The sequence below is a fragment of the Physella acuta genome, unplaced genomic scaffold, assembly GCF_028476545.2.
Source record: "Physella acuta isolate Inbredline_101_S28 unplaced genomic scaffold, ASM2847654v3 ptg000583l, whole genome shotgun sequence".
Taxonomy (NCBI): Eukaryota; Metazoa; Mollusca; class Gastropoda; family Physidae; genus Physella; species Physella acuta.
The window spans coordinates 308,805-371,428 of record NW_026732102.1 but is presented as its reverse complement, the minus strand read 5'-3'; the positions used below and the strand labels follow the sequence as shown (position 1 = coordinate 371,428).

The 62,624-nt window shown below is 35.9% G+C and overlaps 4 protein-coding genes across 7 annotated transcripts in view; 1 reads left to right on the top strand and 3 right to left on the bottom strand.

The window, feature by feature from the left end:
• Positions 1 to 1,917: 1,917 nt before the first annotated feature.
• LOC131947130 (LIM and senescent cell antigen-like-containing domain protein 1) lies at positions 1,918 to 27,897 on the bottom strand. 4 transcript variants are annotated; one of them, XM_059308238.1, is made up of 12 exons: positions 27,812 to 27,897; positions 11,040 to 11,147; positions 10,519 to 10,564; positions 10,143 to 10,209; positions 9,630 to 9,750; positions 9,329 to 9,400; positions 8,936 to 9,013; positions 8,226 to 8,376; positions 7,796 to 7,888; positions 6,505 to 6,553; positions 5,867 to 5,942; positions 1,918 to 5,381 (listed from the first exon to the last, which is right to left on the bottom strand). In XM_059308238.1, the coding sequence occupies exons 1-12, from the start codon at positions 27,820 to 27,822 to the stop codon at positions 5,258 to 5,260; spliced, it is 996 nt and encodes a 331-aa protein (XP_059164221.1). In that variant the 5' UTR covers positions 27,823 to 27,897; the 3' UTR covers positions 1,918 to 5,257. The 4 variants fall into 4 exon arrangements, with proteins under 4 accessions (XP_059164221.1, XP_059164220.1, XP_059164222.1 ...); XM_059308237.1 differs by lacking the exon at positions 27,812 to 27,897 and adding an exon at positions 25,322 to 25,745; XM_059308239.1 differs by lacking the exon at positions 27,812 to 27,897 and adding an exon at positions 25,246 to 25,266.
• A 3,537-nt stretch (positions 27,898 to 31,434) lies between these two features.
• Positions 31,435 to 41,230, bottom strand: LOC131947125 (alpha-L-fucosidase-like). The gene is made up of 9 exons (XM_059308233.1): positions 41,004 to 41,230; positions 40,046 to 40,238; positions 38,757 to 38,863; positions 37,761 to 37,891; positions 36,097 to 36,227; positions 35,536 to 35,633; positions 34,758 to 34,890; positions 33,967 to 34,137; positions 31,435 to 32,770 (listed from the first exon to the last, which is right to left on the bottom strand). The coding sequence occupies exons 1-9, from the start codon at positions 41,209 to 41,211 to the stop codon at positions 32,518 to 32,520; spliced, it is 1,425 nt and encodes a 474-aa protein (XP_059164216.1). The 5' UTR covers positions 41,212 to 41,230; the 3' UTR covers positions 31,435 to 32,517.
• A 2,122-nt stretch (positions 41,231 to 43,352) lies between these two features.
• On the bottom strand, positions 43,353 to 58,489 carry LOC131947124 (autophagy-related protein 16-1). The gene is made up of 18 exons (XM_059308232.1): positions 58,384 to 58,489; positions 57,081 to 57,195; positions 56,751 to 56,838; positions 56,021 to 56,094; positions 55,502 to 55,622; positions 55,233 to 55,363; positions 54,935 to 55,003; positions 54,300 to 54,372; positions 53,484 to 53,589; positions 52,890 to 52,960; positions 52,476 to 52,547; positions 52,109 to 52,226; positions 47,284 to 47,463; positions 46,864 to 46,948; positions 46,576 to 46,623; positions 46,046 to 46,144; positions 45,619 to 45,739; positions 43,353 to 45,186 (listed from the first exon to the last, which is right to left on the bottom strand). The coding sequence occupies exons 1-17, from the start codon at positions 58,478 to 58,480 to the stop codon at positions 45,646 to 45,648; spliced, it is 1,641 nt and encodes a 546-aa protein (XP_059164215.1). The 5' UTR covers positions 58,481 to 58,489; the 3' UTR covers positions 43,353 to 45,186; positions 45,619 to 45,645.
• A 3,658-nt stretch (positions 58,490 to 62,147) lies between these two features.
• LOC131947113 (telomerase Cajal body protein 1-like) overlaps positions 62,148 to 62,624 on the top strand; it is a 16,232-nt gene continuing 15,755 nt past the window's right edge. Inside the window, exon 1 of the mRNA XM_059308216.1 lies at positions 62,148 to 62,239. The gene's annotated coding sequence lies outside the window, so the exon portion shown is untranslated. The remainder of the gene's footprint in view (positions 62,240 to 62,624) is intronic.

Below are 62,624 nucleotides of genomic sequence, written 5' to 3'. Positions count from 1 at the left end.
TCCTTTACCTTCTACATGTTTTGTAACTGTTCAAAATATGATACAGACTACACAACAACACAGATGTTGATAATGATATATTTGTTTTATTTAAGAATAAACGTTTTTTAAAAAAAGTTTTAAACCTTCTAAACTCTTCTAGTTCGATCTTTTAGCACGATATAAATCAAAATCTACTATAAACAATTCCATTTTAAATTAGTCTTTTTTTTAAAACTAGTATATTTATTATACCAGCAGCGTGTTACGATATTAAAGACGTTTGTTTTATAACAGGTTTATATGGGCTAGATCGCACATATTTTTTTCCCAGAGGCGTAGCCAGGATCGTCTCAAGGGGGGGGGGGGTTTCCAATTTTTACCCGGGGACAAACTTTCGATTTGCACCCCCCCCCCCCTTCAAACTTTCGATTTGCACCCCCCTCAAACTTTCGATTTGCACCCCCCTCATACTTTTTATATATATACCGAGGGGTCTATGGGGGGGGGGTTATGACCCCCCCTAACCCTCCCCCTCCCTGCCTACGCCACTGTTTTTTTCAAACACATGTAGTAGTAATTTAAAAAGTCATTTTCAAAAATCGTAAATTCTTCTAAATAACTCTGGAGCCTTGAGATGCTCGTTCACCTTGGTTACATGGTTGTTAAGTCACTGTTACCAACGTTGGTTATATATCATTATTTATTTATTGTTGAAAATGGATATTGGTCTAGGTTGAAAATAGATATTGGTCTAGGCAGTGGCGTAGCGAGGTCGGGTGTCACCCGGTGCGGCACTTAATGGTGTCACCCCCCAAGAGGCATAGAGACCCTTCCCGGGGACAAAATTTCAAATTTTCGATTTGCACCCCCCCTCAAACTTTCAATTTGCACCCCCCCCCTCAAGTTTTCGATTTGCACCCCCCACCCCCTCAAACTTTCGATTTGCACCCCCCTCGAGTTTTTCTCTATATGTTTTACTATTTTTTACCTTGGTGTCACCCCCCCTAAATGGTGTCACCCGGTGCGGTCCGCACCCCCCGCCCCCCCCCCCCCCCCTCGCTACGCCCCTGGGTCTAGGTCTAGGTTGAAAATAGATATTGGTCTAGGTCTAAGTTGAAAATAGATATTGGTCTAGGTCTAGGTTAAAAATAGATATTAGTGAAGGTTGAAATTAGATATTGATCTAGGTTGAAAAAGTTTTCAACAGATAGTTGAAGTGACTTTTCACAGGATACGAACACACACATCGTAGCGCGTTTGGCAAGGTTTTTCATGTAATTTATTTTTTTTTTAACAAAAATTTTAAAATACCTGACACACTGCAGACATTGGGTCCCACCCCCTTTCATCAGCCAAAATAGGGTCCCACAACCTTTCATCAACCAACATTGGGTCCCACCATTTCCCATCCACCAACACTGGGTCTCACCATCTACCATCCACCAACACTGGGTCTCACCATCTCTCATTAATCAACATTAGGTCCCACCATCTCCCATCAACCAACATTAGGTCCCACCATCTCTCATCAACCAACATTGGGTCCCACCATCTCCCATACCACCAACATTGGGTCCCACCATCTCTCATCAACCAACATTGGGTCCCACCATCTCCCATACCACCAACATTGGGTCCCACCATCTCTCATCAACCAACATTGGGTCCCACCATCTCTCATCAACCAAAATTGGGTCCCACCATCTCCCATACCACCGACATTGGGTCCCACCATCTCCCATCAACCAACATTGGGTCCCACCATCTCTCATCAACCAACATTGGGTCCCACCATCTCTCATCAACCAACATTGGGTCCCACCATCTCTCATCAACCAACATTGGGTCCCACCATCTCTCATCCACCAACATTGGGTCCGACCATCTACCATCCCACCATAACAGCCCAGCTCAAAGAAAAACACAAGACAATAGTTTCTCACAGCCCACTTATATGGGCAGTTTTTATTATGTAAGAGCTGATGTTTCCTTACAAGAAATATCCTCAAGCAATCATGCATGCATCTGGTGACCTCTGACCTACAAGTTTACTCCTGTGTTTAATTAAAAATTAAAATGGGATACTGATAATAAATATTTTTTTAATATAGAAAGGACAGCAACTCAAGATAAATTTAACAGCCCAACGCTTACTTCCCTTTGATAACTCCTTACCTACAGGTTCTAGTACAGATTCCCAGAGACTCAGTACAACAAAAAAAATCTTGTAGATAAGAGGTACCAAGTATGATCTTGTATCTAGCACGTTAACCATTGGTACACCATTACACTAAATTACAGGGCCAGTGATAATCTACACCATTTGTATACCATTATTGGTACAAAAAAGTCAACATTATAGGGACAGTGATAATCTATACCATTTGGTACAACATTATAGGGACAGTGATAATAATCTATACCATTTGTATACACTACTATAAGGACAGTGATAATAATCTATACCATTTGTATACCATTATTGGTACACCACTATAGGGACAGTGATAATAATCTATACCATTTGTATACCATTATTGTTACACCATTACAGGGATAGAGATAACACGATCTACATTATTGGTATACCAGTATAAAAAAAGTCGCAGAATGTTAAAAATTGATACATCACTACGGCACCAGTAATGCCATATCAGATTAACCATGGTACACTTTCACATACAGAAGCAAAAATAAACTCCATGTCCCAGGTAGATGTACATCATGGATTCACTCATTAATTAGCAAATTAACTTCTTTTTAACTTTTTTTTTAATTTAAAAACTAAATTAGGCACAGAAAATTTAAATCAATTTAAAATCTGGATTTCTTTTGTAGAAAATTTCCTTTCCAAGAAATACAAAAAAATCAATGAAAGAAAAACTAAACATGTGAATCGATTTTCTTTTTTTTTTTTTAGTTAGTAAAGCATAAGAAATCAAAGTTTTAAAATACAGTAATTCAGTGCAGAAAGACAAATTGAGTTACGTAAAAAAACTTTTTTTTTACTGTTTGCTTGTAACTAGAAAACACTGACTAGTAAAAGTTTTACAGTAACCAAATCTAGTCTTGGACAAATCAAGAAACACATAGACACATGTCTTAAAGATTGCACATGAAGTTAAGCTACAATGGAACAAGATGGGTCTACATTGGTTAACATGAAGATATCGATACAGCCAATATAGTACATGCAAGAAGTAAACATATGTTCAGAAATACAAAGCTCAAATAACACTTGTTTAAGATGGTTCTATGTACATCAAGAATTACTACAAAAAACAATATTAAGATTTGATGTACTCATACCATTAAAACATAGGGGATCTTTATAAGAAGAAAGTACACACAAAAACAACAGCAAAAATGGTATTTGAACAATATTTTTGGTGTTTCACAGTTCTATCTTGAGTTGTATGCAGTACCAAAGATAAAAAAGAAAACAAATTAATACAAATGGAACATAAAAAGAATTTGAAAAAAATGTCCTCAGATAAATGACAGGTTTATCAAAAGAGACCTATTCAATTATATTTGTTTAGAAATTAGCTAACTACTTTCCAATGACAACTAACACTGTAATAAGGTTAATTAAATGACATGAGATATGAAGAAAAACATTGCTTTAAGTGGTAAATAAGTTGAGATTCAGGTGAAGCAAAATTTGTCACTTAATGGTTGCAGAAAAGAAAACGCCTAATCATAATCAAAATGAACCATCAACAGTTTAATTCTGTCCTCCAAAAATTGTAATTAAGATTTAAATTTAAAGGCACACAAAAAATTTCATACAATAAATAAATTATTTCCCTTGAAACAAGTACTCTCCCTTGTAAGTTGTGGGTTCAGTTTATTAAAAGTTATAAAAAAAAAAACAACATCTGAACAGTTGTGCATATATTTAAATTAAAAATAGGTTTGCTTTAAGTTTTTGAAAATGTATAATTACAACATACATGTTTACTAACAAATAAATAATTCAATAATATTATGTAAAATTAATGTATTCTAGTATCATATAAACAAAAATGTTTGCAAGATGTTCCATTGATAAATAAAAGAGAATAACACAAATCACTGTCATCATCATAATGTTCAACATGTGACCTCAAAATTAGAAAGAAAAAAAAATTCTGCTAGTAAATTCTGTCTAAAAATTTTAGAAAATTAAAATCTAGTTTTAACTGACTTTTTAAAATAAAAATAAAATAAAAGTTCAGTATTTGAGTTCCCAGAATCCACACAAACCTGATACATTACAGTAATACATGCTCAAGGCTAGCACCACATTGTTAGCACAGGTAACAGGGTAATAAAATAGTGTGAGAGTAATGAAGGTTATACTGAAATCATGACAACATTAACATTTGATGGGGCTGGTTATGTCCCCTTCTTCCATGGTACATGATAGGGTACTGATTGTTTAAAATTAATTATATACCTAGGGACTTGCTTGATCCAAACTTATCACTTATCTCTTCTACCAACTCCACCATCCCCACTAACTATCAGCCCAACTACTTAACTATCAACACTACCTCAAGAAAACAAATCTACAATCATCAAGTCTTTCTGCAACTAAGTCAAACATTCTATAATCTTACTACAACTATACCTTTCATTAAATTATAAAATATTTTAACACCAGAAGACTAGATCAGCTCTAATAATTAGGATTCTTTCAGATCTATTTAGCCCTAATTGGTATGGCTAATATATCATATGAATAGATAAAAAGACATGTTTGAAACTCCATCTATACAAGTTCACAACCAGTATAGCCTTCAATCTTATCCCTTTTGTGTAATTTTGACACTAGTCTTCATAGACAGCCAATTTTCTTTAGCTTTTTAATGCAACAAAATGTGTTATTGTTTCACACTATACACCAATGTCCAGACAAAATTAAACCAATGTTTACAACAAATATGTTAAAGTTCAGACACTTATAGCAAAGATTTACATTGCAAGTAATAATTGCATCTAAACAAAACAAGTTTAAGTCTCATGACAGTAAAAAATCATCTAACTCTAAGATTCAGGTAATGCACTAATTATTCTCAACAACAAATCTTGTTTAGTCAGTTCTAAATTTAGCTCTTAAGAGTTATCACAGTTAAGACAAAGCACTTGAAGTTCCGAACACAAAAAATGTATATTATTAATAGTCGCATGCAAACACGTAAATTTAAAAAAAATTAATATTTTAACTAGTATGAATATAATGGAGTATTTCCCCGCTATGGTAGAAAAAATATTAAATTCCTAGAGTTGTCTAAACTTTCCCTGATTTAACAGCTTCATCGTAGGCTTTCTTTAATCTCTTCTTCAGCTCCCCAGGGAACTTGTCGTAACAGTTCTTGCACACGGGCTTCTGGTCAAACTCAAAGAACTTGGTCCTGCAACACACATGGGGGGGGAGGGGGGTTGAATTTTTACTGTTGGGTGAAGTATCATAACTTGAACAGTAATAGCTTAGTCTTACATTGCACCATTTCTCATACATCTGCTTATATTCTCAGTTCAATCCTATTGTGTATTATAACTATGTAATATTATTTCATTATTCCAAATTTAAATTCTATGTTACTTTACTTCTCAGTTTTTTTTTTTTTTTAAATGGCCAATGTGAAAAAAGGCCTCAGTCCCTATTGTTGTTACCGGTAATGAATAAATAAATTACTATTGTAAAGGAGTGGTTGTATTTAAATTATCGGTTGAATCATAGGTAAAAGTAAAACATTAATTACATTATCTTGTTATTAAGTAAAGCATAATTGATGAAAAAGTAAGTTAGGTACGATAGAGATGGGTTTAACAGGGTGATAACAAGATGGCTACTTAGGGGATGTCTGTACTAAAGTGTGAGACAAGCATGACTTACTTCTGGCTCATCTTCTTGTCACAGATAGAACAAGCAAAGTGGTTGACACACCAGGCCTTGTTGAATGCACTGAACACTGTACACAGAACAGAGCAAATCATGTAGGGGAGGTAATAAATGATGTACACACAATAATGTAAGGGAGGTAATGAGCAATGAAAATTTATTTTGAAAATAATTTTCAAAATGTGAATGTCAAACTTAAGTTTTAATTGATAAAATATAGGTATATAGATATACCTAAATACATTTGTGATTATAAATATTTAACAAGTTTCAATTAATTATCAATGTTTACAAAACTAAAAGGAGGAAAGGAAGTGCATGGGAGAGCAACATCTCAAGTTATTTTGTCAACTTTCAAACAATAATAAATAGGGGTTATCCATAAATGATGTCAAGCTTTTCTGGACAATTTTAGCCTCCCCCTCCCACCCAGTCACACATCACAAAAGTAAGACCTCTCTCACTTTAAATGACATAACACCAAACAATTCTGAACAAAAAGTTCTTCAAAACGTGAAATAAGTCAAAATTCAGTTTATTTCTGGACCCCCCTCCCCCATGTCAGTTTAGGATGACCCATAACAGGATAAATTAAAAACAAAGATTGAGGGGATAAAACAAAATATTCTTACCATCACCGTTGATTATGTTATTACACACAAAGCAGATGTTGCCGAAAAGCTGGGGAGAGAAATCAACAGGTTGTGTTAGTTCACTTTAGTCATAAGTCACTTCAATCATAAGTCACCTCAGTCATAAGTCACCTCAGTCATGATGAGTCACTTCAGTCATAAGTCACTTCAGTCATAAGTCACTTCAGTCATAAGTCACCTCAGTTTTATGATTAGATCACTGACGTTATCCAGAGTCATACACAACCCTTGCACTGATAATTGTACCTGTAATTTAGTGTCCTATGCTAGGTACCCACTTAAGCTGAGTTTAGTCAACATGCCTGAGACACAATTTTAACTAAGACCTAAATTTTGAACTCTAAGCCTCAAAGTTAGCAACTGTGCTCACTACAACAAAACCAACCACATGTACACAGTGACAGATGATCCAAACTCTGACCATAACCCCAGCTAATGCTAGTTAACCTAAAAGAACTAAAACCAAGGTAGATGATCCAAACTCGGCTATAACCAAGAACATAACCCCAGCAAAGGTAGTAAAGTTTCATTTTTAAACATGAAGGTCCTTGGGGCAAGTGAAGTAGAGTTCACCTGTTTAGTAGTTCACCTGTTTCTCTGACTTCGACATATGAAGGGGTAATGTGGTCAGCACTATGTCCAGCCGCCTTTACTTTCCCTAACTTTAGTCCGTTACTTAGCTGGGTGGACTTCTACGGACTTGAACCTAGATTCAAACTTGAGACTTTTAGGTTATCAGTGGCATGCTATACCATTCGACCATACAGTCCCATACAGCAAACGTTGGTTAACCTAAAACAACTAAAGCCAATGTAGATAATCCAAACTCTACTTAACCCTAGACCAGAACCCCAGCTAATGCAAGTTAACCTAAAACAACTAAAGCCAATGTAGATAATCCAAACTCTAGTTTAACCTAGACCAGAACCCCAGCTAATGCAAGTTAACCTAAAACAACTAAAGCCAATGTAGATAATCCAAACTCTAGTTTAACCTAGACCAGAACCCCAGCTAATGCAAGTTAACCTAAAACAACTAAAGCCAATGTAGACAATCCAAACTCTAGTTTAACCTAGACCAGAACCCCAGCTAATGCAAGTTAACCTAAAACAACTAAAGCCAATGTAGATAATCCAAACTCTACTTAACCCTAGACCAGAACCCCAGCTAATGCAAGTTAACCTAAAACAACTAAAGCCAATGTAGATAATCCAAACTCTACTTAAACCTAGACCAGAACCCCAGCTAAGTTAACTAAAACCAAACTCACCTGGTGATAATGGATCTCACAGTAAGCCAAACCTTTCTTCTCATAATGCCGGGTGCCTAAAAATGGCTTCTCACACTTCGCGCACACAAAATGCTGAAGAATAAAAATTGTAATTTGAAAGTTAATATTCCGTGAACTTACAAATCGACTGTAAACAAACAGCCTAAAAATATTTTCCAAGAAGGAACATTAGGTGAACAAATACAAAAATAAATGATACTTTGTCCAAAAAATCCTAACTAATGCAACTACGTTCATCTCTACAAAGCAAATTTAACAATACAACACTTATTTTTAAACTGAAAAGAAAAAATTAAGACAAATATTTTAATCAATGACAAAATATATCCTAGCCCTTCTTCCTTATTATAATACATGTGTGTGTGTGTGTGTGTGTGTGTGTGTGAGGGGGAGGGGGGGGTTCCCTTACCTCAACATGCCAGGCTTTCCCCAGCGCGTGCACCACCCTCTCCTCTATAGGCCTCCTGCAGGCTCCACAGATGGGGATTCCCATCTTGTCGTGGCAGCGCAGGCAGTATAGCTCCGCATCTTTCTCTCTGGCGTCCTCCTTCAGCTCTATGCTAATAACAAAGTTTTAGTTTTTATTTGTAACCGAATTTTTAACCAAGAAATTCATTTCAAACTCTTCATCCTTCTAATTTCATTTTTGTCAGGATCAAAACTGTCCTATTTCTTGTTAGGTATAATCAATGATCATTACTCTCAGTAAGACCAAATAAAAAAAAAACTTTTGAAAGACACTATGTTAATAAAAAAGAAAATTTTTTAACCTATCTTTTAACTTAGATCCTTCTAATTTAATTTTTGTCTGGATCGAAACTTATTTTAATACTGCCATATTTGTCATTAGGTATAAACAATGATTACTCTTAATATCAAATAAAATGAAAAGTGTAAATTTAACTTTTGACAGACGCTAATTTAATATCTCAGGATTGATTAATTTATACTACCGATTCATCAGCCTGTAGCAATTATTTTAACCATCACACTTAAAATGAAAAATTCAGTTTTCTGTGTGAAATTTTGCCTAGGGCTATAACCATAAAAAAACATTAATTACCTCCCATGTAACAGTAAAGAGGGGGAAAATGGTGATTACCTCCCTGTGTTACTTACCCACAAGAATGACAGTTAAAGTGGTAGGGATGGTAAGCTTCACCTTTCCACTTCAGATGACCTCCATCAATAATTGAGCTAAAATCAATCACATCAACAATTCATTTAAGTAATTTTTTTTTTTAATGAACAGTACAATTACATTATGATGGTATCAATTATTAATAGTCTAACATCTTTAGCACAAATCGAATATCAAGATTTTTTTAAAACCAGAATTTTAGAAACACTTGTTTAGAAATTATTTTTATCAAGAGGATAAATGTGATCTTTATTTCTGAAGATAACCTGGAGTTGATAGATTTGTTGACTTAAGCTGCCACTAAGATTGCTAACTGTAGGCTTTACATTATATCTTGCTGGGTTTAGTGTAAATCACATCTATAAACTTACTGGCATTTGAAACAGAAGTATTTCCCAAGTCCTTTAGCCTTCTCCATTGCATTGCAGTCTTTACATAATGCCCTGTAAAAAAGACATTTGAAAACATTTAATAAGTTATAAGAAGACATTCATATATTCTGCTCTATTAAGAGAAAAAACAAACACTTTATAAGAGTACTATTCATAGAAATCATAATTTGAAAAATAGTTTTTAATTCTCCCTTTTTAAAAATGTAGTATTGTTAATTCCTGAATCTTGATGTTTAATTATTTGCTATTGCATTTATTTAGAGAAATAAAACAGCATTACCTCCCCTGGTTCTTGACAAAGCCTTCATCAGCCAAAATCTTGGCGCAGGAGAAACACCTAAAGCACTCTGGATGCCAGGATGCATTCATGGCTTTGATGACACGCCCACTGATGAACTCTCCTGTGATTAGAACATGTATTACAATAATTAAAATACATCCAGTGTGGTACAATATAATACAACACAATTACTTTTATATACTTAATAAGTAACAATAATACCATGTAACTGGGCAACTGATTAGCCTTATATTTATTTTTATGAAGCTTAAGTAATCATTAGATGATAAAGTCAATATAATAAAAGAATATTAAGATTTGTAACCTAAAAGTTCAATTCTTGGTTTAAATTATACACTGCCTGTGATAGATTAGCTTAACTATAGGCTGCCCTTGACAATTCAACTCAAGAAATTCAATGAAAGTCAGAAGTGCATGGTTCTAGCCAAATAATCCTTTCATAATTTCATGAAAGAGCAAATTCCAATATTTAAAAAAAAAACTAAAACGCACCACATTTTCCACAGCTAGGAGCAAACAGTACACAGAAGTCATGTTCACAATACTTTCTTCCTTCAAACTGTGCAGGGAAAAGTCAAATTTACAGTTAAAGCTTTACACATTGCATCATCCTATAAACTTAAATATAAACTTAATTTTTTAAAATATACTTTTTATTAAAAATATTTATATTTTACTAAGACAAGACTTCAAAACCAAGAAACCAAATTAATACATTTTAAATCAATTCTTTTCAAATTCAAAGGCAGAAGTTTTATGTAAAAATAAGTTTAGCATTTTTATAAACAGTTGTAAAATCAAATTTTTATCTAATTATCAAATAAAAATATGTTGCGGAAAGCTGTAGGTAAATACAAATATTTCTTACCTCAAAGAACCTTCCCTCAGGGAAAGGCTGGAAACATTGGGCACATCTAAGATATCAAGGAAATTCAATTGGTTAACATTTCAGTCAGTGTTTATCAAGCAGTCATGGTTATCCAACAATGCATATTTTTAGGTAAATAATGTACTTTTTAAAAAAATAAGATTTTTCATGAAATGTTTCTGAGTTTCAGTTTAAATATTTCAAAATAGACTATATAGGAATGTGTATTTTAAACTAAGCAACACTTACTGTGTGATGTTTGTCAGTTAATTAAAATTTGGTGTGTTAACTTGCATACTTATTAATCTAAGGTGAATGTTAATATTTAGCTGGTGCAGATTAATAGAGCAAATATCAGTTTTGTGTGTTTGTAGATGTGATAAAAATTTAACTAGATTGTTGACTCTAATAGTAGGCTGCTATAAAACGTCTGTGTCATATTTTAACTAAATATTTTGAAATTTAATTTTAAAAGTAAAAAAAAAGTGTCTGCAAATATTGCAAGAGAGGGAAAAACTCACACGAAGCAGTGTGTATGCCAGAGACCATTAGAGTTGACAATCTGCTCATCCATGCGGAACCCATCACAGCAGCGCTGGCAGACTGCGGTGCCCAGCGACATATTGGTACTGGAGAAAAAAGAAAAATCATATGAGCCTCACACAAACAATAATATACAAATATACCATGTGAGTTCCAGGAATCCTGTGCCTCAAAACAGCATGCCAAACCTGTATTGATACTGAAAAAAGTGTAAACTGGAAAATGTAAACAAAGTAAACCACAAAGGTGGTCAATGGTAGCAATGTTAGTTACAAGAGGCAACTGAACCATCACAAGCAGTGAGTGTTCATATCCTTACATTATATTGCCTGGTGGGACTATATGAAGCATATCATAGCATGCACAGCCAAAGATACAATTAATATCAAATATTCACTCAAAAGATTATGTTAAGTGATTCTTGTTACCCAGCAGTGTTTAGCCAGGCCTGAAAGTTTTGTAGGCTGGTAGAGAAGAGAGATCAGGTTTCTTCATTTTTTAGAGTACACAGCACATGTAGCAAGGGACCAGTTGAACAGGTATGTCAGCAGCCACCTCATTTAGAAGGGAGCCAAAGTTCTAGGGTTACATTATAAGGGGGGGGGGGGGGGGTCTTCCTGCTGTCTGGTATACATATCAGCTTAAGGACAACTTGGGTCGGGATATTAAAATTTTTCAAGAGAATTAAGTTAAGGAATAAAAAAAATTTTATAATTTTTTGTTGCATTATGGGATTAATCTAGAAATAAAAATTATATACTTGAATGTTAAATTGAGATTCACATCTGCTATGTAATTATACCGACAGTTCAATGGAATACTTGTCTCAATGTGTAGAGAAACAATGTTAGTTAAATAACACACCTATAAGCTCTGTCACCACCTAACAATACCATACACACCTAACATCATGCTCTAAATGCAGCATCTCCGCCTCATGTCCAGTCTCCACCCCGTGGGCCACCCTGCGCCTCTGAAACAAAGGACTCTGGGTCTTGGCATCAAGACGCTGGAGGCTTAGGAGGCCACGAGCAGGTCGTACTGAGGTGGTCATTTGCTTTGGTTTGTTTTCCTCTAGGTGGGCCCAGGTAGGGACTCACTACAGCAATCAGGTTAGGACACACACTACAGCAATCAGGTTAGGACCACACTACAGCAATCAGGTTAGGACCACACTACAGCAATCAGGTTAGGACCACACTACAGCAATCAGGTTAGGACCACACTACAGCAATCAGGTAGGGACTCACACTACAGCAATCAGGTTAGGACTCACTACAGCAATCAGGTTAGGACCACACTACAGCACACTAGCTGGTTCAAACTATAATACAGCTGATGTATATCAGCAATCTAGGTGCATACAACTATAGCACAAATAGGTTGTTTCAATAGCACAATTGTTGAGTGTATCAATAGCACTAATGTTTAGTGTATCAACAGCACAATATGGCATCTATAGCACAAGTGTTGATTGTACGAATAACCTAATTAGTAGATGTTTCAATAGCACAATTGTTGAGCGCATCAATAGCACAATTGGTAGATGTTTCTATAGCACCTATAGCACAAGTGTTGAGTGTAAGAATAGCCCAATTGGTAGATGTTTCAATAGCACAATTGTTGAGTGTATCAACAGCACAATTGGTAGATGTTTCTATAGCATCTATAGCACAAGTGTTGAGTGTATGAATAGCACAATTGGTAGATGTTTAAATAGCACAATTGTTGAGCGTAGTAATAGTTATGGATAGTTATATAGCACTATTGCTGGATGTATCAAAAACACATTATAAATTTAAACCTTTTGGTTTATATCCTCTATAAAGATGAAACAAAACAAGTTAAAAATAAACACAACAACTGAGTTACATCCCAACTGTAACCAGCTGACTTTATGCAAGTCATGTGACCTCATACAAGCCACCGACAACAAATGATAAATGAGCGTGAAATCCACATTGGTAAGATCAAAGCTAATCACACAAGGTCAGATGTCTAAACATGGGCACCAATTAGGACAAAGTACTAGTCAGAAGCAGGCTAGGTAGTTATGAAACTAAATACCGATATCAATGTGTTCCTATATACCCATTGATTCAAGAAAAGTGAGAGAAAAAAAACATCAGGATAAAAAAGGTTAAATAAAAAATAAACAGGACAGGTAAAAAGAAATAGGTCACATAAAAAAAGTTATACAAAAAAGTTCAGGTAAAAAGGTCAAATAATCAGTTAAGAAAGAAAGAAAGTGCCACTGATGAGCTTATTAAGCTTAAGCTAGAACTGACAAGGGCCTGTAGTATCACACTGTAGTATCACACTGTAGTATCACAATGTAGTATCAAATTGTAATATCACAATGTAGTATTAACACTGTAGTATCAAAATATAGTATTAACACTGTAGTATTAACAATGTAGTTTCAACAATGACCCTACAGGGAAACAGGTTAACTTTTATTTCCTAAAGATTAGCTCCATATGTTGTAGATCTGCTTTGTGTCAGCAACAAAGGAGAAGATAACTACTGTCAAACAAAGAAAACTGCAGAGAGTTGTCCTTTTTAATTTTTATAACAACAGGTTTATGAGTTGTAAGGGCCTCGACTCTATCAACAAAGCTGTATCACATGTGTGGAAATGTAAATGTGAGTATACAAGAGCCACCTCTGAACTTGTGGCACTTCCTGTTCGGGTAACAGAACAATACTCAGCCAGAATCTCTAGTAAACAATTGAATCAATGCCATTGAACCTAAAATACTCAGCCAGAATCTCTAGTAAACAATTGAATCAATGCCATTGAACCTAAAATACTCAGCCAGAATCTCTAGTAAACAATTGAATCAATGCCATTGAACCTAAAATACTCAGCCAGAATCTCTAGTAAACAATTGAATCAATGCCATTGAACCTAAAATACTCAGCCAGAATCTCTAGTAAACAATTGAATCAATGCCATTTATTCCACAATACTAAGCCAGAATCTATAACAGTCCTATGAATCAATGCCATTTACTCCACAATACTTAGCCAGAATCTCTAAGAGTCCTATTGAATCAATGACATTAATTTCACAAACTAGTGTCTGAATCAACATATTTGAATTCCAGTTTGGCACATTTACAACAAATTGTAAACCCTCTACATCTACTGCATCAAACTACCCCACATGGTGAAGTAAGGACAGTTCAATTACACAATGTAAAGCATATACAGCAACTTGTACACCAGCAACTTATAGACCAAGTAGACTAGTGTAACATGGGTGAGAAATTCTTCACTTTGTAAAACATTTCACAATCGTTTCTCAGAAACTCATTCTGTTTCTACACATTTTTAGAGGTAATTAGACATCAGATTGAAAGTACAGAAAATGTGTCTACTACTACTATGTAACTACTTCTATAGGAGCTGGCTATGTGACTTATACAGCTAGAAGCTATGAGTGTAGGGGCCCTCTATACTCAGCATCAAATCAAGAAATCAATAGAGTCACTGAGTAACCAAACTACGCCGTTGGTGGCTCATTACTAGAGGAAACGGGAGACACTAGATATCAACAAGGGTCAAAGGTCATGTTTTGTCTAGAAACGGATGTGATAGCTAGGTTAGCCAGCCTGTAGACCCACCTTATCAGCGGGGGTTCGGGGCACGACTAGGCAATGGGGTGCAGTGCAGTATTGAAGGGGTTCGGTATTGGACTAGTCCGGTAAACATTAGTCACTGTAATTCACACCTTAAAATTTCAAGTTCCACAACTGTACTTGAGATATGTATGTTAAGAGTAAGAAGACGCCACTTAACAATATTTTCAACATTTTAGTCAGCTAAAGTACAGTAGGCCTATAGCCTAAAATGTGTTCGGCACGGAGTTGTCTAATTTTTTGAAAGGCAGCATTAGTCTCCCTTGACACGGCTAGCTGTCACTGAATCCCGGCTACACTCACGTCACCGACACCTTTTGGCTGCCGTTGTTACAGGTGTAAGGTGTACTGCCGTTGTTACAGGTGTAAGGTGTACTGTCGTTGTTACAGGTGTAAGGTGTACTGTCGTTGTTACAGGTGTAAGGTGTACTGTCGTTGTTACAGGTGTAAGGTGTACTGTCGTTGTTACAGGTGAAAGGTGTACTGTCGTTGTTACAGGTGTAAGGTGTACTGTCGTTGTTACAGGTGTAAGGTGTACTGTCGTTGTTACAGGTGAAAGGTGTACTGTCGTTGTTACAGGTGTAAGGTGTACTGCCGTTGTTACAGGTGTAAGGTGTACTGCCGTTGTTACAGGTGTACGGTGTACTGCTGTAACAAGGTGTAAGGTGTACTGCCGTTGTTACAGGTGTAAGGTGTACTGCCGTTGTGACAGGTGTAAGGTGTACATGGAATGTTGGTGTTGTTGTGGTTGTTAGAATTACGTTGATGTTTGTTTCATCACTGATGTGTTGAAGTTTCATCACTGATGTGTTGTTTGTTTTCATCGTTCATGTTGAAATGTTCATCATAGATGAGATGTGTTGCTGTTATTCACGCTGTGTTTTCAAGGTTGATGACTTATGTGAAAATGTTTGTTATCAGTAATGTGCCAATGTTTTATATCATGGTTTGTTGTCTAGGCCTCAATGCTGATGAGAAACAGACCAAAATCCAAATGAACACGCCACACCTTCCAGTGAGTAGCTACGTGTGTACAAGTACAAATGACCAATCACCTACACACGTATCGGAGTGACTGTAAAACAAGACGTAGACACAAGAAACACGAGGGCCATACACTACATTAATGACACCACTATATCATTGGATCAACGGTGCCGTGGTTTTATCTTTCACGCTGGGCGCGTTCAACAAAGGACGCCTTTCTAATTTTACATGCCGAAATGCGTTTCATTAAGTAGACATGAAAGTTACCGGCCTTGGGAGGTTAAGGCAAGTTAAAGCTACTGGAAGGTGTCCTGTCCTTGGCCGTAACTACAGGACTATGTTCTAACTTGAGGCTAACTAGAGGACAATGTCCTGTCCTTAGAATATAACTAGAGGACACTCTCCTGTCCTTAGAATATAACTATAGGACACTGTCTTGTCCTTAGAATTTACCTAGAGGACAATGCCCTGTCCTTAGAATATAACTAGAGGACAATGCCCTGTCCTTAGAATATAACTAGAGGACAATGCCCTGTCCTTAGAATATAACTAGAGGACAATGCCCTGTCCTTAGAATATAACTAGAGGACAATGCCCTGTCCTTAGAATATAACTAGAGGACAATGCCCTGTCCTTAGAATATAACTAGGGGACAATGCCCTGTCCTTAGAATATAACTAGAGGACAATGCCCTGTCCTTAGAATATAACTAGGGGACAATGCCCTGTCATTAGAATATAACTAGGGGACAATGCCCTGTCATTGAATACAGCTAACGGACTATGTCCTGTCCTTAGAATTTACCTAGAGGACTATGTCCTGTCCTTAGAATTTACCTACAGGACTATGTCCGGTCCTTAGGATATAATAACTAGAGGACAATGCCCTGTCTTTAGAATTTAACTAGAGGACTATGTCCTATCCTTAGAATTTAACCAGAGAACTATGTCCTGTCCTTAGAATATAACAACTAGAGGACTATGTCCAGTCAGATTATAACTAGAGGACAATCGATGAACTACGTCAGTAGATTAGCCTTATGCCTTATATAGACGACAATCAGGATAATAGAGGCCACTGAGTGAGCCAACTAATTCATTAACTCCTACCATACAGAAAATGGGAACTCATCAGCAAAACGAACATCCATACAGTGACACAACTCTATCTATTCTGACACAATATCTATGCGGGAGAAATCCTACACGATAATAAGAAAACACTAAACTTCCTGAACGCGTCCACAAAGTTTAAAAACTTGAAAACACGGTTAAAAGCCACGAACAAAACAAAAAAAACTGACTAAAACACCATGCATCTGTATTTCTATCTGTATGGATCTATGTGACACAAAAACCAAACTTGGCGGTGAGGCTGTATCAAGTTAATTATACACTACTCACAGCTTGTGGTGTATATTTAAGCATAACTAACAACGTTGCCGCACCACGTACGTCGACACTTATCGCACGGTACCCAGCCAATCGAGACGGCTGAACTTTGGAGAGCGCACACATTGGGAGCACAAAACGACGTACCGAGGACGTCATCGATAGACTAGATTTTTTTGAAAGAGCAATTATGTAGGTAAATATGGTAGATCGATTTCAGCGACAAGGTCGGGTTTGGTTAAATGCGAGTCGCGAAAACGGCGAAGTGGTAAAATGCGAGACGTGTGCGGAAACCCGTCAACAGCCATTTTATTTGGCATTGTACCAGAAACCCACATAGTCGGCGACCATCTGGGGATATATCTGCGACAATTTTACTCCAACGGAATTGCGACGTGCCGATGATTTGATCAATTACTGTAATGTGACACATCATTTGGAGCATTGAAGAGTTTCTTTAAATTAATCTATGTGCGGATTCGTTTCCTTCGCCATTTTGATAACTAAGAAAATGTTAAAAATCGTAATTTTCTCGCATTTTCTTTCTCGATTCTACCACCTCGCCATTTCGCATTTAACCTGAACCCACGATCAAGGCCTCGAATAAAAAGGTAGACAGAACTATTGAATAATGGAGAGAGGGGGTTGTACGGAACGAAGGTTGCACGGAGAAAGGGTTGCTCAGATAGAGAGCTGTCGCAGACCGGGTTGCACAAGGGGGGAGTGTACAAAGAGAGGGTTGCACAGAGAGATGGTAGTACAGAGATGGTAGTACAGACAGATGGTAGTACAGAGAGATGGTAGCACAGAGAGATGGTAGCACAGAGAGATGGTAGCACAGAGAGATGGTAGCACAGAGAGATGGTAGCACAGAGAGATGGTAGCACAGAGAGATGGTAGCACAGAGAGATGGTAGCACAGAGAGAGGGTAGTACAGAGAGATGGTAGCACAGAGAGATGGTAGTACAGAGAGAGGGTAGTACAGAGAGATGGTAGCACAGAGAGATGGTAGCACAGAGAGATGGTAGCACAGAGAGATGGTAGCACAGAGAGATGGTAGCACAGAGAGATGGTAGTACAGAGAGAGGGTAGTACAGAGAGATGGTAGCACAGAGAGATGGTAGCACAGAGAGATGGTAGCACAGAGAGATGGTAGCACAGAGAGATGGTAGCACAGAGAGATGGTAGTACAGAGAGATGGTAGTACAGAGAGATGGTAGCACAGAGAGATGGTAGTACAGAGAGAGGGTAGTACAGAGATATGGTAGCACAGAGAGATGGTAGCACAGAGAGATGGTAGCACAGAGAGATGGTAGCACAGAGAGATGGTAGTACAGAGAGAGGTTGAACATAGAGAAGGTTGTACATCAGTGTTACCAAGATCCACAGAGGACGGTGCGCAGTGATAGCTATTGACAGAACTAACATTTAGTTAGAGATTATCCCAGTCTAAACCGTCACAAAAAATTCCATTCATTTTTCAACCAGCGTTTGAATGACATTTAAATGAACCAGCTCTTCTTGCGCAAGCATTCTGTAGCATTACAGTAGTAACATTACATTACAAATACCGTTTTTTTTAAACCCATCGTCACTATTGATTTGCTACGTTTTAATGTATGTACGTTTATAAATGCAAACTTTGATGGTTTGTTTTTTATGGGATACAGTATGAACTAAACTAAAAGCCACAGCGTTTCTTCCATACATTACAGGAAAGGGGGGGGGGGGATCGGGGTTAATACAGTATCATAACATGTATAGAAACGATACTAGATCTAGATCTAAGTATGAACCAGAGGGACAGATCCAATATATGGACGAGCATGTCAAAATTACTATATGAAGAGCATATAGATGGATGTGAACTAGCTAACAGATCCAATATATGACAAGCATAAAAACTAGCAGAGAGACCCAGAATATGGACGAGCATGAACAATTCATGTCCGTACAATAGGAGCGATCCCCGGATGTATTGAGACAAAAGACAAGTCTGGCAGATATGTGCCAGCCAGCCAGCATAGCTAATGTCTGGTAAACAAATCCACGGTCTGGTGGCGATACGCTGGTTAATGCTGGAGTAGGAACAAGCGGCGTGAAGAGACAATAGAACGTTCACACTACGGCGGCAAGTAATTGCACTATAGCAGAGACAATGAGATATTAAAGGGGAACAGTATGTCTACTAAATTGAAGGATTAAATATTAACAGTATTCTAACATACGAGCCGACCCGCGGCATATCATACGCCGCTTTTTAGTTGATTTTTTTCTACTTTTCAGTAATTCATAGTTTGTGAATTCGACAGTACCAACGCTGCCACTGAAAATATTTCTTTAAAACGCTATAAGTAGCTCGTTAAGGACGATAACCCCCCTCCCCCCTCCGTTAAAGTAAACTCCACTTAGTTACCCCCCCCTACGTTTATAATCGTCACAAAACCCGGCTCTGCTTGTAAACATTTAGCGTGAACCACAGCTCACCAGACCATGTAGGGGTGGGGGTGGTAGGGAGCGCGCTTACAGCTTGTTTTCTAGCGTCTCCAAGAAGAGAATTATATATATAGATAGATTACATGTTTAGAACATCGATGTTTAAATAATGAATGAAGGTCTAATATCCAACGGGACTGTCCACACAAGAGAAGGACTGTCCAACAGTGCTGTCTAAAGTACAACAGGAGGGTACCGTCCAACCTATCCACAAAAGGAGAGTACTGTCCATACAAGAGAGGGACTTTCCAACAGTGCTGTCCACTATGGGAGAGTATTGTCCAACAAGGCCAAAAAAAAACTGACACTGACCACCGATTATTAAAAAAAACCAGTCGAAAGCACATTAAAAAAACCATAGACGGTAAAACGTAGCTTCCCACTTCAATAACAACAGGTGTCCTATGAATACTTCACAGCGACAGCTCAACACCACCTGTCAGAAACACAACACACCAAAACACACGCTAGTACACACAACAAACTGCACATGTCACCAGCACATCGTGTTACACGGTGTACCATCCAACGAAATATCCCCGAATATTTTTCTCGCCCTAACACCGGAGCACCACAACATAAACAAATCGCCGTAAGCACCCACACAAAGTTGTACGACTCCACTCACTCAAGTAGGCGCTATCATAATAAAACGGTCACGTGACGCGCCTGTATCGGACAAACGAGGAGACCCGCTCGAGGGTATTCCCCCACCGGCCCCTCCCCGTTACCTCACATTCATTTTTAGAGTCCCGCTTTTTTTTTTTTTTTAAATTTGACAGGTGTCATAAAAACACGAACTAAATACAAACGAATGAATTCACGAATTCGGTCAAACTTGGCAATTCGACTTATTTCTTACACACCGTTTCGCAGGCTAAAGGACGAGCTAGGAGGAGATACTGCAAGTTAAATATATATCAAAATACGGAACAGGTGTAAAAATTAGAGGGGCGGGCGATAGGGCTGACATTCCAACACGTGGCTGTGTCGCCGTGTCAGTGCTAACCGTTCCGCTCACTGGCTCCAGGCTACACACAACAACAGGAGCGTCTTCAGCAGGAGGGAGGGGGGGGGGGGGATAAGCAGGTCAACCGTGACAGACAGTTCATGGCGACGGCTGCTTAAAACCATTATATATTCAACAAACACACAAAAGAATCGCTATGGGTGGGTAGGGGGTAGTCAGGTTCTGAGACAATATTATCCTGGTGCCATTACCACACACCTGGTGCATCTTCACGTGGAGGAGGGGGGGGGCACGTTGACCGTGATAAACAAAAATGAGACAGTGACGGTATTTTTTGTTAAGTGTTTTATCTTTTGGAATGTCACTTTAATTCACTGTGTGTGAAGTATGTGTGTATGTTGTATTATTCGTTTCTTTACAAACCGAATAAATAAAAAAAAAATCTATGACTCTGACGAATGAATACATTAATTTTTCTTTGAATTAGCCGAACAACTACACTTCAATCACATTTCTAACTCTCTTCCCAAAGCCTAGGATCAAGATAAAAAGCCGACAAGGTGTGTGTATAAAGGCAGAAATAGACATAAAAAAACAACAATACAATATGCAATACATATACGTACATAATACGTGCGAATCCGTTCCAGTAATTAATTTTGTGACTTTTAATCGATGTTTTAGTGATACTTTCTTCGATTACTTGTATAAGCATCCGATGAATACAAAAACAAAAGGTGTGTCTTCAGGTGGGGCACTGAATTATCCATACCATACACATCATAGCATTAGCTCAGTGTATTGTTTTACTGCGTCCCCATCACTATGACACCAGCTGATCTCATTGAAAGAACACGTGAGTTCTACGTCATCTGGATTTTCTTCTTTTACTTCGTTCTAAATTGTAATTTTGGAGGGGGGATTTCCTCAAACAACCTTGAGTATTTCTAATCAATATACATACGAGCCATATGGCCAGGTGACTTTGCCTATCTCGTGCTTTTCTGTCAGCGTTTGCTTCCTTAACCTTTGTCTACTCAAGAATAATTTGCAAGGCACCAACTGTTTGATTTTGGAGTTTTCTCGTAGGGTTTTGTCCTCAGTAAAGAGTCATCTGCCCGGGGACTCGAACTCGGGTCTTTTGGAACTAGCATTCCTACGCTCTCCCTCCCGCCACTGCTGATCAAACAACCTCTGTTGAGATCTAAGACAGTTCCATACACTAACACGGGGGCCGCCACTGCTGATCAAACAACCTCTGTTGAGATCTAAGACAGTTCCATACACTAACACGGGGGCCGCCACTGCTGATCAAACTACCTCTGGTAAGATCTAAGACAGTTCCATACACTAACACGGGGGCCGCCACTGCTGATCAAACAACCTCTGTTGAGATCTAAGACAGTTCCATACACTAACACGGGGGCCGCCACTGCTGATCAAACTACCTCTGGTGAGATCTAAGACAGTTCCATACACTAACACGGGGGCCGCCACTGCTGATCAAACAACCTCTGTTGAGATCTAAGACAGTTCCATACACTAACACGGGGGCCGCCACTGCTGATCAAACAACCTCTGTTGAGATCTAAGACAGTTCCATACACTAACACGGGGGCCGCCACTGCTGATCAAACTACCTCTGGTGAGATCTAAGACAGTTCCATACACTAACACGGGGGCCGCCACTGCTGATCAAACAACCTCTGTTGAGATCTAAGACAGTTCCATACACTAACACGGGGGCCGCCACTGCTGATCAAACAACCTCTGCTGAGATCTAAGACAGTTCCATACACTAACACGGGGGCCGCCACTGCTGATCAAACTACCTCTGGTGAGATCTAAGACAGTTCCATACACTTCTAACTAACACGGGGGCCGCCACTGCTGATCAAACTACCTCTGGTGAGATCTAAGACAGTTCCATACACTAACACGGGGGCCGCCACTGCTGATCAAACAACCTCTGTTGAGATCTAAGACAGTTCCATACACTAACACGGGGGCCGCCACTGCTGATCAAACAACCTCTGCTGAGATCTAAGACAGTTCCATACACTAACACGGGGGCCGCCACTGCTGATCAAACAACCTCTGCTGAGATCTAAGACAGTTCCATACACTTCTAACTAACACGGGGGCCGCCACTGCTGATCAAACTACCTCTGCTGAGATCTAAGACAGTTCCATACACCAACACGGGAGCCGACACTGCTGATCTAAGACAGTTCCATACACCAACACGGGGGCCGCCACTGCTGATCAAACTACCTCTGGTGAGATCTAAGACAGTTCCATACACCAACACGGGAGCCGACACTGCTGATCAAACTACTGGCGAGATCTAAGACAGTTCCATACACCAACACGGGAGCCGACACTGCTGATCTAAGACAGTTCCATACACCAACACGGGGGCCGCCACTGCTGATCAAACTACCTCTGATGAGATCTAAGACAGTTCCATACACTTCTAACTGACACGGGGGCCGCCACTGCTGATCAAACTACCTCTGGTGAGATCTAAGACAGTTCCATACACTAACACGGGGGCCGACACTGCTGATCAAACTACCTCTGTTGAGATCTATTAGACAGTTCCATACACCAACACGGGGGCCGACACTGCTGATCAAACTACCTCTGTTGAGATCTAAGACAGTTCCATACACTAACACGGGGGCCGACACTGCTGATCAAACTACCTCTGTTGAGATCTATTAGACAGTTCCATACACCAACACGGGGGCCGACACTGCTGATCAAACTACCTCTGGTGAGATCTAAGACTGACTAAGACAGTTCCATACACTTCTATCAGCACGAGAGACGCAACTATTCAATGAACGCGTGTATGGGTGTAGGTGACAGCGTCGCACGACATACCCGAGCCACGCTGTTGTATGGTATAAAGATAACGTCTTCAACAGCATACTCTACGTAATCTTATTAGTATTGCCGCCACCTTGGCTTGTGTGTGGCTATGATTTAATCTCAATTCAAGCGACGCGAGGAATATCTATAATCCAGTATTTAGACTTGGGGTGTAATGTCTAGTGATGATTTAATCTTAAATCAAGCGACGCGAGGAATATCTATAATCCAGTATTTAGACTTGGGATGTAATGTCTAGTGATGATTTAATCTTAAAGAGGAATCTCTATAATCCAGTATTTTGACTTGTCGTGTCCTGACCACTAAACTACCAGTCAGACATCAAAATATTACAGCACAATGACCATCAAACTACACTGACTGGAGTATGTGCTAGTTAACATGACTTTCATCATTTGTTGCACATCATCTATTCCCTTTTGTGCCTAGGACATAAGGGCCTTTATTGCAAGTAGCACTAGAAAAACAGTAACACCATTCAGTAAGATAACATATGGTAGACCCCAATACTTGTCAACACAATAAACAACAGGATGGAGATATACACAAGGTTACCCAAGTTGTATCTGATAAGATTAACAGTGACTACTTACACTTACACAACAGACTGCTGTACATCAATGGTTAGTGATAGCAGTACAAAATGAAACTAATTAACACATCAGCTTTGTTGATAGCTTTCTATACAATAAGTGTTTTACTTTGATAAAACAGTACAATAACACATCAACCTTATTAATAGCCTTCTAGCAAAGGTATGTTATTTTAATATAAAGTAAATAAATTAGCAGAAAACTAAATAGTGTAGTCAAGGAGATATATATTACATCCAATACAAAATATTTCTTATGAATACCTGAGAATAACACAGACTTGAATATTTACATTACACTTACACAAGTTTCACATTTAAAATGGTTTAAAATATCTAGTATAAAAAGTGTAGAAGATATAACGGACACAGTAATGAACTTACTTATCTGTGGGTAGACTGTGCTAAACCTGTGAGCATCCACTAGAGAAATGGCATGTCCGTTACATACACTATTCATACACCCAGCAGCCTTTCATCTTGAGAAATGTTTGTTTAAAATTTCAGTCTAAGCAAACATGGGGGTGGAGGGTTTGACTCTTAATCTGTATAGAAACTTAGCTACAGGTTTGAGCATCAATGGGAACAGGTCATCTTTCACTACTTAGTAAATTTCTTCAGTTTTTTTTTCAAATATAAGATGGCTTTAGACAAAAGATTGACAACCACAGACCAGAAGAGCAAGTGCTTAAAAATCAAATAAGGTACATTTTAGTTAAACTGTTTACTGCATGGATTCCAAATGTACGTACGGGCAGCAAAGGGTTTTTCTGGGGGTCACCGACTTGTAGATAAAATCAAACAAAAATATTTTTTAAAATTGTATGTGGGGGTTGCAAGTCACTGGGCTATTATAAAAATGGGGTCACCACTGAAAATAGTTTGGGAACCTATGGTTTACTGCCTCAAGAAAAATAATTTTAAAAATCTTATGTTGAAAAATAAATAAAAAATTGTTAATTACACCTTGCCATTTGTAAATGATCTTGGTCAAAGTCGATAAAACAGAACCAAGATCTAATGTCACCAATACAAGAAAACCACCCCACATATCCATCACAGAGAACAACAACATTGGAATTACAAGGCAACCAAGATCTTTCAATGTCACCATCATAACCACCCCACACATGTCACTGAAGACAACAACATTGGAATTACAAGACAACCAAGATCTAATGTCACCATTAAAACCACCCCACATACCTGTCACAGAGGACAACAACACTGGAATTACAAGACAATCAAGATCTAATGTCACCATTAAAACCACCCCACATACCTGTCACAGAGGACAACAACACTGGAATTATCAGACACGGCATCATCATCAGGTGTCTTTGGTTCCTTGTACTCTTCTACGTGAATCTCAGGAAATCTCTCCAGCTTCGTGATAAACTCCATTTCAAAATTCACGAAGGCGCAAACGTCAAATTGACTCAAATACCCAAAGAATAACACCACAACTTTATCTTTGAGCTGAGCTCTTACTGAGTGGAGTGATGCGCTGCACCCAACTTCAAGTGGTGACACGTCAGGATTAAACAGTCAACAACAAGCAGCTAGATTTACTTCAGCTCTTCTCACCACTCTCGGGGAGGTTGTTTTGTTACCATACATTTGTACAGCAGATAAAAATAGTCTAGCTTCATGAAATCTTTTGTTAAGTGGATGTAACTGATACTGTAATCCTTCTAAAGACAAGGTTTAAGATGATCCTACATGACTATAGTTACAGCTGTCAGCACAAACTAAAGTAAGAGAAATAAAGAAGGCTGGTAGATGTATGAAATCCTTGGTTTTTCATACTTTTCATTGAGAAGATAACTTATGGGCGACATGTAAATGCTTTTAAATGCCATGTAGTAAAAAAGGTTTAAGAGACCGTAAAATTCTAATTAGTGTGAACTAATTCATAATACCATTACAACTTGTTCTATATTCAGCATTCATTTAAATAAGAAGAAATATAGTTTATAATCAAAAAGCATTATCTATGCTCCATATTCATTTTTTAAAAATAAAAGGTAGATAAGTATCATAAAAAGGACGTAAGTTAGAAAAAGAAAGACAATGTAGAGTACAGTAAATGTAAAATGTCTACCACAGAGCCATGCCATTAATTAAGACGAGTAAAACAATGCATTCCTACATAACTAACAACTCCTGTTAAAACCAGGTCATCTTGAGAACTCCTTACTAAACAAGTTTACATCTATCTATTTCTCTCATGTCCAATAGGATATACAAAGTATATCCAAAGTATTTCTGTTATAAACTATAGGTATGGTATTTGTTTCTGTAAGATTTGTTATAAGGTTTGCAAAAGTTATTTTAAAAAAGTGTTAAAAAATTTCTTTTTTTTTTAAATGGTGGAATAAAAAATTGTATCAAATAGTGCAGACAGTGTAAAGTATTTTTACAGCAACCCAGACCACTTGTCAGCATCCCTGGAGCAGGAAGGAAACACAATCTGTGTCTGTGTGCAGGACTGGCCTACACATCATACTATCCCTGGGTGATCCGACTAACACAATAGATATTGATACAACACTGACACAAGTGGAGCATGCCAAACATACAAGCTGGATACAACAAGAGTTTTGTCAATACATTAATAACTACAGTGATGTATTGGAGATTAGGCAAGGGGAGCTAGGTAAAGAATTAAATAATTATGGTTATGTTTAGCTATTTAAAATTATATTTAAGTTTCTCAAATGACAACTATTTCAAAGGATATTATTATCATTTTCTTTTTTGTTTTTTGTTATTAAAATTAACATTTACAAATTATTTGTAAGCTTGCAAAAAAAAACAATATGACTGTTCATGGTATATTATTGATATGTAGGTCTATTCCTAATTTTTTTTCTAAATAAAGGCCTACAAGACATAGTTAATAAACGTTAAATAAAAACTATAGGCCTATAGTTAGTATCCAATGATCTGTTAGGGTCTAGTATTGTTTTTTTTCTTCTGTTACAGGTATCAAGCAAATCTTGTCATTCAACAAACATGTCTTGTTCAAAACAACTTAAAAGAAAACCTTGTATAAAAACAAAGTATGATAAAGTATAATTTTAATTAAAAATAATAATTAGGGCCTAGGCCCAATAGGCCTAAGCTAAGCTGTAGGCCTAATGCATTTTTTATTTTTATGGCTGCTATACAAAAAAAGTTGTCAGAATTCGATTTTGATAAATTATAGGCCCTATATACACTATATAGGTTTAGCAGTTTAGAGCCCTTTGCCATAAGTAGAATCTATATATTGGGGGGGGGGGGGTCCCTAAATGGAGGAATTTATATTTATTCTCTTGCCGGTCTGAGTGTGGGCATATTATAAATTTAATATAAGGGATCTAACCCATTTAAACTAATTACAACTTTGTTTAATAAGTAGTTGCCCTTTAATTTTATTAGTAAATTTTAAGCAGAAATGTTAAGCAAATTCCTAGAACTAGACTAGAGCCATACTAATTTTCAAAATAAATTTAGTTTCTTAAAATTCAAAATAGATCTAGATCTATATCTATATTTAGCGGTCTGTTTATTCAAATAGCATTCTAGAATTTAAAACCTGCCATGAAGTTTGCCAAGGTCCTCAGCAGACAGCAAAGCAGACTTCACATTTTTTCTGCGGTTGAGTGCAGTATGGGGCAATTTAGATCAAGATATCGATCTAGATCTACATTTAACATACAAAGCTACTGCGCCGTGAATTTAAAGGAAATAATTAAGTTGTGAATGATGAAGTAAAGAGACTTACCTTCCAGTCATAAATTATTATTCAACTTTGTAGACTTAGTATACAATTCAATGGCGGAAGTTAGTGTTACTCACTTCCGGTTGACAAATTTGGCAATCCCAAGTCGAAGGAATTTTCAAAGGTCAAAGGCCATGTATTTAAGACTATTTTGCGGAGTAGCATTAACGCTTTGAAACATTTAAATTAGACCTTATGGAACTAGATCTAAATCTTTATTTTAATAAACCTTTTGGCAATACGTTTTTATCGCACAGAAAATAAGACAGCAAAACATTTAACATACCATTTAGATCTAGTAATATATAAATAGATATAGATTATGTTGATCTCATCTTAGAGATCTCTTGCGCAGAGTTTCTTCCAGGAATCTCGTAGGCAGAGTTTCTTCCAGGCATCTCTTCGGTGGGGCGAAGCCCCCCCCCCCCCCCCGAAATTTTTTTACCGCCCCCCCCCCCCCCCGAACTAAATGAAATTTATATAATTTATATAGAAAATATATACTTTTAACAGTGTCCGCCCCCCCCCCCCGAAGAAAGTTTACCGCCCCCCCCCCCCCCCGGAGTAAAAAGTCTGGAAGAAACACTGCTCTTAGGGCAGAGTCCCGCTCCTCCCCCGAACGAAATGGAATTTATATAGAAAATATATACTTTTAACAGTGTCCGTCCCCCCGGAAATTTTAGTCTGCCCCTAAAATTTTCAACTTATTATTTTAAAAAAAAGTTTATATCCTACTTTACTCAGATAGGCCTGTAACCTGTTTCAGGCTAAATATTCTACAAAGATCAGCCAATAGTTTGAAATTAAAAACAAATTAGCAAGCAACAAATTTGTTGAAATTTGATGTGTTTTTAAAAAAGATGACAAACTTAAAACAATTGCTTAAAAATATAAACAGCATCTCTAAACGCCAATTCTCTGCCCCTTAGTAGAGTCATCATGTAATCGAAAGTCTCAATTTCAGATTCCGGATAGAATGTCATTGAGTTCACGTCGGTCTCTTACATCTTTGTATTTAATTTATTTCCTGAAAAGCTAAGATTGACATCAGTGGGTTTTTGTGAATAAGGAAACGAAAGTTCGACCAACTGTTTAGAATGTAAACAAATGGCAAGATAAAGATCGAATAGGGTCAAGCTAGTTAGCCTAACGTATTATTTGACAATTTTAGAAGTAAACCGGTTTATTTTTTTATTTAAACATAATATGTGCGGGCTTCGGGCTCGCTCTCTATCTCCTACTTTTGCGATTCAATCACACTGTAGTTTCCACTATGTAGTTTCCCCCATCCCCCTTTCACCATTTAATTAAATTATAGATAAGCGCAATAATTTCGATGGGACATTTGTCAACAATTCCAGACTTTTTTCTCTTTCACTTGATATTTTCGGTAGGGGGGGGGCACTGATAAAAGTATATATCTCCAGAAGTGATGCCTGGAAGAAACTGTCAGTCTTTCACTCTACAGTTGTTGCAACCTTCTGTTTTTAAATAGTTTAGTTACTGTTAAATAAAAATACCTCACCACAGCTAAAGTAATTTTTAGTAACAATCCCATGTAAACGTACTAAAGGACAGTGAATACCATTTTTGTTTACGGTCAGATTATGCCAGCCCTTCTGCTCCACCCCCCCCCCCCTCTCTTTCCCAGAGTTTCTTCCAGGCATCTCTTCGGGGGGGGGGGGGGGGCAAAAGCCGAACGAAATGAAATTTATATAGAAAATATATACTTTTAACAGTGCCCCCCACCCCCCATGGAAGAAAGTCTACCCCCTCCCGAAAATTTCAAGTGCCCCCCCCCCCCCCTCCCCGGAGGAAAAAGTCTGGAACAAACACTGCTCTTTCCGTACAGCCCGTTCTAATGAACTTGTAGGCCCTATAAAATAGGGGATCTGTGAAAATGTGATATGAAGTTGAATGGAACAATGTTGTATTATTAAAAATTTCAGTCTAATATAATATGCGCATAATTCAAACTATTGGCAGTAGGACAACAGTATTTATTTCCTTGTCACTCGCGAGTTGCCCAGACCTATCACCATTTATTAGTTTAGTAAAGCCAGTTATTACTAAAAATAGACTTATCAAGTTGTGTGCAGAAATATTGACTGTCGGTATCATCATTCACGTGGACTCCTTGTAGAGCATAGGCCGGACGCAACAACAGCTCTGTATCGTACTCGGTTCTGGACGATTCCACAAAGTTTGGCCCAAGTCATTCTGACTGCTTCTGCTTCACTGACAGTTGACCATTTTTCCATGTTTGTTTTGGCCTACCTACTTTCATCTTTCCTAGGGGGTTTGCAGTATAATTCGACATAAAAATGCATCAACGTAGATCATTGGTTATTAACGAGGGGTTCAGTACGTCCGCGCTGAGGCACGGCGGAGGTCAAATCACAATCCGACTCATGTGATATGCGATTCGATGTTGTCGGTGCGGACGATAGAACCAGCGGCCACATCGACGACAGTTCAAATACGACAGCACGACGTAGTAATATAGAGCGAGATAACACGTATCGGTGTCGTGATATTTCTATTTGGTGGAACCCTTGACGTCATGACCCACATACACCACGAATCGTGTCAACGCCACCTATAGAGTCCTTGCATATAAGTTATAACGTCATGGATCGTTCAGTATGTAAACATCCGCCATCGCGGTGTACAGGTGCGCATTCAAAATGGCGATCTGTGCGCGGGTTTATCGTTTATATACGTGCTGTGACGTACATTTCTATATCGTGGCCCAGTAGTCGGCTAGTGACTCGGGTGATTGTATGTCGTGAGATTTTCTTCTGGATATTCCCTTGATATTATGTTGAGCAAAAAAAGAAAGTGGTCGGGCAAATATGTATAATTAGGATTCAAAAGTATAACGGAACTTGATGGAAGTCAGTGTCCTAACTGCACGATTTAGAATCAGTGTTTCTTCCAGACTTTTTTCTTCGGGGGGAGGGGGGGCGGACACTGTTAAAAGTATATATTTTCTTTATGAATTCCATTTTGTTCCGGGGTGGGGGTGGGGGGGGGGGGTGGACTTCGCCCCCCCCCCCCCCCCCCCCCCCGGAAGAAACTCTGTTTCTAATGCCAAGTTGAGCAATTCCAGCCTAGCGCCAGCAAGATGCATTGAGAAAATATAAAAGAACACAATGCTCTCTGAGTTCAAGGTATGCACATTTCTGCAACAGAAGCCTGACTGATTTGCAGTAAATATTAAAATCATATTTTAGTGTAAAAGTCGTATTGTAATAGTTTTGCTCTTTGAACACAGTGATGTTGATGCTGTGTTCATTTTTGTGCACCAATAAAATATACACCTATGTTTTGAATCTGAAAAGAATAATAGTTAATTTTCTTCTTAAGAAGGGTTCGAAGAATATTCATATGAAGCTGGTAGGATTGGGTACCATCAAAAGGTTAAGAACCACTGAATGTAGATCACAGGTATAGGCCTACAAAATTCTAAATCTGCTAATTTTTGTAAAGGGAGATAATATACCTGTAAAATTCCATTCTATTGTTTACATTTTGTATACAAAACTGCTTGAATCCAAAATATTTAAAATAACATGAAAACCACCAGTGCATAAAACTTTTATTAATTCAACAAAGATAATATATTACCAATTTTAAAAAAATAATATTTTAGTTGGATTACTCAGATTACTGATACCTATCATAAAACTTTTTGAGCATTAATGTAAATATGAAATAAAAAATTCATTATAGGTATTATGAATAAAGAAATCAGTAGAACCTTAACAGATAAAAATTTTCAAATTAAGTGACATTTTTAACATAAAAATTGCATAGATTGTTAAAAATCACAAAACAGATTTTACAATTGTATAACTCAGCAAAATAAAAAATTTCTGGCAGACCTTAAGTTCTGTATTGTATAATACTTTGACAAAAATACTTGGAATGTTACATTTGATAAAAAAGAAGAGGTTTAGTGAAAGTGCATGTTAAAGGATATGCTTGTTAATGAAGAGTTTAGTATAAAGTATATAGTGAGTACGTATATAGATAACAGATCTATAATATCATTACAAAGCTGTATAATGTGTACATGAGTATGTCAGATTCAGATCTGTGTTGTTTAATTACTCTTTTTTGTCAAGAAGATTGGTATGGCACTATTTTATTGTGTTCATTGCTTATTTGTATAATAAAAACATATAATTGCACTACTGGTATGTAAAATAAAATATAAAAAAAATTAAAAATATGGATCAGACCCTCAATTATGTAAAAAAAAAACATTTACAGTAAAACTTAATAGCTAGTCCTTATCTGGAAGTAGGCCTTGAAACACTTAGAGAATAAATACAGGACAGTTGGAGAAACTAGCACAAGAAAAATGGGGTACCAATGGGGACAGTTGGAAAAACTATCACAAGAAAGATGGGTTACCCATGGGGACAGTTGGAGAAACTAGCCCAAGAAAGATGGGTTACCACTGGGACAGTTGGAGAAACTAGCACAAGAAAGATGGGTTAACACTGGGGACAGTTGGAGAAACTAGCACAAGAAAGATGGGTTGCCACTGGGGACAAGGAATAATTAATAAAGCTAGTACAAGAAAGATGGGTTACCACAAGGAATAATTAATAAAGCTAGTACAAGAAAGATGATTTACCACTGGGGACAGTTAGAAAAGCTAACCAAACCACTCCTGTCAGTAGTTGAAATCCTAACAACTACCAGTTACTGACATTCGTAATTCTAAACACCCACAGCCAGTCACAAGGCATTTCGTTGAAAGGAATAGCTGGTATGCGGATGGTTAGTCCTTGACCCTGAGTGTAAACCCACTGGAACTGCTGAGTGTATGACCCCAGTAAGGTAATCTCCGTGGCAGCGGATGGCACTACAGCTCCCAGTAGCAGCTGGATCTCCGGCCAGTCAAAGACAAAGGCATAGACAGCTTTCAGGTCAGGTCTCAGGGTGTACCTAAACAAAAAAGTAAAGTTTCCCTTTCAAACCTGATGGTCTATGGGGCAAGTGAAGTAGAGTTCACTTGTTTCTGTGACCTCGGCATATGAAGAGATAGTGTGGTCAGCACTATGCCCAGCCGCCTTTACTCTCCCTAACTTGAGTTAGGTACCCATCAGAGTTGGGTGGACTCAGGGACGGTCTACTGACTTGAACCCGGATTCAAACTCGAGACTTACAGGTTAGCAGTCCAGCTCTCTACCGCTAGACCACTCCGTCCCCGTACCTATACAAATACAAAAATAAAATTCTCTAATGATTCACTTTATTTAAACTTCACTGGACGGTGTAGTCTGGTGGTACAGTGCACAAGTGCTAACGGCACAACTGCTAGCCCAAATATACCTTTTTCTACCCTTGGCGTTGAAATATCACTTTCTGTTTACATTTCTAGCCCAAATGTCTAGAGTTCCAATCATGGGGTCAGGGTCCAAGGGGATGTCCCTGAGTGCACCCAGCTCTGATGAGTACCTGACTAATTTTAGGGAAAGTAAAGGCATAGATCTGACCATACTATCCCTTTACATACAGAGGTCACAGAAACAGATGAACTCTAGTTTATCAGCCCTAAGGATCCCTAAGTTAACAAGGGTAGCTAACTTGTTTAACTTAAATGTTAATTAATCATTTAAAACACAAAAAAATCACTGGTGTTTAATAATGATACTTTAAATTATATTACTTGATTTTGTGAATATAATTAGAATAAAATTTCTTCATAATTTAAACACAAATACATTTTTTTGTTTTCCTAACATTCTATGGACTATATTTTTAGTGGTTAAATCAAAATGTGACAATAATAATAAAACTAATGTGTGGTGAAGGCAATGATAAAATGTATTTAACACATGTAAGGATAACACAATGTATTTAACACATGTAAGGAAATAACTTCCTTGTGGTGGCTATCTAAGGGAGAGAATGGTTGTAATATTTTTTAAATTATTATTTCACAATAGAACATTACTGATAAAATTTGTAACAATATACTAGGTTGGCAATTAATTTAAAAGCTTAAGGTTATTTAAATACTTTTAAGTGATGATAAACAAAATGTTTTCTTTTTAAAATTTCACTGAATGCTAAATATATAGTTCTTTTAAAAGTGTCTAGCATAAGAAATCTACATTTTAGTTTACATAGTTTCTCACCAAATGTTTTTGGTCACGGTGTCATTTTGATGGCCCCAAGGACGAGAATAATAAACAGCTTCCCCATTGACAGCAAGCCAAGTGCCCAACTGACGCAACCTCTCCTCAAATATAACAGGAATTGTACCATCTTTTGTGGGACCTATGTTGATCAAAATATTGCCGTTGCAACTAAAAAAATAAATAAATCAAGACACCATTTAAAATAAATATTTGAAATAATTAAAACAAGTAATAATATAGGCCTAATAGTTCTATATTAATATTAGTGTGCAGAGTTTCTTCCAGGCGGAGCCCCCCAAAGAAAGTCTACCCCCCCCCCCCCCGGAGAAAGTTAGAAGTTAGTGTGAGGGAGATGAAAATGAAACTAACCTGGTATACTTGTGTGAAATCACCACACATAAGTCCGATTCAAGATATAATGTTCTTTAATTACACAAATCAACTTCCTACTTCTATCTAACTAGTCTATACTATCTACTGTCTACTAATACTACTAACTACACACTTCTATCATTTATCTAACTGCACCCTCCCATGACCATCCCTAACACACTATCTACCTCTAACTTTTACATATTTACCCTAGCGCTACCTACCACCGTCTGCCCTCTCCCCACGCTCCAGTGGTCAGCTGACCGTCCCACGTAACCGGTCAGCTCCTGTATTTCCATTGGTCTGTTTAACTGAGTAAGCTATAGTCTGTTTCTAACATCTACTTGACTTCCAACCTAAACTAGCATCATCACAATGAGTAATATTTTAAATACTTTTCAACACTGACAACCAACCTGATTGTTTTGACAACAGTTTGTAGAAGCTTTTCAATAGAGATGACTTCCGACAGTTTCATGTCTCTTCTGTACCCCCAAGATTGGAAGTCCAGTTTTAAGCAGTTTTCAAACTTGCGTTTACTTAGGGTACCTTTAAAGGTTCATACAGTATTACACATATTGTCACAAAAAACTTTCCAGCTATAAAGTACTATGTCAGGATTAGTGATTCATAAGTTAAAACTTTAATAGTAGCAACTAAAGGTATGTATTTTAAACTAAATCGATATGGTAGCAAGTAAAACTACTTTAACCCTTTCCCAGGCAACTGGGTGGATTACACCTGTACACTTTTTATAATCAACCGGAAATTGTAACAATGAAAGGCTATTTTTTGTTTAATAATTGAAAATGGTAGGTTTTAAGATTAATTAGTGATGAGTTGTTTCTCCCCCCCCCTCTCCCCAATATTGTTCCAAATTCAAGGGAGAGAAGTTGTGTCTATCACCCTTCTGCAGCTTGTGAACATGAGCTTTGTTACACTGAACCAGATTAAAACAGCAAATGGCTATATGAATACCTGGATTAGACATGGTAAAAACTTACCAGTCATGTGTAACTTTCCTGTTATGTTAAACTTGATATGTTAAGCTTACCTAGTATATGAAACGTACCTGTTACATGTAAGTTACCTATTATTATAAGAAAGTTACATATTATATAAAACTTACCCAGTATGTGAAATTTACCTAATATGTGTAACTAACACACCTGTAGTATGTCAACTGTTACTTACCTGGGTTGTACTGGTCAGTGCATGTCAAAAATCCGCCATGTTTACAGATGCAGTTAGCTCCCCATCGGTCATTAGTAACAACAGTGTCTTTCACAGGGCTAGACATGAATGAATGATAAAATGTTCATTTAATATGCAGTATCTTTCACAGGGCTAGACATGAATGGATGATAAAATGTTAATTTAATATGCAGTTTTCAATTGTGAACATGCCAATACAATTTTTATTTTACTTCCACAAAATGGCAATATTAAGTACTGATACTGTACCCAATACTGTACCCAAGTATTTAAAAAGTTATGATAATATTGTTTTGCAGTTGCTTTTAACAATAGAATATATTAATACCTAAACTCCAGCGGTGCAATGCTGAAGATATTAAACACTGTTTAAGCTATAAATATTTTGCAAACACAAAAATTGTACAATTATAGAAAAAAAAACATTTTTTAAAAAAAATTAACCACCTATAATTAATTAGCTGTAACATTAAAAAAAAATAAAGTGTAAAATGTGGGCCCTGCATTAAAATTGAAAAAAAAAAATACAATGAGAGTTACCTGTCATTGTACAACCAGGCAAGGAAGTGAGTACTGTTCCAATAGGTGTCAGTGCTGGGACAACCATCTGACCAAATAATATCTGGCTTGTACGTGTTGACCAGTTCATACAGCTCTGGTAGGGATTTGGTCTGAAGGGGTCAAACACAAGGGTCAGTATGATATGTGTCATTACATAAGGGTCATTACAATATGTGAAACATGGGTCAAAACAATAGGTGAAACAAGGGTCATTACAATATGTGAAACAAGGGTCATTATGACATGTGAAACAAGGGTCATTACAATATGTGAAACAAGGGTCATTACAATATGTGAAACAAGGGTCACTTACAACATGTGAAACAAGGGTCATTACAATATGTGAAACAAGGGTCATTACAATATGTGAAACAAGGGTTATTACAATATGTGAAACAAGGGTCATTACAATATGTGAAACAAGGGTCATTACAATATGTGAAACAAGGGTCATTACAATATGTGAAACAAGGGTCATTACAATATGTGAAACAAGGGTCATTACAATATGTGAAACAAGGGTCATTACAATATGTGAAACAAGGGTTATTACAATATGTGAAACAAGGGTCATTACAATATGTGAAACAAGGGTCAGTACAACGTGTGAAACAAGGGTCACTTACAACATGTAAAACATAATTATTACATGTGTCATTACAACATGTGAAACAAGGGTCATTACAACATGTGAAACAAGGGTCATTACAATATGTGAAACAAGGGTCATTACGATATGTGAAACAAGGGTCATTACGATATGTGAAACAAGGCTAAGAAATTTTCCATCAAGATCTGATTGATTGATTCAGATCAGATGACCACCCCAACCAATGGCTACATGAGTTGAGGATAACCTCCCCTGTTGCCTAAGTCTTTAACTAGATCGCACACAGGCAGCACGAGGCAGTCCATCTTGACCTGGACGTCCATCTTGTCCGGCAATTCATTCTGACCATTTGAACGTGAGAGAGCTTAAGTCCTGAGTGTGCTATGCAATCTTAAGTTGTTTTAGTATTCTAGTATTATATTACTTGAGGCCAAGTGATTCTTGATGCTATAGCAGTGTTGTGTGACCTGTGGCTATTTTTATACAGTGTTAGAATCTGTAATAGTATTTTTTCTTACGCTTTGTAAGTTGGGTTTTGTTATTTTCTAAATTAAATATTTTATCTTGTTTAACCTAGTGTTCTGCCACAACTGTGTTCGCTTATTAAAGGTTGTATGCAGATTGGATGAGTTGTTAACTTCAATAGTATCACTAGTTTTCCCTAGACATCGAGATCGAGCCCTAGTGTGTTGTTGAGTTAGTGTTCATTCATTTAGGCTGTAAGTCATTTGCATATAACCCCAAAAAAGAATCCGGGGGCGTTCACCATCTATCTGGCTGGTAGATAGGTGTCCGTTACAAGGGTCATTACAATATGTGAAACAAGGGTCATTACATTAAATATGTGAAACAAGGGTCATTACAATATGTGAAACAAGGGTCATTACATTAAATATGTGAAACAAGGGTCATTACAATATGTGAAACAAGGGTCACTACATCATGTGAAACAAGGGTATTTAAACATGTGAAACAAGTGTCATTACAACATTTGATTTATAATAACAATAATAACAAAAATAACGATACTTACAAATGGGAAGTTCTGAGTCGTGTAATTGTTAGCCTCGTCCTCCAAGTAAACAGGATTGAACCATTCAAACAAAGAATGGTAGACTCCATACCTCAAATTTGGGAACTTCCTCACTTCAGCTGCTAAATCACCTGTAGTTATGATCCAGGAAAATACAACTAGCATTTTAATTCTGATATTGATAACACGCAAAGTAAAATGGTCACAACATTATAAAATATTTTACATCACATCAAGGAGGATTTCACTACAACCTTAGTTATTTTTTTGGTGGTGTTAGTTAGTAGTTGGATTATGTATTTCATACAATTGAGTTGCCTTGCTCACAAAACCTACAGTTGCTTACATTACATGATGGTATTATAGGGCAGAGGTAGGTGGACAAGTTTGAGAAACACTGATTCTTTCAGCAGCCAGTAGAAGGGAACATAATGTCAGATTTTCCTCAATCCACCAACTTCTATGTAGTTCTCTAAGGTGTGGTCAGTTGCTGTGTCCACAGCGGGAGAGACTAGTTTTTGACATAAAATTATGGTCCAAACTGACCATGTTGGATGGAGATACACTTAACCACTTCATAAATGAGTATAAATGGCCATAGAGCCAACATATGAGCTACAACAATCTGAAGGGATGGTACAAAGAGCAGCAACTCTCATTGTGTCACCTAGCCTAAGGGGAATAACAATCTGGCTAGCCAGATTGATCAAAAAAGGATGATCATACAGTCATCATATTGTGGCACATATACCAAATCATAAACTAAACAGAAAATATATTTAAAACTTTTAAAAGGTTTGTTTCATTCATGACATGAAAATGAAAGAAATTATTAAAATATTGTACAGTTTTTCATGTTTACTCACTATATAAAAATGTGGTTTTGACGATTCTGAAATTAACACGGTGTGCTACACTGTCAAACAAAACAAATGATAAATCTTAAATCGAAACCTTTGTTAATTAATTTTAAATTAGATTTCTCAGCTTATTTACCGACAAGATCTCTTTTAGGGCCAACATCCATTGAATTCCAATTGAAGGAGTACTTTGACGGCCAGCTTGTGAATCCTTCATGGTGTTTGGTAACTTGAACAACATATCTGTGTTGGTATATAGTGTATATAAACATAATTACAAATTATATTCGTTTAAGTACTCAGTTTCTTAACTAATATCTTTGCATGACTAAATAATTGGGATGGGTTGGTCTAGCGGTAGAGAGCTGGACTCCTAACCCATTAGTCTCAAGTTCGAGTCCGAGTTCAAGTCAGTAGACCGTTCCTGAGCCAACCCAACTCTGATGGGTACCTAACTCACGTTAGGGAAAGTCAAGGTGGCTGGGCATAGGGCTGACCACACTATCCCTTCATATGCCGAGGTCACAGAACAAGTGAACTCAACTTCACTTGCACTATAGACCATCAGGTTTGAAAAGGGAACTTTACTTTTTACTTTTTACTAATTAATTGAATTGCAGATAATTTTTAATTTTCTCTAATAACTTTTTAAATTTTGGAGTCTAACACCATAGGTTTATCTATGCATCTCTCATTGAGTTTGAAATGCTGAGTCACGTGCATACAATGAAGCTTATTGTACTAATGGCACCTGTTCATTTCCTGTGGTCAAGACACAGTGGGACTGTTGTCCATTACAAATTCCTACCTCTCTTGGTTTCTGATTCAACTTTTGCCAAGTGAGAGTTCTACAGTCTCAAACCATAAGTTGGATTATGAACAGGATTTAAACTTGAGTTATTCAATTTGAAAATGAGCGCCTAAACCTAACAAATTGCCTAAACCAAATGACATCACACTGCTAGAGTGGAAGGGATTTGACTTTTCTAATGATGGGAAGAAAGGTTCAAATAATGTAATGACACACTTTGGCAATTAAAGAGTAATTATTTCGCATTTTAAAAAGACTTTGGTAAATAGTAATTTAAAAAAAAACAACATATATTTAATAGTGAATGTGCTCAGTAAATATTATGAAAAGAAGTCACTGTTTAAAAAAAATGAAATTGGGGTGTTTGGCTGAGTCACCCTGTCATTTTAGTTAAGTGGGTCTGGCTTTTTGTGATAATGAGTGACGATGGGGAAAGATGGGAGGTAAGAATTGTAATAAAAAGCATGATGTCATTTATGGATGACCCCCTAAACCCAGCCTCTCTTGATTATACCACAAGTTCAGTATAGTCTTCAACACTGAATGTTATTTCACAGCCAGAAAAAATACTTATTTAATTAAAAATTAACCTAAAAAATTTCAACATCAATTACCTGGCACCGGAGGCATTAAAAACTTCTGCCCAGTGACGTGGGTTATATATTCCAGTTGGGGTAACAAACTGTTGTGCAAAATCTGCATAAGTCCAATCTGGAGGATAGTTCTTGGCCATAAAATCTTCTATGGCCTTCCATTTTTTGGGACCTTGCCAGTGATACCAGAACCATTCACTGCTAAAACTTGGGACTGATTGTAAATGAATCAAAATATTAGTAAGCCTAATTATTACTAATTCATAATTAGGGGTCGTCCATAAATGACCATAAATGACGTCACACTCGTAGGGGGGTCGGGGGTGACACTTTTGCATTATAAAAAAGCAATGTTAGAAAACGAGTTTTAGCCGTTAGTTCGCATTTTGGTTAACAGTTTTAATAAATTGAGGGGGGTTGTAGGCTGAGGTGTGACGTCATTTTAGAAGGGGGGGGGGGGGGGTCCTGGCATTTTGTGACGATGTGTGACGGTGGGGAGGGGGAGGTAAAAATCAGCAAAAAAGCGTGATGTCATTTATCATTTATGGATGACCCCCTTATCTGCCAAAATTTGACATAAATCATAAATTATAATAAAATATAGGCCCTAATGATTGACATTAGCTATTATTTAGATTCTTCTACATTTTGAGTACTACCATCAGATGTAGCTTAATTTAAAACCCTTTTCAAGAAGATTACATATTAATGAAATCTACTGTATCTGTCCGTCTGTCACTAAAAATAAAATGCAGAAGCAATCTCACTAGATCTAGAAATCTAGGTTGAATTATTCTAAGTTGATTGTCTACATACTACATCTAGAAAATCTAGATCTAGTAGTATTACTGTATTATACACTAGAATCTACATATTACTTAAGTCAACATTATTCTTTAAGTTGTTAAGTTCAAAGTTGTTACTTATCACTTGACTTGACACTTGTCGTCTTGTGTTGTTGTGATTTTTACTAACTAACCTGAAAAAACACCCCAGTGAATGAAAATCCCGATTTTTCCTTCATCGTACCAGTCGGGCAGAGGTCTAGAATCTAAGGAATCCCAGTTCGGTTCATAGCGAATCGCTTCTGCAAAGGCATTACGGTTATTTAATGTCAAATAAAAAGGGGTAATAAAAATGATAGCCGTTGCCACTGTTAATTGTTTAGAAACAATGGTGAACTCCATTTTGTACCGTCACATGACTAAACTCTTGTGACATTTATTTGACTTTTAAATATAAACGAGCTAAGAGAACTAAAATAAACTTCAAAATGCCTAATTAATTTGGGCATTCACAAAAAACATAAAATGGATAAAACTAAAGTATTTTTAATTATTCAATAAAATCAAAGCATTTTTTTAAATTATTATTATTTTTTGATACAGTACATTATATTTTTATCTAATTTCAATCCTCGGTAGTATAGTGGTAAGTATCCCCGCCTGTCACGCGGGAGACCGGGGTTCGATTCCCCGCCGGGGAGAGGATTTTTTTTTTCTCTTTAGTTGTACTCCACTCGGAATTTTATAACTTAAGGTTCTCATCATGTTGAACGTTTAATATCAAACTAGGCATGCTGCCCAGCTTCGCTTAGGCTTTCGAAAACATTGAGAATTTGAATGCTTAATTAATTCGCCAGAGGGTCGGTCTACGACCTCAGGAGTTATGAAGAGGTTCCTCCGTGGACATTTTTTTCGATTTATAGCTCATATAAGGCGCCGGTCAGTCGAGGTCAGTGTTGACCCCCTCATCGTAGACTTTTCGGCCAACCGGCCCTCGTGTTCTGTCGTCCCAAGGCAAGATCGTGCCAAATTTGAAGCGCCTGCGGCGCCGGGAAGTACCCTATCGGACACCCGACAACTTTGCTTTATATATTATAGAGATTAGCAAATTGCATAGATAAACAAAGATTTCAATAAAGTAATTAAGGCCTGAAATACTTTAGTATAGAAATGTATTGTTTGAATAGATTCTAGATCTAGGTAGGGTCTACATCTGTGTAAGTCTAGTTTCTCCGTAGATCTAGATCATCTAGCTAGATCTAGAATCCTAATAGAATTTTTTTTTTTAAGTTTAGCCCGAGCAAAATAAAAAAATTTACCAAGTAGTCTTGGTGCGTCTCGAACCCGCACCACCTGCGTGGGTTTAAGTACACTATCATCTCCGCTATATAAGCACCTTATAAAACACGAAGAATAAAAGACGTATTTTAAAATCTTAACTTACGCGAATATGCCTATTTTTTCAAATTAATTTTTTTATCCCAAATTAGCCAGTTCCAAACAAAGACTTTGTATAAAATAATTATGTCTTGAAATAGTTTAGTCCTAATATAGACATTTATTTTTGGAATAGATTCTGGAGAAGTTAGAAGATCTTAGCCGCGGTCTACGTCTCGATCTAGATCTAGTTATTGCGTAGATTTGTAGATTTAGATCTAGTCTAGATCTAGAATCTCTAGATCTAGAATCCAAATAAATAAAATAAATTTTATGAGTTTAGGCCGGAAAAATTGTATTGTATACATTTCATAGTGTACGTAGATCTAAATCAAATTTGAATGAAATAGTTCATTTCTTTTCATTCTAAACACGGCAGATGACGTCATTAGTTAATGTATAAGCAATAGTGACGTCACAGTTTTATGCGTTCTTTTTCACATGTATTAATGCTTTTCCGGTTGCATAAATAATACTGTTTCTCTACATTCGAATACGCCTTTAATTTTTATTTTTCTTCTTTAACTAAAATTGTGGTTATACATTTAAAACATCTAACATATTATTTTCAACAAAAGTCCGTAAAAAGTTCTTCATATATCGCTGCCGATTCTGACGTGATGTCCGGCGAAAATTTTTTGCGGACAGAGAAAGAGAGAGAGAGAGAGATGTGCGAACGTGGGGATTTATATATTAGGATGGCTCTTGGATACAAAAACTCGATAAAATGTACAGATTCTATTATGTTAATTTAAGAGAACACATGACATTTCACATCAACTTCACTTCAGGGAAAATTCTTGTAGTGACCATCAATAGTAGCTATTGTATTGTATCCCTAATGATGTAGTGCTGGTTCAGTTATTTAACAACAATGTACTATACAGGCACTTTCAGTCATCTATATATATATGACATATGAAGGTTTAGTGTGTGTATAATAAAATGCACAACAGCTATATGGTATAGTATTGTTAACAGTATGTGCTCAAATGCTAGCCCAAAAGTCATAAGTTCAAATCCTAGGCTAGGAATTGTAGTAAAAAAATTATTATGTGCATCATATAATTTAAAAAATGAAAAAGAAAAAATAACTGATTAAATTAACAATAATTTATTTCATTTCAAATTTACTGCAATGTAGCAGAATTATTGCACAAAAAAAAGTCAAACACAAAAAGTAATTAAAAGTTCATTAGCGAAACACACAAGTATATACATCTCAACAATAGTTTTCATAAAACTCATTTCATTATCACATTTTTTATCTAGCATACAATCTTTCATTATAAGCTTTACAATTGGAAGCAATCATTAGAACTATGAACAGCAAGGATAAATTGTGCATAAGTATAGTAAGGATCCATAAGATAGCTATATCAGTTTTTATTCAAGTCATTACTTAAAGAAAAGTTAGTGTATAATAGCACAAAGGTAACATAAAATAGTGTGTATAGATAGTTTACAAACATAAATACAGGAAATTAAGCCAAATTATAAAATAAAATTTAATCAAATTCTTATTTCACAGAAGTTGTAATTTATAATAAAGATGAAACTTTTGTTTTTTAAATCAACTAAATGTTTACCCTATTGACCAAAGCACCTTTTCGCTTAATACTGTCCAAAATAAAAGTATACAAGTAGATGTAGATAGATTTTTATTTTAGAGTATTTTTCACACATTGGCAGTTTTTTTTTAAATATGAGACAATGTTGTGCATTACATTTTGTGCAGCTATACTGTATAATGTCTTCAACTGACTTTATCAAAGATTTCTGGGAGAAATTCTAAACATCTAGCTTCCTGGGTAGAAAAACAATGTATTATATTTAAAGACATTACTTTTTACTATTTAAAACAAATTTTTTAAATGTAAATTTTACACATACTGTAAATAATGTTGAACAAAAATAAAAGAAGAAATTCTTTAAAAATTTCATGCAGGTAAGTACCAGGGCACTTAACACTTTGTGTAGTAACAAGCAATGTACTTGGCTAAAAATGGATTTTAATAACAACTTTAAAAAAACAATAGATAAGAAACAAAACAGAAGATGACTTGGTTAAACCGCACACTAAAGCAGCCAAAGAATTCAGTATATCAGAACAGTTTAAGTGTTAACCTGTATGAGCTAAGTAACTCTGTTTTATCTAATTGCAAAAACTTATCTTCAAGCATGTATGTATTTGCTACATAATCAGATAACTACAACTGTTAAACATTCAAGTCAATAGTAAAAAATAAAATGCGATGTAATTTTTTTTAAAAATGCCATCTGTCAAGACATGTATGGAAGAGTGAACTTGCTTTGAGCACCATAGACTGCATAAAGAAATCAGAGAGAGGGTTTATATAGGAACAGCTATCACCAATTTCATACTGACAGTACAAAAATCCAGTCATGTAAGTACTTCATAATGGCATGCAGCTCACACAACTTTCTTGTACAGCTAAATACACAACTATTTTTTTAATTCCTGTTGATCAATTTACTATTACATCTGTCAACCAATAAAACACATGAATTACAAAGTCATGGCAGAAATAACATAGATTTGATAAACAGCTTTGACAACAATATGGCTGACATAAGTAAATTAAAAAACTGGAATGTAAAGGTGAAGATTGATGAACAAGGACAACTTTTTTCTATCAGTTATCACTAGATGGTTTAAAAAAAAAATTGTTTTTGAAATAACAAATATTTTTTTTCCTTTGAGTAATATTTACTACAGGCAATGGTTTTTCTAATTAGAACACAGACATTTTAAAATGTAGTTTTGAGACGATAGTTGATCAACATATGATGATTGATGAATATATGATGGTTGATTAACATAAACACTAACGATTTTTTTGATGACCTATCGATGTACAGCAGGAGGAAAGCTGGATTTACATGTCTTTTCTCTAATCTTGGTTAATTCATAGCCACCTTTAATGATAATCAAATTAAATCTTGTTATATATCAGCAGTGTAAAACAAAATTGTCTACATTCCTTATTAAGGTATTATTGCTACAAGATGCAGTTTTAAGTGTCAAGAAAAAGGGACATTGTTTTGCTTTATGGAGTTAATATTTTTATAAAATCTAGAAACCTTCCAGGATTGTATTTATGTAACAAAATTATTTTGATGACTGATGTATTAAAATGTATCCAGATTTATTAGAAATGTGTTTTTTCTCCATTTAAGCTGGAAATTTACCCATTTCTTTATTTTAGTTTGTATTACTTTACTACAAAATAATTTGAGGGAAATAAAATTTCAATGATGAACCTCATTTACAAGTAGAAATGAGCATTTAAGATCAAAAGTGTATTTTTTAACATACTCAGAGGCCTACTGTATGCAACAATATCTTACCATAATGTAAAGCAAGCAGTGATTCAGTTAGTAATCTGACCACAACACAACCTTTTTGCCCTTTTCACAACTAGCTATAGAGGTCCCAGTGGGGTTCCACGAACAAGCTAAAACAGCATGGCTATTAAAAAAAAAAGTTTTTTTTAGACTCATTTTTTTATAAATGTAAATAATGTTATAATTAAAAAAAAAAAACACCAAATAAGGACAGAAATTATACAATAATTTTTATACCTTTTAAAAAAAATGAAAATATTTTTAGTACGGCTATTTAATCAGATTGATTATAAGAGAGTTGACCTCAACTTCAATTGAATTTTAATAGTATCCATTCTCCTTTTTAAGTATCAAACAGAATAGAGTAGAAAGGGCTGTATACTTAAACTACAGCACTACCTAACAAATCCTACACATCAAAGATACTTGCCTGTGTTCTTTAAGTACTTTCTCTACTTTGCCTTTGTTGATATTCCAGACATATAAATTCCCATCACCAGAGCCAGCAGCGGCATATTCAACATCAGGACTGAAAATATACAAGACCCAGGCATATAGGTGACAAATGTAAGAAAATAATTATTTCAAGTTAAATACTCCATACAGACATAGCAAAAACCTTGTGAAAAGTAAAATTAATTATATAATATTACAACATGAAAAAAAACCCATTGTGAATATAACTTTTCTAAATGGGAAAACAAAAGCAGGGGGGGTTGTATGTAAAAGAAGGAAAGAAAGTAATTTAGTTCTCTACCCTGCACAATAGCCATAACCTTTGCATCAGAGAAAACCCATCTCCACAAACTATACCTCTACATTTTATTCCTAAAGTGTAATCTCAATGCAGTTGTTTCAGCATTGGCTTTTATGTTGTGCTTGAAAATGTTTTACATTTATATTTATAACTCTATATTCAGATCAATATTTAAATTGAAAGTAGTTATATTTAAAATTTACCTAAAAACTGCTCTTGACCAATCACAGCCAACTTTAAATCCCTCTGCACTGTAAACATATAAAGTTAAATATCTAAATACATTTTGATTAACACATAAAAGATGCAAATTATTTTAATTTTTATTTTAGACAAAAAATGTTTATTAAGCTTAAAAAATAGCACCAATTGTAAAAGGAAAATATTTCTAAACTTAAAAAAATTATAAATATTAAATTTAAATTCCCAGTTAATAATTTTTTTTTATTCAAGAAGAAAAAAAAAACAAAATATTTGAAAAAAGAACTGACGTAAGAGTTGAAGACACTTGGTTCATCCTAAGGTCAATTATTTTCAGACAGTCATCTCTAGTGCAACACAAAAGCTGATTTTTATCTGCAAGACAAATACATTTGAAAAATCAATATTTTTTAATGGGTTTTTAAAAACAATACTTAGTATAGTTTTTTTTTTAAAACTTGCTGAGTGAAGATGACATAGCTTACGACAAATTCAATGATTCTTAAAAGATATAAGTTTTCAAATGAAGGCCTAGATGCCTGTAATTTAAGACCAATTTAATGATTAAAAATAACCTAGTAGCACTAATTGACTCATATCCTGGTGAGTTACATTTGCATTTTATAACTATACAAATGTTGGTCACTAGTTAGTATTAGTAGTTAATGCAAACAATTTTTGCTTTTGATGGAAGAACAAACAAACCTTACCAGGAGAAAGATTTAAAGAAGTGAGTCTGCCTTGTAAAAGAATTTCATTGGTGCTACTATCCGCCTGCCCCCTAGTATCCCAGAACCTGATTCTTTTATCAAAGTGTCCACTGATGACACTAGTTCCATACATTGTAACTAGATCGTTGCAGCTGCTGCCAGCAAATATTGTTTTTATACCTGGGAATGTAGAAAAAATTTGTTTCAATAATCATATCATAATAATTAGATTAGGACAGCATTTTAACAACATATGTAGTAACGGGAAGTTTTAAAAACACTTTAAGATTAATCAATGCTAGATTTTATACATTTCTTTAATTTCAGGAAGAATTTTTCCACTATTTGGGCAGAATATTAAAATTGATAACATTACTACACAAAGAGATATATTTTACAAGAGTTTTTGAGGTACTATTATAATTACCATCTCACAATTTTAACTTTAGATAACTTGTTGATATGTGATATATACATAAAGTAATTAGAGATGTACAACAAAAAAATGGTATTTTTTTAAACTGCGTAAAGGGTCATTCATAAATTATGGAAGTAGGAGGTGGGGGGGGGGGGGGGGGGGGTGATGAAGACATGAGTATGACAAAGCAGAAGGGTGGGTGCGGTAAAAATTTGGTGTAGAGCCATGACATCATTTATGGACGACACCGAAGGTAAATCACCCCCCCCCCCTCCAAAAAATAATTGCGGTATTTCCAGGTGAAAATAAAACATTGCAAAGAAATGTTGGAATATAAAGAAAACAATTGAGCTCTGATAAGTTGTGGTAATCAAATTTTAGTTTAATCTTCTTGATAATTTCATCACAATCCTTTTCCTCTTCATTATAAATGTTTCTAATCTCAACCCTAAGACTATTTAATAATTTATTTTTTTAACATAGACTACATAGCAAAAAAAAGTATGTTAGAAATCTATATATATAAAGCAAAGTGGTCAAGTGCCCGATAGGGCACTTCCCGGCGCCGCAGGCGCGTCAAATTTGGCACGATGGTGCCTTCGGGCAATAGAACACGAAGGCCAGTGACGGTTGGCCGAAAAGTCTACGGAGAAGGGGTCAAAACTGACCTCGACTGACCGGCGCCTTATATGGGCTATATTACGAAAAAAAATTTCCTCCGACGACCCCCCTTGAAATTTTGTGAGGTGGTAGGAGAACACCTTGGGGTGTCACAAAAAACTCGCCATGTCCGGGAAAAATCGGGAAATGGGTCAAAACTGACCAGTCGTATTTCCCTATATAATCTTTGTATTTTATGGGAAAAACAGAGGGTCATTTCAAAACGGATTTTAGGGCACTTACCCTGTTTACATCTGGCTAATTTTTGACATGTTTATAGGTAAATGGCTTGACCGTAGGGCTGACCTGTCGGTCTTACTCAAAGCCCTCGACGAGGGCTAAAAAGTGACCGCGAGTGAAATTCTCTTTATATGAGCTCTATTACGAAAAAAAATTTCCTCCGACGACCCCCCTTGATATTTTGTGAGGTGGTAGGAGAACGCCTTGGGGTGTCACAAAAAACTCGCCATGTCCGGGAAAAATCGGGAAATGGGTCAAAACTGACCAGTCGTATTTCCCTATATAATCTTTGTATTTTATGGGGAAAACAGAGGGTCATTTCAAAACGGATTTTAGGGCACTTACCCTATTTACATCTGGCTAAGTTTTGGCATGCTTATAGGTAAATGGCTTGGCCGTAGGGCGGACCTGTCGGTTTGACTCAAAGCCCTCGACGAGGGCTAAAAAGTGACCGCGAGTGAAATTCTCTTTATATGAGCTCTATTACGAAAAAAAATTTCCTCCGACGACCCCCCTTGAAATTTTGTGAGGTGGTAGGAGAACACCTTGGGGTGTCACAAAAAACTCGCCATGTCCGGGAAAAATCGGGAAATGGGTCAAAACTGACCAGTCGTATTTCCCTATATAATCTTTGTATTTTATGGGAAAAACAGAGGGTCATTTCAAAACGGATTTTAGGGCACTTTACCCTGTTTACATCTGGCTAATTTTTGACATGTTTATAGGTAAATGGCTTGACCGTAGGGCAGACCTGTCGGTCTTACTCAAAGCCCTCGACGAGGGCTAAAAAGTGACCGCGAGTGAAATTCTCTTTATATGAGCTCTATTACGAAAAAAAATTTCCTCCGACGACCCCCCTTGATATTTTGTGAGGTGGTAGGAGAACGCCTTGGGGTGTCACAAAAAACTCGCCATGTCCGGGAAAAAATAGGGAAATGGGTCAAAACTGACCAGTCGTATTTCCCTATATAATCTTTGTATTTTATGGGAAAAACGGAGGGTCATTTCAAAACGGATTTTAGGGCACTTACCCTCTTTACATCTGGCTAATTTTTGGCATGTTTATAGGAAAATGGCTTGACCGTAGGGCAGACCTGTCGGTCTCACTCAAAGCCCTCGACGAGGGCTAAAAAGTGACCGCGAGTGAAATTCTCTTTATATGAGCTCTATTACGAAAAAAAATTTCCTCCGACGACCCCCCTTGATATTTTGTGAGGTGGTAGGAGAACGCCTAGGGGTGTCACAAAAAACTCGCCATGTCCGGGAAAAATCGGGAAATGGGTCAAAACTGACCAGTCGTATTTCCCTATATAATCTTTGTATTTTATGGGAAAAACGGAGGGTCATTTCAAAACGGATTTTAGGGCACTTACCCTCTTTACATCTGGCTAATTTTTGGCATGTTTATAGGAAAATGGCTTGACCGTAGGGCAGACCTGTCGGTCTCACTCAAAGCCCTCGACGAGGGCTAAAAAGTGACCGCGAGTGAAATTCTCTTTATATGAGCTCTATTACGAAAAAAAATTTCCTCCGACGACCCCCCTTGATATTTTGTGAGGTGGTAGGAGAACGCCTTAGGGTGTCACAAAAAACTCGGCATATCTGGGAAAACTTCGTAAAGGGGTCAAAACTGACCAGTTGTATTTCCCTATATAATCTTTGTATTTTATGGGAAAAACAGAGGGTCATTTCAACGCAGACTTTAGGGTACTTAAGCTCAGTATATCTGGCTAATTTTTTGCATGCTCCTAGGTCAATGGCTTGACCTTTAGGGAAAACTGTCGGTTACACTCAAAGCCCTCGAAGAGGGCTAAAAAGTGACCGCGAGTGAAATTCTCTTTATATGAGCTCTATTACGAAAAAAATTTTCCTCCGACGACCCCCCTTGATATTTTGTGAGGTGGTAGAAGAACACCTAGGAGTGTCACAAAAAACTCGGCATATCTGGGAAAACTTCGTAAAGCGGTCAAAACTGACCAGTTGTATTTCCCTATATAATCTTTGTATTTTATGGGAAAAACAGAGGGTCATTTCAACGCAGACTTTAGGGTACTTAAGCTCAGTATATCTGGCTAATTTTTTGCATGCTCCTAGGTCAATGGCTTGACCTTTAGGGAAAACTGTCGGTTACACTCAAAGCCCTCGACGAGGGCTAAAAAGTGACCGCGAGTGAAATTCTCTTTATATGAGCTCTATTACGAAAAAAAATTTCCTCCGACGACCCCCCTTGATATTTTGTGAGGTGGTAGAAGAACACCTAGGGGTTTCATAAAAAACTCGGCAATTCTGGGAAAACTTCGTAAAGCGGTCAAAACTGACCAGTTGTATTTCCCTATATAATCTTTGTATTTTATGGGAAAAACAGGGAAATTTTAACACAATTTTTAGGTTACTTAATGTCTGTACATCATGCTAAGTTTTTGCATACACTACTATAGATGACTAGGCCGTATGGAAAAACTGTTAGTCAGACTCAAAGCCCTCGACGAGGGCTAAAAGATGATCTTGAGTGAAATTCTTCTTATATGATATATATATATATATATATATATATAAATAAATTGACGAACGATCCCTTTAATATTATGTGACGTCGTAGACCGACCATGGAGGGTAACAAAAAAACTTTATTCCCGTCGGAAACAGCCATTATAGTCGTTAAATAAGTTCATATAACGTAATTTCTTATATAAGCAAACAATATAAGTAAACAATGACATACGTCATACGTTCAGTTTTCAAGGGAGGTAACGTTTTTAAAATTATTATTTTTCAAATAATTGTATACTATTTTAAACAGAAACAGAAAATGACGAAGTATAGCATTTGTTTTAGTACAAAATTAAGTTGTTAATTTAGTTAAGTATGTTAATTAAATTAATTAATTAATTTCAAAAGGCAATGTAATATAAACTATGAGATATACTGTTCATGAAACCTGTGTAGTTCTAATTCCATTTTAGTTATACATTGCGTACTTTCCAAAAATTCGCTACGAATCTGCATGTAAATGACTAACAAAAACATTTTTTCTAAAGTTAGCATTACTGTTTAAATTAAACTTATTAAACTTATTAAAGCACTCCACACCCAATCCATCGCTAAATAATTAAGTATTCAAATTCTCAAATGCCTTTTAAAAACCTAAGCGAAGCTAGGCAGTATGCCTAGTAGGTATATATATCTAAATGTTGGTTGAATTGAGGCATACACAGAGTCACAAGGTGGTCACATCACCACTAACTCACAGCCACAGCAACCAAGAGAAGTGGTTTGGGTTATAGAGATGCATGTGGGATAAGTGTCCCAGAAAATGTAACAGACTAAGGCTGTTTACTAAAAAATGCATAATATCATAAAAGGCTAATTCATTTGTCATTGAAAAACCATCAAATATTGGCTAAAAGAATAAAGAAAAAAAAATATCAGGAAAAATGATAGGCAGCAAAACTTTCAGACTAATTTTTTCCACCAGAAAGAAGCAAAAAGCTGTTTTGTGTGTCTTACATGATTTGACGTTTAAATCCCAAACTTTGATAGTTCTGTCATGACTTCCTGAGACAACTTTACAATCACTGAGAAACTTGGCTGATAATACTTTCCCACTGTGTCCTGTTAACGTGTGCTGAAAATTTTAGTACAAAATTTATATGAAACATTTTCCTACTACACAAACAACTTATTGAACAGTATAATTTTCCCAGATTTACTCTATTTTATATTAATGTTCAACATAGTATTGTTTTTAATCTAATTAAATAATGATCTTTGCAAAGATAAATTATAAGTATGGTTTGGTTTTCTATACTTTTTGACATTTCTACAATTATCTATAGCGATTTTAATTTTAATGAAAAGTCATATTTATAATTACCCGCAGTCTTTGATCCATAACAGTCCATATCCTACTCGCAAAGTCATTTGAAGCTCCAACAATCATTAGGTCCTGAAGTTAAACAATAGAAAATACAACAATCAGTTAACTATACTTGCCAGTATTGTACTAGCTATCAAGTGAATAGGTTTGTTGGTCAACTTACTGATGGTAGATAGAGAAGGTGGACCAGATGCTATCTGTTTCTCTGATAAAAGCAGATGAAGGGATTGTGTAGATAATAGTGGAACGGAATTTAATTTCCCCAACTTTTGTGGGGTACCCATAATAGCTGCATATGCTCAAGAACAACTAAACTTTCACAGGTATTCCTTTGAGTTGAAGATAATGTGCTCTACTACTTAAACAACTAAGGGGTGAGTGAAATGAGGGCAGAGTGAAACAAAAACATACATCTTGGCTATAATCCAGGGAGGTAATTCCAGCATTGCTACCAACCAGAGTTCCCCTGCATTCACAAATACCTACAAAATATAGGGAACAGAAATATCTATACATGTTTGGGTATTAATTAAGCTATAATTACATTATGCTAAAAGCTATAGATTACATTACTTTACTACCACAAGAGTCTTCTATGGTGAAAAGTAAAGTCCACGTGTTATAGGTACAGTAACATTAAATCAGGTAATTGATTATAATTAAATTCCCCCCCCCCCCCCCAGAAAACAAAAGACAATAGTCACCATTCTTATCAGTCAATACAATTCATAAGTAATACTTAAACCTTTTAAGCTGTGTTTGGAGTTGATTATATCTTAATAAAATGTGCATTGCTAACTCCCAAGTACCAACAAGGCTATTAAACGAGCCCACCCACGGCGTAGTATACACCGCTATTTAGTTGTATTATTTTCTACTTTTCAGTAATTCATAATTTGTAAATTTGACACTACCAATGCTGCGACTGGTCCGAATAGTCCCACGTAGAGAATTATATATATATATATATATATATATAGATGTCTGTAAGGAAAAACTACCTACCGTTGTGGTACTCCCAGATTTTGATTTTTCTGTCAGCACCACCAGTGGCAAAGCTACTACCCATATAGTTCCACTGTACGGCATAGACTTCACCCTCATGGGCATCCTACAAGATTTGTTAAAATATAGACTGAATTATGATCATCAGAATCTTACAAGTTCAGAAATGTTAAAATATAGACTGAATTATTCTCATTAGAATCTTACAAGTTCAGAAATGTTAAAAGATAGAGTGAATCATACTCATCAGAATCTTATAAGTTCAGAAATGTTAAAATATAGACTGCATCATACTCATCAGAATCTTACAAGTTCAGAAATGTTAAAATATAGACTGCATCATACTCATCAGAATCTTACAAGTTCAGAAATGTTAAAAGATATACAAAACCATACACTCAAATACAAATTGAAAATTAATTTGGTTCTACTATGATTGACAGCAGGGCAGGGTAGTAAATTACAAAATGTCATTTTTGGGCCTGTATTACTAATATGGTTGGGGTAGAAATACCACCAATGAATAATTTACAAGATAGTTTTCTTTTGTTTGTAGAAAAAAACATTTTGAAATCACTGTGAAAAGCTAGTACTAAGGTAAGCTTTACAAATTTATTCTTTTTAATATTATGTATTTTATCTATTGCTAAAAACAGATTTAATTCTTAAACTTTGTGGGAAAAAAATACAAGGCATGTTTAACTATGTTTTGGTTAAGACATTAAACAAAATGGTAGCAATGAATGCTAACTCTAGGAACTAATACTATACTAGTATAAAATAAATTGAACATGCTTAATGTTACCAAAAGCTTACAAAAGTGTGTTGAGCTCTTGAAGGCACAGATGCTGCGACACAAACAGCAGGAAGAAAACCATCAAATGTTGAGCTAATTAAAGAAATGGAATAGAAATTTATGGGATATTTATTTGTTTAAAACCATCAAATGTTGAACTAATTAAAGAAATGGAATAAAATTTTACATGGCAACAGAAATAAAGGAATAACTATATTAATAGCTTAAGAGCAATTGGGACATTTATTTGTTTAAAACTATCAAATGTTGAACTAATTAAAGAAATGGAATAAAATTTGATATGGATTTACAAAGAAAAATCTACAATAATAGCATAAAAACAAACAGGATATTAAAAACTATCAAATGCTCAACTAATTGAAGAAACGGAATTAAAAAATTTACAAAGTTATAATGAAAAAATGTATATGGTTTATATCAAACAAAATATTATCTCAGTAAAATTTTAAAAGAAAACAAGTTAAATATTAGAAGAATCACAATGCTTCTCTTTTGTGCGCAATGGGCTTATATCATACCTTTATCAATCAGTGTCCTATGTTAACCCTCTAAATATAATCCCCTGAGGAAACTTTCTCTCTAAAGGAAACAGCTGAACAAGGACACATGGATTGAACAGCCTGTAGAAACTTACCCAGGGTCAATTGGTACTTGTTCTTTAGCAGCTTCTTCAAGGTCTTGAGCCAGTCTTTGTTGTCTTGCTCTTTGAGGTAAAGAAAATTTATTACAAAATGCCTGACAAATAATATACAACTGTAGTTTAAAAAAAAAAAAATCCAATATTTTTTAACAAAATGCCAGACAAAATAATATACAAATGTAATTAGAATAAAGAATCTAATATTTTCATTTAAACAAGTAGAATAATATCCACAACCAAATGCATTGCAAAAAAATAAAACTAGACTACATTTTAAAAAAACGATGTTTACTTGATGAAATCAGCATTTTCTGCATTCATCCTATCTGCATCTTTAGCTTTCTGTTCCATCCATCTTTGTATAAGGTCAGAATTGTCTTCCTGAGCTTTTCTATATCTTTCTTCCAATGCTGTGAATGCCATCTAATGATCATATTAAGAAAAAATATATTTTTATTTTAGCACACAGAAGACATGAAAATACTACCCAAAATTCCCCCAACTCCATTTCCTTTAAATTTTCAACTTAATAAAGTGTATCAGAGGCAAAGGGATTTGAACCTGCAATGCTTGATGCTCATCTTTCAACATTTGGTTAGTGGCTTCCAACTCTGTCATGGCCATCTCTAAAGTTTTCTTGGCTTGTTTGAGGGCTATGTTGTTTTCTCTCATATCAGATATCCTAGAGAACAATTGGAAAAATGTATTTTACCTTTTTCCTTTCTAGCATTTTAATTATCTCTTTTAACATCCAGTGTTATAGTAACACACACTTTAAAATAGTGTTTAAAGCAGGGATTGGAAACTTAAAAAAAAAAAAATAGGCATTTGTATAGAGGGTAAGAGGGGCTACTGCAGCAAACACAAATAAAACTATTGTTTTCAAGTACCACATGAAAACTTTTTTAAAAGAAGAAAAATTATGCACAGTGATGATACTTTGAGAAAACGAAAATGCAATAATATTAAAATTCATTTATTCTTTGGCAAGCAAACTTATTCAGACAATAGAGACACAAAACAAAAATAACAATCACCTTCAATAATGAAGGCCAATTAAGATTACTCCGTTACACTTACATGCTATCCTTGTGTTGCATTTCCTTTTCTTTCTCTTGAAGCAATGCAGTGAGGTCAATGATCTGCTGAGCATTCTGGGAAAAATAATGTAAAAACTTTATAAAGAAGAGCTACACGCATTTGTTTATCCCTCTGTTCTTGAGGCTTTTTCATCACCAAGGCCAGTGAATAAAGCAGAGATGGGTAATAAAATAATCAAACTAAATTCGCAGTACTGTTGTATTTGTTACAAAACCTTGAGAATAATTGCACTAATATTGATTTTGATTCAAATGTCCATTACACTCATTTAATAAATTCTACAACAATTAATTTAAGAACATCTTTTTTTATATATAAACAGATAAAAGAAATAATTTAATCAATTTCATGCCACTTATCTAAATTAATAATGTCTTTAATATATTATCTGGCTCTAAATCACTGGCCTGTGTGAAATGTAAATAAAGGGTTTCAGTTATTTTTTATAAAAAAAAAAATGTTCTGTGAACTAACACCTTATTGCTATAAATGAAACAAAGTTAACAATTGAAAATTCAATTACAGTTATATTAAAGAGAAAAATAATGTACTTATTAAAACACCAGTGTTGATAAAGTTGAAAATTATATTTTTTTTAATAATGAAGTGTAGTTAACATTTATGAGCGGGTAGTACTTATGATAATTGCTATAACCATAACTTATTACAACTGCAATTTCCCAAGGTATTACGTAAAAAATAATCTCACTTCTCCTCTTTTTTTGTGAAGCTCAGTTAACTCTTCCTGCAGTTTAAAAACTTTTTGTTCCAGAAGGTGCGTGCTGACATTGCTGTTACTAAAAATAGATAAAAGTACAGAAGCAAATTATTTATCGTAGGATTACCAAAACTACTACAACTTCATAATGATATATGCCATTTTGTAATAAAAAAAAACAAAGTCAAAGTTCAGGTGAAATGATTTGGGGGTGATGAAAATCAACAAGTATGTCTTCAAAACTATGATGAGATAAACAGAAGAATATCTTTTTTCTAACCATTATACATGATGAGAGTTATAAAATATAGAAATACTTACATTCCATCCCCTCGGACGTGAGAATTTAATGTTTCCTCTTTTAACTTTTCAATCTCAACTTGCAAATGAACATTCTTGGTTTGCAAAGATGTGGCTATTTCAAATAGACGACTATCTGGAATAAAGTTCAAAAGCTAAGTTCAAAACTGTTCCCACAAAAAAAAAAAAACCCACCAATAATCTGTTATAGTTATTCTTTATTTAGATCAGGTCTCATAATGCTTATAATAAAAAAAACTGTTGTCTTCACATATTTTATTGTATTTTATTTTTCAAAACTATTTACCTCACTTGACAACAATGTATTTAATTATTTAAAAATGTGACGTGATTGAATAATAAAAATAAGCATTTTATGCTTAGAATTAAAACAAATAAGAAATCAAGTTTGCACAAAGGTCACATGCGACGTATTTTTTTTTTTTACAGAGGTGATGATGATAGCTTGTCTTGGACATTAATTTGTAAAAATTACATTGGATAGAAAGTTAATACTGGTACATCAGCTGTGTAGGCTATATTATAATGTTCTTGATTATGGATAATTATTTAACTAATGCAGACAAAATGTCGCACATTTAAAAATGAATTAATTAAAAATAAATTTTGTGAAAACACGAAACCATAATAAACATAAAAGCTTTGTAAGATATATAGTCTTGACAGGCAAGCTACATTTGCACAGTCACTTTTTCATGATTTACCACAGTCATGCGATGAGTTATTATTTGACGATGAGAGTTATATAAATGTCAACTATTTCAGGCTGAGGCTCTAAGAAGTCAGTTTGGGCATTAAATTCTATGATGTACAATAGAAATACTTGGCAATAAAATAAATAAATTATATTAAGAAATTTTAATTTAAAATTGTGTAAGATATCCTATTGTATTAATACGAGATAAATGGCCCATTGAGGGAGAGATACTATGGGCGCTAGGTTGATAGTGTTGTCTTTTTCTATACCAAAACCAAAACAAAAAACTAGCTAGAGAGTATTTTTGACATTTTTTCGCATGTAATACTGAAAAAGCAACATATTAGATCTAGTTGAATCTCGCTGATGAACGAAGTTGTGTCACCTAAATGCGGTCCACAAATAAAGCCATTAAATTTAGATCTAGTTTTATCACTCATCAGTGACTCTGACTCAGTCACTGAGACGTCACAGTTGAGTGTGAGGACAGGACCGAGTTACTCAGTTTTTCATTTTATTATGGTTTTATATTAGTCTAGATTAAATTTCTTTTTGATACCACAATAATTCACTATATAGAATTTAATAACTGAATTATAATCTTACTTGTCTGTATAAGGCTGGTAAATGGATGTGTTTGTTTATGATTTCTATGTTGTATCTGACTCAGAATGACTGCCTTCCAATTTGAGCCAGCCGCCATGTTTGTTTCCCTTCGCGATGGGCAGAGCCATAACGTATTTACTGATTAACTTTTTTAATTTAAAATAAAGAAATGTAAAAGTAGCTGAGTATATTTAGTTTTTTTTGTGTTTTAGAATGATTTTAATGAAAAAAAGACAATAAATATTTAACTTTCGCTAAAATTTGCGAAACCAAATCTGCCACACATTAGTCTTATCTATCTATATACTACTAAAAGTCAAGTTTGTTTACATGTTTGAATATTTATTTGTTTGTTTGCCTGATCGAAAATTGTGATATGTTCGACTCTATCTGGAAAGCTGTAAAATGGTATGCAGGTAGAGAATAATTTTTTAATGCAGACAGACTGTTAATCACACATTTATTTAAAGACGTTAATTAATTTATTGATTTATTCCTACGCAGAATAACCCATTTTTTTTTAAAATGTTAAAACCTTGACTAAACTTTGTGGGAATAGTGACGTCACAGGTTTTTGTTTACTCTTTAGTACAATAAAATGGCGGCGTCTATTGAAGAAAATTGTGTTCCCATTCAAAAGTTTAACGCGTTCTAAATCTAATTTTCTGTCGGTCATAACTTTAACAATACGTCCGTTTGCTGTATTTATTACGTTCCAACACTTATATCAATTTTAAACTGTCTTTTTTCATTTAGTTTTACAATAAATTTCTCTAGATCTAAAGATCTCTAGATCTATGCGCGGAGACTCAAAAGTATAGTATAAAAATTCATTTGTGACGTCACGAGAAAATAGCTAAGTTGGTAGCGTAGCCCGCTCTCATGTGGGTGGCACAGGTTCTAGACCAATATGTCAATGCTATATTTTTTTTCAATTTTTTTTTTTAGATGTGAATGATAAAGTTGCCTATCTGAACTTGGAAGGATACAGGGCAGGTGAAGTAGAGTTCATCTGTTTCTTTGTCCTAAGCATATGAAAGGATAGTGTGGTCAGAGACATGCTCGGCTGGAATCGTTATTTAAACGATAAAAACATGTTGTCTGAGACTTGGCGGGACACTGGGCAGGTGAAGTAGAGTTGAGTAGGTCACATGTGACGTCAGTATATGAAGGGATAGGCCGAAATCGGTGTTTTCGGTGTTTTTAAAAGATAAGAAACATATTTTTGAATGTGGGGTCTGTTTTTTGTGACGATAAGTGACACTTCAGTAGCGTAGCGAGGAGGGGGGGGGGGGCGGGAGGGGAGGCGGGGGGGGGGGGGAGGGGAGGGGAGGCGGGGGGAGGTGGAGGGGGGCGGGGGGGGGGGGACATATGTTGGGGCGCCAAAATGGTTTGGAAAAATAAATTGAAAGGTTGAGGGGGGTTCAAATCGAAAGTTTGAGTGGGGGGGGGGGGGGGGGTGCACCATCAAAAGTTCGAGGGGGGTTGAAAATCGAAATCTTGGGGGGGGGGGGGGGTTAAAATCGAAAAGTTTGTCCCCGGGCGCCGGGAAGGCTCGCTATGCCTCTGAGTGACAGACGTGATGTTTTTTGATGGATGACCCCCGAAACCCACAGTTATCCAACGGATGACGGGTATTCTAGTATACTACTAAAAGTCAAGTTTGTTTACATGTTTGAATATTTATTTGTTTGTTTGCCTGATCGAAAATTGTGATATGTTCGACTCTATCTGGAAAGCTGTAAAATGGTATGCAGGTAGAGAATAATTTTTTAATGCAGACAGACTGTTAATCACACATTTATTTAAAGACGTTAATTAATTTATTGATTTATTCCTACGCAGAATAACCCATTTTTTTTTAAAATGTTAAAACCTTGACTAAACTTTGTGGGAATAGTGACGTCACAGGTTTTTGTTTACTCTTTAGTACAATAAAATGGCGGCGTCTATTGAAGAAAATTGTGTTCCCATTCAAAAGTTTAACGCGTTCTAAATCTAATTTTCTGTCGGTCATAACTTTAACAATACGTCCGTTTGCTGTATTTATTACGTTCCAACACTTATATCAATTTTAAACTGTCTTTTTTCATTTAGTTTTACAATAAATTTCTCTAGATCTAAAGATCTCTAGATCTATGCGCGGAGACTCAAAAGTATAGTATAAAAATTCATTTGTGACGTCACGAGAAAATAGCTAAGTTGGTAGCGTAGCCCGCTCTCATGTGGGTGGCACAGGTTCTAGACCAATATGTCAATGCTATATTTTTTTTCAATTTTTTTTTTTAGATGTGAATGATAAAGTTGCCTATCTGAACTTGGAAGGATACAGGGCAGGTGAAGTAGAGTTCATCTGTTTCTTTGTCCTAAGCATATGAAAGGATAGTGTGGTCAGAGACATGCTCGGCTGGAATCGTTATTTAAACGATAAAAACATGTTGTCTGAGACTTGGCGGGACACTGGGCAGGTGAAGTAGAGTTGAGTAGGTCACATGTGACGTCAGTATATGAAGGGATAGGCCGAAATCGGTGTTTTCGGTGTTTTTAAAAGATAAGAAACATATTTTTGAATGTGGGGTCTGTTTTTTGTGACGATAAGTGACACTTCAGTAGCGTAGCGAGGAGGGGGGGGGGGGGGGGCGGGAGGGGAGGCGGGGGGGGGGGGGAGGGGAGGGGAGGCGGGGGGAGGTGGAGGGGGGGCGGGGGGGGGGGACATATGTTGGGGCGCCAAAATGGTTTGGAAAAATAAATTGAAAGGTTGAGGGGGGTTCAAATCGAAAGTTTGAGTGGGGGGGGGGGGTGCACCATCAAAAGTTCGAGGGGGGTTGAAAATCGAAATCTTGGGGGGGGGGTTAAAATCGAAAAGTTTGTCCCCGGGCGCCGGGAAGGCTCGCTATGCCTCTGAGTGACAGACGTGATGTTTTTTGATGGATGACCCCCGAAACCCACAGTTATCCAACGGATGACGGGTATTCTAGTTCTTATCTAATCCGTCTCAATCAAGGATAAAAGGAAGGCTAAAGCAAAAATTTAATATGATTATGATTACCCTACGACAGCCAGTTTTTCTTTCAGTCATCTATTCGCCCCCCCCCCCCTACCAAGAAAGTCTACCGTTCCCCCAAACGAAATAGAATTTATATAGAAAATATATACCTTTAACAGTGTCCGCCCCCCCCCCCCCCCCCGCCACAGCCCATGGTCGCATTTAATTAAAAAGAAGTATCAAATTTATTTGATCGTGTTGTTAAGTGTTAACAAAAAAATGACATTTTAAAACCATGTCCTGAATTCTATAATGTTATATAGGCATATAGGGGCCTACATTTATAGGCTAAAATAGCCTCCACGATACGATATTAAATAATCATTCATATTAAGAAGAGTCGATACATATGTTATAAAAGACGTATGAGTTTTAATAATATCTGACCATCTGTTGTAACAAAAGAGGCCGATAAAATTACCATTAAAAACAGTTGGTTTTGCAAAGAATGATAGACAACGCTATTTGAAAAAAAACACAATAAAAATATATGTATGTTTATTGTATAGGCCTATTCAATCTATAACTGGTAAGTTATTTTCTTTAAATAATAGTTTAAACTTTTCATCATAGACATAAAAAGCAGTAACACGAAAATTAAAAATATTATTTATTAAATAATTAAAAAGCGAAGAGTTAATAGCATATTTACGAATAACAAAAAACACTGCATTGGAAGGGAGATTACTTATGATGTCAATAATATCAATCCAAAATCCATGTATCTAAGAATTCTAGATCTAGATTCAGATCTATCAAGATAAGAAAGTAAATTTAATTAAAGTAGGCCTATGATTAAAAAGTAACATGGTAGGCTTGGTTTATTGATGTTTATAATAAATAATAACATTCTTGGCTTATCATTGTTTAACTCTTTAATTAAGCCCGTAATTATTTTCACATTTTACCGGAATTATTTTTTTCCACTCATTTTTAGCGCAATTTCCATTCTGGAGAATTGCGTTTATTAACCCGTCATTTCTGGATGGATGAATGGATGGATGAATGTGTGTCCGCAGCTTTAAGTCGTATCTCCTCCTCAACGAAGCAATATCGAGGACTAGTTCCAAAAGCAATTATGTAGTTAGTCTCATATAAATTCAATTTTCTTCAAATTATAAAAAGAATAGCATGTAATTGTAGAGCTTTAAAAATGCAATCCAACAGTACCAATTTTATTAATTTAGCATAATTG

Bases quoted from the DNA above. Each gene is read 5' to 3' on its own strand.
- LOC131947130 (XM_059308236.1), bottom strand. From the start codon at position 12,115: ATGACCACCTCAGTACGACCTGCTCGTGGCCTCCTAAGCCTCCAGCGT. The intron at 11,148-11,963 runs GTGTGTATGGTA...TTTTTTCTCCAG, and splicing joins CATTTAGAGCATGATGTTAG to TACCAATATGTCGCTGGGCA. The intron at 5,943-6,504 runs GTAAGAATATTT...TTCTGTGTACAG, and splicing joins TAACATAATCAACGGTGATG to TGTTCAGTGCATTCAACAAG.
- LOC131947125 (XM_059308233.1), bottom strand. From the start codon at position 41,211: ATGGAGTTCACCATTGTTTCTAAACAATTAACAGTGGCAACGGCTATC. The intron at 40,239-41,003 runs GTTAGTTAGTAA...ATTTACAATCAG, and splicing joins TCACTGGGGTGTTTTTTCAG to TCCCAAGTTTTAGCAGTGAA. The intron at 36,228-37,760 runs GTAAGTATCGTT...TGACCCCTTCAG, and splicing joins CGACTCAGAACTTCCCATTT to ACCAAATCCCTACCAGAGCT.
- LOC131947124 (XM_059308232.1), bottom strand. From the start codon at position 58,480: ATGGCGGCTGGCTCAAATTGGAAGGCAGTCATTCTGAGTCAGATACAA. The intron at 54,373-54,934 runs GTAAGTTTCTAC...TTCTTTAATTAG, and splicing joins CAAGTACCAATTGACCCTGG to CTCAACATTTGATGGTTTTC. The intron at 52,548-52,889 runs GTATGTTTTTGT...GTTTAACTTCAG, and splicing joins CCCTGGATTATAGCCAAGAT to GACCTAATGATTGTTGGAGC.